Genomic DNA, 56,215 nt, shown 5'->3' on the forward strand with positions numbered 1-56,215 from the left:
ACACGTTTCAGCTGGTGTCCATGGGCAGGTCCAATTGGGCGCTGTGGCAACCGTGACAGAACCTAGCGCCACACAACGGGGACCAATTGGGCGCCATGGGAACCATAACATTTATCGGGAATAAGGGAAAGAGTAGTGTACACGATCCGTAGATCGTTGGTCGTGGCGAGCAGGTTACTCAGACGCGGAAGTGGTATTTCCGTGGCGAGCGATGGCAGTGTCGAGAGCGGGGAAAAACAGATCGGTGGCTGGGACGAGGGAGCAAAAACATAGTTAAGTTCAGAAAAGGGGTCGGAGCCGGGAATCAAACAGGAATCAGAACAGGAAAGAGTCAGAGTCAGAAGGCTTACCTAGCGTAGCTGGGGTTAGCAGACAGACTGACAACGGGTGACAGAAGGCGGGGGTTTAAAAAGAGACAAGTAGCCAATCAACGTTCGAGGCGTTTGCCTCGGATGAGTAATCATGACACTAACATCTTAATTGACAATCTGCACGTCGATGAAATCGAACCAGCCTTAACATGAGGTACAAATACACTCTTTATTATCATTCATTTTCTACATTGCTTTTCACAATAAAAGACATTATAACGCTTGGCCTTGACCAAACTTCGTACATTGCGGGTTACAGTTTTTGTAGTGGTTCTCTTTCAATCGTGCTATAAAAAATATCACACCACTACTTACCATAAGGTTACGGGCCACTGTAATGACATTTATGTACAATTCCAGATATTCGTGCGAATATATAACAAACAGTTTCAGCTGAAATATACAGTGGCTTCCGTTTATCATCGTTGGTCATTTAGATCAACATTGAATCATTCAGAGATCCTCATTGAACTTCTGGACAGAGTTCGCTGCACTGAAAGTAAAGGGGCTGAATCATTTTGCACACCCACGTCTTCGTTTTCTATTTGTTAGAAAAATTTAAAATGTCCTATATAGTGTGTTCCACTTCATGATTGTGTCCCACTTATTGTTGATGCTTCACAAGAAATTACAGTTTTATATCTTCATGTTTGAAGACTGAAATGTTCAAGGGGGCCAAATAGTTTTGCAAGTCACTGTAAGACCGGTTGATATTTAGTCACAGCTAAGATATGGCATCTGAAATGTGGTTAGAGCCGAGATCTGGATTTGAATTGGATGTTATATTTCAGCTGAAACTGTGAGCTGAAAAAATTGGACTCTAGGTAAGTGGAACACAACTCCATCTGCTATATATATCCATCCATCCATGACCTGCACCGCTTATCCTCAGTAGGGTCACGGTGGTGCCGGAGCCCATCCCAGCTATCTAGGGGCAGTGGGCAGGGGACACCCTGAACCGGTTGACAGTATATAGTTTGAGCTAAAATAAGTCATCTGAATTATTTTGTCAGCTGAGATATAGTTTTAGATTTGATGGTTCCAGGTGAAATATAATGACAGCTGAACTATTTTAACGCAGTTTCAGCCAAAATGAAATTCCAGCTGGTTTGAGCTAAAATAAGTCATGTGAAATATTTTCTCAGCTGAGATATAGTTTTATATTTGATGGTTTTAGGTGAAATATAATGACAGCTGAACTATTTTAACTCAGTTTCAGCCAAGATAAAATTCCAGCTGGTTTGAGGTAAAATAAGTCATCTGAAATATTTTCTCAGCTGAAATATAGATTTAGATTTGATGGTTTCAGCTGAAATACAATGTCACCAGAAATTTGTTTTCGGATGAAACTTAACTGGAATTCCGCCGAAATCTAGATTAAAATTAAATAGTTTCAGGTGAAATATATTGTCAGCTGAACTATTTTAACTCAGTTCCAGCCTAAATGAAATTACAGCTGGTATATAGTTTGAGCTAAAATAAGTCTTCTGAAATATTTTCTCAGCTGAGATATAGTTTTAGATTTGATCGTTTAAGGTGAAATATAATGTCACCTGAAATGTGTTTTCAGCTGAAATTTAATTGGGATTCTGCTAAAATCTAGATAAGAATTAGATAGTTTCAGGTGAAATATAATGACAGCTGAACTATTTTAACTCAGTTTCAGCCAAAATAAAGTTCCAGCTGGTATATAGTTATGCTAAAATAAGTCATCTGAAATATTTTCTCAGCTGAGATATAGTTTTAGATTTGATGGTTTTAGGTGAAACATAATGACAGCTGAACTATTTTAACTCAGTTTCAGCCAAAATAAAGTTCCAGCTGGTATATAGTTATGCTAAAATAAGTCATCTGAAATATTTTCTCAGCTGAGATATAGTTTTAGATTTGATGGTTTTAGGTGAAACATAATGACAGCTGAACTATTTTAACTCAGTTTCAGCCAAAATAAAATTCCAGCTGGTTTGAGGTAAAATAAGTCATATGAAATATTTGCTGAGCTGAGATACAGATTGAGATTAGATGGTTTCAGCTGAAATACAATGTCACCAGAAATTTGTTTTCAGCTAAATGTAAATGTAAATTTGTAAGCTGAAATATGTTTTTCAGTTGAAATGAAATTCGGATTCAGCTGCAATATAGTTTCACCGTAGCTATAGTTACAGCTAACATTTGACGTCATCAGTTGAAATATTGTTTGACATGAAATAAATATTCAGCTGAAATTTAGTTTAAGCTGGGATGGTTTCGGTGGGAATCAAAGATTCAGTTGAAGGTTAGCTTCAGCTGAAATATAATGTCAGCTGCATTACATGTATAATCTCCGCTGAAGTATAATGTCACCAGCGATTCGCATTCAGCTGCAAAAAATTTTCACCTTTGCTCAAACAGCTGAGGTCCAATTTCAGTGGAAACAAAGCTTCATCTGAAATTTAAAATCAGATTAAATATAAAATAGTTTTGCTGAAATACGTCAGCTGCGGAATTTTTTCATCCGACATATGATCTCAGCTGCGATATACATTCAGCTGCAATAAGTTCAAACAGTGGTGACCACCGTGGCCCCTTCTTGGTTCCCCGGCAGGTGCTGCTGGGCCAAAATATGCCTGAGAGTATCCAGCTCCTGCGACAGCTGGCCAATTTTCATCTGCAGCTTTTGGTTCTCCTCCTGCAGCTGCAAGGCCCTCTGTTGCGTCATCAGAATCCTTCTCCGGGCCTTGTCCCGACTCTTGCGCACCGCGATGTTGTTCCTCTCGCGCCGGAGACGGTACTCCACGCTGTCCTTGCTGATGCTCCTCTTGGCCACTGGGGCTCGCATGGAGGGCAGGATGAAAGGAGGAGAGAAGTCCTGAAGAAGATGGTCAGGTTGTTGAATCTATTCACATAAGAACATATCTATCTATCTACCCTGGTGGTGGGCCGTGCATCTCACACTTAGGTCTTCAGGAGTGCTACATCTGAATCCTTCCAACCCTCGATAAATACTATATGGCCATAAAACACTTACTGCGGATACGTGGAGCTACCTGGAGCTACCCGGAACTACCCGGCTTCAGTGCTGTTAGGGCAGACAGAGACACAAAAGCCTACAGGAAGCGGATAGGAGGCGGACTCGCTATTTACGTGAACCCGAGGCGGTGTAACCCTGGGCACAAAGATTTCCAACTGCTGCAAGGACGTCGAACTTTTGGATTAACGTAAGACCAGGGTTGGGTAGGGTTACTTTAACTGGATTACTTTCAATGACTTTTGGATGACTCCAATACCAAATATGCTAATAAAAGACAAACGAAACTAAATATGAATAAAATTACTAAATTTTGCGCAGGCTTGGGGAGTAAAGGAATACACGGAACGGCAAAAATTATGTTGGCTGTTTGGATTTATTTTGATTTTGTTTCTGTCGCATTTTAGGTTAGTTTTGCCGGAGATCGAAGAGATCAAAGCCAGGAGAGAAAGCTTACCACGTGTTGTGAGTCGTCATTTTATTCATATTTAGTTTCTTTTGTCTTTTATTCGCATATTTGGTATTGGAGTAATCCAAAAGTCATTGAAAGTAATCCAGTTAAAGTAACCCTACCCAACCCTGCGTATGACGTCATCCACTCCGCTGTTGCTAAACTACAACACAGCACCCTGAGGCCATCCTGTTAATCTGTTAATAATAAACACAAGGATACTGCTGGAGGTATGAATTTCCCTACGGGGATGAAGAAAGTATCTAACTATCTATCTAATACTCAGGAATATAGCCCTATCTAGCTAGGCCTTTCAGTTCCTTCAAGAAGTTCTTATCGATCGCCAACAAATCTCATGCTGAAAGTCAACTCACATTTATTTGTATAACTTTTAATCACAAAAAGAACTGCACAGGTTACAGTGACACCATCCCCTGATCTCAAACCAACATGCAGGCAAGGGAAAACTCAAAAACCTCAACATGAGGGAAATAAGAAACCTTAAGAAGGAACCTCACAGGCTGCAATAGATTTAGCATTGGGTACACAAAACAGAACATCAATAAAGGTAAACATAGGTAATATGTTAAAATTTGTTCAGAAACTGCTTGACAGCAACAACGGCTTTAGCCTGTAAAATTGTCCAAAGGGTCCAGCCTATCCAGTCATATTTCTTGCAGTTAGTTTTTATTTATTCGATGGGTGTTTGGGCATTTGGGTTGGCCATGGTCAATTTTTGGTGTTTTTTTGCTACTTTTTCCTTTTCTTGGTTTTTGTATACGTGTTTTTCTTGCTGTTGGTCACCCCTCTTAAAGGGATATGACCAACGTAGATAGATAGATAGATAGATAGATAGATAGATAGATAGATAGATGTCTAGATAGATGTCTAGATAGATAGATAGATGTCTAGATAGATGTCTAGATAGATGTCTAGATAGATAGATAGATGTCTAGATAGATGTCTAGATAGATAGATAGATGTCTAGATAGATGTCTAGATAGATAGATAGATGTCTAGATAGATGTCTAGATAGATAGATAGATGTCTAGATAGATGTCTAGATAGATAGATAGATGTCTAGATAGATAGATAGATAGATAGATAGATAGATGTCTAGATAGATAGATAGATAGATGTCTAGATAGATGTCTAGATAGATAGATAGATGTCTAGATAGATAGATAGATAGATAGATAGATAGATGTCTAGATAGATAGATAGATGTCTAGATAGATAGATAGATAGATGTCTAGATAGATAGATAGATAGATAGCTAGATAGATAGAGATAGATAGATATAGATAGATATAGATAGATAGATAGATGTCTAGATAGATATATGTCCAGATAGATAGATGTCCAGATAGATGGATAGATAGATAGATAGATGTATAGATGTCTAGATAGATGTCTAGATAGATAGATAGATGTCTAGATAGATAGATAGATACTTCCGTGACCATCCCCTAGCCGATCATAGTTTACAAATCCACTAACGTCACCTTACACTTGCTAGAATGCCCTCACTCCGCCAACTCCAAAATTGATTGGCTAAACCAACATCTTTATCAACACTTATGTTATGCCTTAAGGCCTGCAGAACTGATTTTGAAGGCCTCCCAGTTGATTTCTGACCCTGGCAACAGGCAATGGCTGAAATTTGATTGGTTAAATGCTTAAATAAAAAAGCATACATCTGGAAGCAGCGCAACCAGTTAAGTATTCATACAATGCGAGTATTCATGGACAGACTGTGATTAACATCACATGATTCAGATATGTTTTTAGGCCAGCAGAGAAGGCCCACCAATGCAAGAATGCCATCGTCTCTTTTATGTGCAGTCGACACCACGGTTACTGGCTTTATTTTAAATGGAGACGAAACTGAATACCGAGCAGAAATTGATTCACTTTCCACCTGGTGTCATGAGAGTATTCTGTTATTAAATGTAGGTAAAACTAAGGAGATGATAATAGATTTCCGTACTAAGCCTCCCCCGCATGTGCCACTGTCAATTAATGGTAGTGAGGTGGAACTGGTCCATTCATTCAAGTTTCTGGGTACTTACTTGTCAGCTGACCTCACATGGACTGTCAATGCTACTGATATTCTAAAGTCAGCCAGACAAAGGCTCTACTTCCTTCGTCAACTCAAATCATTCAGAGTTCGTCAATCCATTCTAGTCCATTTTGATCGTGCTATCATTTAATTTGTTTTAACTAGGTCAATCACAGTTGGTTTGGTCGCGTCAATCATAAAGAATTGTCAAAGATGGACTCGGTAGTGAGGACGGCAGAGGAAATAATTGGTACTGGCCTCCCGTCCCTGCAAAGTATCTACATCGATCGAACTAGAAAACGGACACTAAAAATCAGGTTTGGGTAGGGTTACTTTAACTGGATTACTTTAAATGACTTTTGGATTACTCCAATACCAAATATGCTCATAAAAGCCAAAAGAAACTCAATATGAGTAAAATGACTACAATTTTGTGCAGGCTTGGGGAGTAACGGCAAAAATGATGTTGGCAATCTGTTTGGATTTATTTTCATTTTGTTTCTGTTCGTTTTGCCGGAGATCAAAGAGATCAAAGCCAGGAGAGAAAGCTTACCACGTGTTGTGAGTCATCATTTTATTCATATTGAGTTTCTTTTGTCTTTTATTAGCATATTTGCTATTGGAGTCATCCAAAAGTCATTGAAAGTAATCCAGTTAAAGTAATCCTACCCAACCCTGCTAAAAATGAGAAAAATGATCCCAGTCACCCTGCTCGCAGGTACCTTGATGACCTGCCGTCAGGTCTCCGTCTTCGCTCCACGGCGAGCAAGACTTCACGTCTTAAAGAGAGTTTTTACCCTATTCGTATGTTCAACGGGAATTGATTTAGGTTATTATGTATAATATCATTATGCCAACGACCTATTCTACTCTAGTCCTGTTATTTACATATTCTTTCTTTTTAAACTGTTCTATATAAAGACCTTGTATTATACACTACAATATCTTTTTTACTCTATTCTTTTTATTCTTTTATCTATTATTTTATCATTATAATAAAGTTTCCACGCTAGTTGCTGGTAGGTGTAGGCACCTGTAACTTCTATCTGTGGCCAGGTAAACCATCAACAGGACAGAACTCCAAAAAATGGATCAAAGGGCAGATTGATCATTCCATGTAGTACTTTGAAGACAAAAATGAAATATAATTGAATTCTGCGGAGCTCCAAAAAGTCCAAGTTCAGCCTTTGTAGTCTTTCCGGATAGAAGTTGTGCATCCCAGGTATCCGCTTCGTATACCGACGTTAAACTCCTTCCAGTAGGTTGACGTCTTTGAGTAAGTAAGGGTTCCACACAACGCTATTGTATTCGAACCCGGGTCTAACATACGCGCAAAACATTCGAACTAAAAATGCTGGGTTCTTCTTGTCAAAATTTCTGTAAATGTTTGATGCTACGTTATTGGCTTTGTTGGTCATTTTGGCGATATGCGTGATAAACTTTAGACACCCAGATCCTTATGTTCAGTAACAACATGCAAATCATGATTATTAATGCTATACAACAGAACAGAACCATGAAAAAGAGAATCAATTGTTCCTGCAACCTGGGTTTTCGGTAAGAAAGCCGACAGTTTAGCATCATCGGCAAAAATTGAGATTTCACTACTTTGAATGACCTCGGGTAGGTCGTTCACAAAAAACAGGAATAATAATGGTCCTAGTACTGAGCCCTGCGGTACCCCACTACATTATTGAGTGTTCGCGTGTCACATGATTTCTTGCATATATCATGTTTATGGTTTTTTGCTGTCTTAATAAAATAAATACAATATAATAATTTACCTGTAAGGCTCCGTTGTGGTTCTGGTGGGGGTTCCCCGAACCGGGGGTACCCCCGAGACACGATGCGTAAGACAGGTACGGCAGTCCCATCATTTGCTCGTCCAGTCTGTCCTCCGTGCCCCCCCTTAGGCCCTGAGACTGGCTGTACGTGATCATATCCATGGACACCAAGTTGGACGGGCCGGCGGGACTGGAAGACGTCGGGTTTAGTGCCCCGTGGGCCTGATTGGGGTAGGGGTTCATCCACTCCTGGATGACAGAGGACACCCTGGATTCACACATCTGCTGGGGTTCAATGTCAGGAAGTCAATTGTTGCGAAACGGATCACAGAGAAGAAGAATTTCAATTGCTTTTAGTGTCAATGTTGTGAAATCTATGCAACAATGTATTTAAGGCACAGGTGTCAAACAGGCGGCCCGCGGGCCAGATCAGGCCCGCTAAGGGATTGAATCCGGCCCGCGAGACCACACTCAGAGAAGCGCAAGAGAAAAACAAGCCGCAGGTGGAAATATGTCGACTTGATGTCGCCAAAGCTAGGTGCGTCGGACAAAGACACTGTACTTGGATTTTTCTCTCTCTCTCTCTCTCTCTCTCCCTCTCTCTCTCTTTCTCTTTCTGTCTCTCTTTCTTTTCCACCCCTTTTCTCCCACTCTCTGTCTCTGTCTCTTTCACTCTCTAGGTCTCTCTTTTTCTCTTCCTTTGTTGCTCTTTGTTTCTTTCTCTCTCTGCATTTCTGCATTTATATAGTGCTTTTCAAGTCAATGAAGACCTCCCAAAGCGCTTTACAATGTGCTTCACACTTTCCCTTTTAGACACTCTATTCGTGATTTAGGGCTATACAAATAAAGATGACTTGACTTGACTTGACTTGACTTGACTAACCGATAGCAGCGCCATGCCTGCTATCGGGGGCATGAGGGATTCAGTGTCTTGCCCAAGGACACTTCGACATATAACAGGGAGGAGCCAGGAAACAAACCTGCGACCTCTTGATCCCAAGACGAGCTAATGCCCTCTCTGTGTCTTTTCAACTTCTTTTGCTCTAACTTCCTTTTTTCTTTTTCTCTCTTTTCTCTTTCTCTCTTCCTACCCTTCGCGCTTTCTTTTCTCTTTTCTCTCCTTCTGTCTTTCTATTTCTCTTTGGATTTCTTTCTTCCTCTCCCTTTCTTTTTCCCCTCTCTCACGAATTTTTATCTCTTTTGTTTCTCACGCTCTCTCCCTCTCTCTCTTTTTCTTTCTTTGTCCTCCTTTTCCCTCCCTCTTTCTCTTATTTCTTTTTCTCTCTTTTTCTTTCTCTTGAATCTACTAGTCCGGCCCCCGACAGAATGTTTGTTCTATCGTGTGGCCCCCGAGTTCAAAGGAGTTTGACACCCCTGATATAAGGTAAGCGCAGCCAAAAATGCATGGATCAAAATTAGAGAACACTTTTAGGTTCCTCCTATGTTTATGGTGCTAATTTAGGACACGATTGAATTATTTATTGTTGGATTTGTCAGGACCAGAACGGAAACAGGACCCAATTGCGTTACGTTTCTCAAAAGTTTTATTGAAGGAAAGAGAAAGGGCTGCGCCCACCATCCGTCCTTTGCTGGACGCGGGAAGCAAGTCGCTCTCGTACTCGGATTGTGATCCGAACACGGAAGTGGATCTTCTGTAGCGAGCGATGGCGCTGTCAGGGACGGAAAACTGGGAGAGCGAGGCGTGGTCGGAAACGAGTCGTGAGCCAGAACGGGAGAGTAGACGTAGTCGGGAACAAAAAGGGGTCGTAAGACGGGACGGGAGAGCAGACGTGGTCAGGATCAAAACAGGTCGTAGCCGGAGACAGACAGGAGCAAAAACGGGACAGGTGGGAGTCAGGGTCGAAAAAAAGGCTTGCCTAGTATTTACTGAGGTTCGCAGACAGACTGACAACAGGGGACAGACAGGACTGGGTTCAAATACTGACAGGGAGCCAATCAGCAGTTGGCGCCAAATGAGCAAGCACAGCTGAGTCACAGTAATCATGACAGTATTATTTATTTTTCTATTTTTAGATCTTATTTTGTGTAGAAAATTTACTCAATTACTTATTTACTGAATTATCGTTGTACGCGTTTTTTACTTCTTTATTTTATTACCAATTCTGATACTGTTTTTTTTTAATAACTAATTTTGTGCAGGAAAACAAAAGACCCCTTGCTATAACTGTCATGATTACCGTTATCAATCAGCTGTGCCTGCTCATTTGGCGCCAACCGCCGCGGGTTCTGATTGGCTCCCTGTCACTATTTGAACCCAGTCCTGTCTTTCCCCTGTTGTCAGTCCGTCCGCGAACCTCTGTGTATACAAGGCTAGCCTTTTTCGACCCTCACTCCTACCTGTCCTGTTTTTTGCTCCCGTTTGTCTCCGGCTACAACCTGTTTTGATACCGACCACGCCTGATCTCCCGTCCCGGCTTACGACCCATTTTTGATCCTGGCTACGTCTAGTCTCTGGTCCTGGCTTACGACTCGTTTCCGATCCCGACCACGTTTTTGCTCTCCTGTCCCGGCTATTGACCTGTTTTTCCGTCCCAGACACCGCCCGCTACGGAATATCCACTTCCGAATTCATATCACAATCGGATTGCGACAGCGACTCTCTTCCCGCGTCTAGCGAGCACCGAATCGTGGTCGCTGCCCTTCCTCTCTCTCTCTCTATCTCAATAAACTTGTGAGAAACGTTACGCGATTGGGTCCTGTTTCCGTTCTGGCCCTGACAATAACAAGGTTTACTTTTCACGGTTCTGCTACGACTAAGACAAAAGAAACTAAATAGGAATAAAATGAGTACATTTTGTGCAGGCTTGGGGAGTAACACAATACATGGAACGGCAAAAATGATGTTGGCAAGCTCTTTGGATTGATTTTCATTTTGTTTCTGTCGCATTTGATGTTCGTTTTGCCGGAGATCAAAGCCAGGAGAGAAAGCTTACCACGTGTTGTGAGTCATCATTTGATTCCTATTTAGTTTCTTTTGTCTTTTATGAGCATATTTGGTATTAGAGTAATCCAAAAGTCATTGAAAGTAATCCAGTTCAAGTAACCCTACCCAACCCTGGAAATACACGTTTAAAGAATGCAGAACTTTTTTTTATTAAACAAATAATTGGGCCTGTAAAAATTTGGTTCTTTAAATTCAATATATTGTAGAATATTGAAATGCATGATAATTATGAAAATATAGGTTTTCTACTTCACAGATTTCGGCTTTCCCTGGTTCATTTTGGAACCTCGCCCCTGAGATGAACTAGGGATTATTGTATTTAAATACAGGTGATTATTTTTAAAATCAGAGATTTCCTTTTAGAAAACATAATTTTGGCCCTACCTCACCTAGCTAAATGCTTCGGCGGCCCTAAAGAAAACAAGAGGTTGAGACCCCTGATTGACTGAGGAAAAAATAAGATGAAATACAGGATAAATAGGCAAACATATAGCAAAAAAAGGAAACAAAATAAGAATAATAAAAGATGAAGAAGAGAAACGAAAAAAAAAACAAGAAAAGGCAAGAAAAAAGAAAAGAGCTAGAAAAAAAGAAGTAGAAGGCTAGGAAAAAAAGAAACAAAAAAACAAAACAAAAAAACTACAGGTTAAAAGCAAAAATAAGGAAACTAAATCAGAATACTAAAAGAAAAAGAAGAGAAAAGAAAAAAATCAAGAAAAGGGAAAAAAAAGAAAAGAGCGAGAAAAAAAGAAGTAAAAGGCTGGGAAAAAAAGAAACAAAAAGCAATAAAAAAGCAAAAAAACTACCGGTAAAAAGCAAAAATAAGGAAACAAAATAAGAATAATAAAAGAAAAAGAAGAGAAAAAAAAAAAAAAGACAATGGAAGAAAAAAGAAAAGAGCTAGAAAAAAAAAGAAGTAAAAGGCTAGGAAAAAAAACTACCGGTAAAAAGCAAAAATAAGGAAACAAAATAAGTATAATAAAAGAAAAAGAAGAGAAAAGAAAAAAATTAAGAAAAGGGAAGAAAAAAGAAAAGAGCGAGAAAAAAAATAAGTAAAAGGCTAAGAAAAAATACCCAAAAAGCAATAAAAAAGCAAAAAAAAAAAACTACCGGTAAAAAGCAAAAATAAGGAAACAAAATAAGAATAATAAAAGAAAAAGAAGAGAAAAGAAAAAAAAATAAAGAAAATGGAAGAAAATAGACAAGAGCTAGGAAAAAAAGAAGTAAATAGCAAGGACAAAAGAAACAAAAGAAAAATAAATTATAAGAAAAACGAAAAAAGGGAAAAAAGAAAGAAAAAAGTCAAGAAAAAAATTAAGAAAAAAAAAAATTGGGGGGGAGATAATAATGTGACATGTAAAAAATGAATTAATAATATATTTTTACAGTTCTACGCGCTTGTTTAAGGGAAATTATGAAAATCAGAAATTTTAACACATTTTAAAGAAAAAGAAAAGAAAAATACTTTTGTCTGTATGTTTTAAAAGCCATGAACAAAAAGAGCAAAACATAGTAAAAAAATAAAATAGGCAACAAACTATTAGCGTCACATTACCACCGCAAATAAATTACGTTTCCAACTATTACATATCTAGAATTGAATCCAGGAAAATAAACACTATTTAGGTCTAATACTAAAGATAATAACAAATATATTGGGAAATAAATGCATTCTCCGTTTAAAATTCAAACAAATGTGTTTTTTTAATAGTTTGCAGTTAGTACGTCATTTCCAGTTCTAATCTTATTTTTAAAAACCCATTTCTTTGCTCTTTTCCATTAAAAAATCTGTATTATTTTAGAAAAATAATCCCAATAATAATGTCAATAAAATGAACAAGTCTCTGCAAATAAAGGAGGACTTCACTTACCATGACTGGTTTCTTCAACCTCTTTGAAAATGTCAGGTTCTCATCCAGGTTGACAGTTTGATGGTAAGGGATGTAAAAAAGGGGTGGAGACGAAAAAGAAAAGAGAAAAAAAGAGAAAAAAAAAGAAAAAAAAAACTGATTTCCCAAATACTCACCCATCACACACCACCCTCAACACCCCCTCATATGAATGCGAGTAAACCTTGCAAAACCTTAATTTGAAATCGCTTCACAAATAAAATTTCTGCATATTAATATAAGTAAAATAAAAATATAATAATATAGTATATTATATAAATATAATGAATATAAAACCGTTTACGATCAACTACAAACTCATTTGTAGCCCATTCGTGTGATTCGCTAGAGGAGATTTGTCCCTTTGTAACTTCCGTAGTTCATTAAAAAATGGCGTCTCCCGTGGACAACGTGAGTAAAGTTTTGCGAGTTTAATTTCAAATCAAACGAAGCGAATCCGTATAATCAACCGATCTATTTTAATGCTTATTGTATCGGACTATGTTGTGGTGATTATAGGTTAACGATCGGTATTTGTGTTTTTTGTTTTGCTCGGCGTGAGCTAACAAGCTAGCCAGTCTATGCTAGCTTTCTCCCCGTGGCAAATAAATAATACAATTTCTTGCAGGATTTGATCGACAGCGATTTACCGAAAGCTGTTGAACTCCTGAACAATCTCGCCGAGCAGGTAATTCGTCGCTTACGTTCTTTTAAAAGAGACTGCGATCAAAGCCATTCAGCACATAAACATGTATTATTTTGATATTGACACCTAGAGTAACGTGAGTAAAACCTACCTGGTAACTCTTCTGCATTTCTATAGTGCCTTTCAAGTCATAGGAGACCACCCAAAGCGCTTTACAATGTGCTTTACACTTGCCCATTCACACACACACTCACACACCGATAGTGGCGACAGCCATGTGCAAGCCTGTCGCCTTGCATATATATATATCTATATAGATATAGATATATATAGATATAGTACAAGTACAAATCCCAGAAGGATATATGAACTTAATATTTAATTATCTAAAGGATTCAAAATAAATAAATTCAGAAACAAATACAGTGAAAAGAAGAGCCGCTCCAGAGACGTTGAACTACTCTAACATTGTTTAAACATCATTTAAAATAGTTTTATTTCAAACAAGGCACTGAAATAGTAATTATTAAATCATAATTCAGTGCATATATATATGAGATGATTTGATTCCAAGATATAAAATAACAATGGACAGAAGCGTTAAAATGTGATAGGGAAATCAAAACACTGATTAAAAATATAACATGCATGATGCATGTTTATTACGAATAAAAAAATAACAAAAGCACACAATTAGGCATTTGTAGCCAATCTACTACCAACGAAAAACATATATATTCATTTTCTGTATTCTTAGCAAAATTCCCCTTATCATAAGCCAATGAGGGGAAAGAACACTTTCTCATTAGAGGTTTTATCGGGGGCATTAATGGTTCATTGTTAATGAACTATTTTTCAAGTAAATTACCGTATTTTCCGCACTATAAGGCGCACTTAAAAGCCTTTATTTTTTTCAAAAGCTGACCATGCGCCTTATAATACAGTGCGCCTAATCTATGGATCAATATTAATTTGCAAAGTCTTGCAACTAACTTGCAGCCGCCGACTCGATTTTCCCCCGAACGTGGAGTAGTCCGCGGTGTATGCTGGGATTTATTTCCTGGCGTTTCATTGGCTAACCAATGTGTCAATCATCAATTGAATCGATCACTATTGGCTAAAGTTATTCGGAGGTCAAGGGGCGGATCCTTTTGATCATTTACAGGCTGGCATTGGCTTAAACGGCAAAACAAAGCCTGCAATTGGCCGAAAAAGATGAATGCGTATAGCACGTGGCTGACAGCATAGAGAAAGCATTTTTTTCTATTCTGTATTTGTAAATATTTTATTCTCCTGGATTTACTGCACTCACGGATACAAGAGGACATTGGCTGCACATTATTATGAACACAACGACTTCGGTGAGCTACTCCCGGTTTTATATTGTCCCTGTATCTTGTTTCAGACTGAACTCGATGTTTCTGTAATAAGCGGTGCAGATAATGGATGGAATGGAGTGTCTATTTTTAAATTCAACTCAATTCCAAGTGTTTATTGTCATATGCACAGTAAAGTTGCGAGCGAAAAAGAAAATAGAAACTAAGGAATGGTTGGCATTCCTTGAATCCCAAGACTTTAACCTTCCGAATGATGGAACGATGCATTTGAGTGACATCGTACGGACACCGCATCCGCACGTGTTCTCGACACGTATTTGCTTCTTTACAAGCATTCGGAATGTTAAGGGGGTCATCAGTTGGACTGAACCATCTGACTGTTTTGTCGACGTTCCCATTGTAGCGCCTTATAATCCGGTGCGACTTATGTATGTCAAAAATAGGACCAAAAACTATTTTTTCGGGGTGCGCCCTATAACCCGGTGCGCTTTATAGTGCGGAAAATACGATAAGTGAAACAAGGTTAGCAACATTTTCTGTATCTGCCCTATTCGATTTTTCTTGTTTGTACTAGTTATTTACGTTTTAATGCTGTTATTTTAGGAAGGATAAAGGGTTCGGATATAGTAAAAGAGATACTACCTATCTATCTACCTTGGTCATATCCCTTAAGAGGGGTTGCAGCAAGACAAACCTATACAATAACAAAGAAAATAAGAAAAGGGAAAAAAGCACAAAAAATAACATTTTTGGACCATTGGCATATTACACACCAAAAAGTCAGTCTTCCATTTTTTTCAGACTGATACAACTCCTCACCTGCCCTCTACAAAAAATGCCTTAAATTTCTAGTAATATGTTTAAACCAAGTCTAATAATTACCCTTAAAATGACCTATCACTTATTACCCTTCAGGTGGCTTCAGTGACCAGTCACGTTCGAGAGCTGATCTCGAAAGTTAAAGACGGTGCGTTGCAGACTGCAAAGGTGAGTTTGTTTCCAGAATTACAGTGGAACCTGGGTTCTCGACCATAATCCGTTCCAGAACCCTGTTCGAAAACCGATGTGTTCGATCGCCGAAATCATTTTTCCCATTAAAAATAATGTAAATCGTCTTAATCCGTTCCAACACCCTGAATGTTTACCTTGAATGTTTAACGTAAACATAAAGCTAACCCGGGCTAAACGTACGTCCGCGTTATCGTAATCTTCCGTACCAAAGATGACGCTAACGTGAACGTGTAAAAATTAAAAAAATCAGGTCGTTTACAAGTCATTTAGCACCACAAGTGGCTAGCGCTTCATTGGAATGGGGGCTCCGTTCCAACACCCTGAGTTTTAGGCTCAGTTCCAACACCCTGAATGTTTACCTTGAATGTTTAACGTAAACATGAAGCTAACCCAGGCTAATCGTACGTTAGCGTTATCGTAATCTTCCGTACCAAAGATTACGCTAACATGAACGTGTAAAAAATTTAAAAAAAAGGATAAAGAAATAATTATGAATAGGATTTCTTACCTTTGTGGTGGTCAGCAGAAGGCGCAGGTGGAGGGTGGGGAGAGGATCAGACACTCGCACACCTCCTTCATATTTTGCTATTATTTCTTTCTCAAATGCAATAGTTGTACGCACTACTTTTCTTTTTTCACCTGTAGCAACTTTGCTGCTTGCACTTTCTTCGGAGGCATAATTAGGGGCTAAAACACCCGTACGCCACTCAGCATGGCACCCTAGCGTACGCACTGACGCATTACCGGCGTTCGAACTCCGATTTTTTGACCGAACAGCGAAGCAAGAATTTCTCAAATTTTTGGGTCGGACTCCGATTTGTTCGAACTGAGAGGCGTTCGAAAACCGAGGTTCCACTGTATGTGATAATGGTTCATCGGTCCTCACCTGACTTTCTGCATCGCTCTCTTTTCCGAACAGGGCTTGTCCTTTTTGGATCTCCGCTATCACCTGCTGCTCTTCTATCTTCAAGACCTCACTCACATCATCAGCATCAAGACAGAGGGCGGTGAAATTAAGGACAGCGAAGCCCTTACTCGAGTGGTAACGGTCAGAACGGTAAGGTTTTCTGTTGAAGTTCATGGGATATTTGGAGGCTGTATTTGCCTAACAAGCAAAAGGTACCCGGTTCGAGACCCGATGGGCGCCACCTGGCTGTACTTGCCTAAGACGCATCACAGGAAATGGAGCCTCTACCGTCCTTAAGGGGTCCAACCATAGCAGGAGTCAGGAACCTTTTGGACACAAATAATAGCAAAATATGACAGTAATCCCTCGGTTTTCGCGGTTAATGGGGCCCGAGACCACCCGCGAAAACTGAAAATACGCGAAGTAGCGGCGCCCCTTCAAAAATGCTTCAAAAAACGTATACAGCACAGGCGTCAAACAGGCGGCCCGCGGGCCAGATCAGGCCCGCTAAGGGATTGAATCCGGCCCGCGAGACAACACTCGGAGAAGCGCAAGAGAAAAACGAGCTGCAGGTTGAAATAGGTCAACTTGATGTTGCCAAAGCCAGGTGCCTCCAACAAAGTCACTGTACAGTAGTGGGACCTTGGTTATTGCGGTTAATGGGGACCAAAACCACCCGCGATAAGTGAAAATCCACGAAGTAGCGACACCCCCTTCAAAAATGCTTAAAAAAATATATATTTTTAAAAATATATATATATATTTTTATTTTTTTATTATTTTATTCTATTATTATTATTATTTTTTAGACCTGCGAAGCTCTGAACCTGCGAAAGTGGAACCACGGAGTAGCTATGCCCCTTCAAAAATGCTTAAAAATATATATATATATAAATAAATAAAAACTTCTTTTTCTTCTTCTTTTTCTTCTTCTTCTTTTTCTTCTTTTTCTTTTTCTCCTTTTTCTTCTTTTTCTTCCTTTTCTTCTTCTTCTTTTATTCTTCTTCTTCTTTTTCTTTTATTCTTCTTCTTCTTTTATTCTTCTTCTTTTATTCTTTTTCTTCTTCTTTTATTCTTTTTCTTCCTTTTCTTCCTTCCTTTTCTTCTTCTATTCTTCTATTCTTCTTCTTCTTCTATTCTTCTTCTTCTTTTATTCTTCTTCTTCTTCTATTATTCTTCTTCTTCTTTTATTCTTCTTCTTCTTTTATTCTTCTTCTTCTTCTTGTATTCTTCTTCTTCTTTTATTCTTCTTCTTCTTCTTTTATTCTTCTTCTTCTATTCTTCTTCTTCTTTTATTCTTCTTTTTCTTCTTCTTCTTATTATTTTTTAGGTCCGCGAACGTCGAAGCGCGAAAGAGCGAGGTCCCACTGTACTTGTATTTCTTTCTTTTGCCCCCTCTCTCTCTTTCTTTCTTTTCCACCCCTTTTCTCCCACTCAGTCTCTGTCTCTTTCACTCTCTGTGTCTCTCTTTTTCTCTTCCTTTGTTGCTCTTTGTCTCTTTCTCTCTCTGTGTCTTTTAACCTCTTTTGCTCTAACTTTCTCTTTTCTCTTTCTCTCTCCATACCCTTTGCGCTTTCTTTTCTCTTTTCTCTCCTTCTGTCTTTCTATTTCTTTTGGGGTTTCTTTCTTCCTCTCCCTTTCTTTTCCCCCTCTCTCACGACTTTTTCATCTTTTGTTTCTCACGCTCTCTCCCTCTCTCTCTTTCTTTGTCCCGCCCTCTCTCCTTTTCCCTCCCTCTTTCTCTTACTTCTTTATCTCTCTTTTTCTTTCTCTTTAATCTACTAGTCCAGCCCCCAAAATAATGTTTGTTCTATCGTGTGGCCCCCGAGTTCAAATGAGTTTGACACCCCTGGTATACAGTATACCCCCCGGCCATTAAACCGAAGTGATCGCTGGCATGATGGCAAGGAGTTATTGGTTGACTTCATCCAGAACTCTTCACACTGGAACTGAATGTACCAAACCATGACCCACAAGTGTAGCCATGTCTTACATCATCAATTTACACGGAATAGGACTGCGGCGAAACCACTACGAACCATTCAGTATGATTGTATTAACCGCTCTCAACCACATGCAGCCATCGCAGTTTATTTCGCTTGCTACCGGTTACATATTGAAAATAAAAACAATGAAAATGTGATATTGGATGAGTGTTTGTGAAGCGTTTTGGGAAACAACAGTTAAAAAATGGTCTGTGTTCATTTTAATGAAAGTGAAAGAGCTACCTTCTGACAATAACAACATACTTTAGCTAGCGGCATCGAACGGCTTTTACAACAAATACACGAAACCGCACACAATTACCCGTGTTTAGGTAGTACAAACAACAGCTTGCTTTTGGAATAATAAAGTCAAACTTGAGATGAAATGTGACGCAAGAGAATATACTTACGTCGCGTTTCCGTGCTCCTCCATGATAAACAGCGCCACATAAGAAGGGGTTGAGGTGGGAGGAGTTGGGGGGGGGGGGTGAGCGAAGCGGTAACTCACCAGGACTAAGCATTGTGTCAGGGCCTCCCCCTCCCCTTCATAATAAGAGTGTCCACACCGTGTCCTCAGTTGACATAAGCTTGCGCTTGCTCAAGTCAATAAATGCTTTTATTGAGAAGGTAAGGTATATTTTTTAGACCCGCGAAGCTATAACCCTCAAAAGTGGAACCGCGAACTAGCGAGGTTCCACTGTATTACTATATATTCTGGGTAGAGGGCGCCATACCCTATATTTTAAGACAAATGTATACAAAACCAGACACGATCAAATTTTTCAGCGCGTTTGATTCCCTGTGTGACGTCGGATGATTTTAAATATACAATATATATATATAAATTAGAAGAATGTCAGAGCCTGTGTCCCATATCAACAAATATACCACTTTTCATTTTTTACAGAATGGTTTCAAATTAACGCGCAAGCATTTTTTTTGTTAAAATATCACAGAAGTATACAAAGTGACGTATTTACCTTACAAAAGTGCTCTGTGTGCATAAATAAGCCCACTCCTACTGTTCACCAAACCAAATTGCTCTGTGTGCTTGGCTGGTGTTTCTGGCTGTTTAGGGTTTTTCTGTGGGTTTTCATCATAAAGTGTCAACGTTGAACAGGAATTGTTTAATGAGCTTCCATGTAAAGCTTTTTAAGTCGCGGGCCGCATTGGCTTAAACTTTTTTTGAAAGGGCCAGGAGGAGAAAAACATTTTGATTACATTTTTTTGTATATAGCGATACAGTCTCAAATAGCTCCTATGCTGTTAGACAGAGGAAAGAAAAGCTACTGGACTTGTTCTATGTTTGAGGTGTGGTGATATTTATTTTGTTAAATATGTTTAATTTTGGGCAGCACGGCGGCGCAGTGGTTAGCGCGTGTGCGGCACAGTTCTGAGGTCATGAGATCGAACCTTCCTGTGTGGAGCTTGCATGTTCTCCGCGTGGGTTTCCTCCAGGCACTCCGGCTTCCTCCCACATTCTTAAAACATGCGTGTCAGGTCAATTGGCTGGTCTAAATCGTCCCTAGGTGGGAATGAGCAAGTGAGTAGTCTCTCTGTGTACCCTGCGACTGGCTGGCAACCAGTTCAGGGTGTCCCCTACCCACTGCCGAAGACAGCTGGGATGGGCTCCAGCACCCCCGCGACCTTACTGAAGATAAGCGGTGCAGATAATGGATGGATGTTTTATCTTTCAGTTTGATAGCCGGTCATCGTTATTAACGTATTTTTAGGAGCAAAATTTACGTTTATCAGCACTGATAGGGTTAAGAATTAACAACCAATCTATTTTGTGTCAGAATAAGTGACACAGTAATACACTTTGAATTTCGATGACAGTTCAAATGAATGACAAGAAGGTTCATTAAATAAGCAAAGAAAACACAATTCCAATGTTTTCCAGTTTAGGGGATCCCAAATGCATGGGTGGAGAAGCACCTTTTCCGTTACTGGCTCCATCTAGTGTTAAAACTGAGAAGTGCAACCGAGTTGAGTTCAAGCGCCAATGTGCAGGCCATATTCACCTGTATTTTCAGAATTTGCTGTGGGACAATAAAAACTAGTTTGGACACCCCTGATGTAAAGGATCCATTAGCGCCGCTCCGTGTTGTCCCGCGGGCCGGAATCAAAACCCTTTGCAGGCTTGATCCGGCCCACCTCTTTGACTAGAGGACCCTAGCATTGCATAAATCCAACACCCTTACATTTTTAACTCTGTCGTCCTTTTTTTCGATTTAGGTCCTGGAGAAGATGCGACCGCTTGACCAGAAACTCAAGTACCAAATTGATAAATTGGTGCGCACTGCGGTCACTGGCAGCTTGGGTAAGATTTTTATCAAATTTGCACCGCTGGACCATCTTACAGTGGATGAAACTCCGGATTTTTCATTTTTAGCTGAAAATGACCCGCTGCAACTTCGCCCCAACCCGAAAAATCTCATCAGCAAGGTATACTACCTAAATGTGGGTCTCTTAAAGGGACAGTGCATATTATGAAGTGCCTCTTAGTGGTAAACCGAAAAACATCTTTTCTTAAAAAAATGATTTGAATAAGCAAAAATACTTTAACTGTCATTAAATTTAAAAAATGTACTTTTGAAAAAAATACTCAGAAATGAAAAAATTTGCATTTGAAATAACATGTGTCATAGGCAGGGTTGGGTAGGGTTACTTTAACTGGATTACTTTCAATGACTTTTGGATGACTCCAATAGCAAATATGCTAATAAAAGACAAAAGAAACTCAATAGGAATAAAATGATGACTCACAACACGTGGTAAGCTTTCTCTCCTGGCTTTGATCTCCAGCAAAACGAACATAAAATGCAGGGTTGGGTAGGGTTACTTTAACTGGATTACTTTCAATTACTTTTGGATGACTCCAATACCAAATATGCTAATAAAAGTCAAAAGAAACTAAATAGGAATAAAATGATGACTCACAACACGTGGTAAGCTTTCTCTCCTGGCTTTGATCTCCAGCAAAACGAACATAAAATAATAATAATAATAATAATAATAAATGCAGGGTTGGGTAGGGTTACTTACTGGATTACTTTCAATTACTTTTGGATGACTCCAATACCAAATATGCTAATAAAAGTCAAAAGAAACTAAATAGGAATAAAATGATGACTCACAACACGTGGTAAGCTTTCTCTCCTGGCTTTGATCTCTTTGATCTCCGGAAAAACTAGAATAGAATAGAATATACCTTTGTCATTGTTACAACATGGGATATATTGTGACAACGAAATTGGACGTGGCACTCCAGGTCCACATTTTACAGTGAGGATAAGGAAAACAGAGATAAAGGAGATGTATAAGAGATAGATGAACATAAAATGCGACAGAAACAAAATGAAAATAAATCCAAACATCATTTTTGCCGTTCCATGTATTCAGTTACTCCCCAAGCCTGCACAAAGTTTAGCCATTTTATTCATATTTAGTTTTTTGTCTTTTATTAGCATATTTGCCTTTGGAGTAATCCAAAAGTAATTGAAAGTAATCCTGTTAAAGTAACCCTACCCAACCCTGGGAGCTGACATAATTGTCCGCCATCTTGTTGCTAAGGGTACACCCAAAAACCCTTGCTTTTTCCTTCCTTACTGTCTTTTCTTGATTGTTCTTTTTTCCTTTTATTATTCATTTCCTTTCTCTTTTGTTCCTTTCCTCCTATGTTCATTTTCTCTATTCTTATTTTTTCCTTTTTCCTAATCAAGTTTTTTTTCGCTGCACGTAGGTTTCAGATCAGTTTTAATAGTGATCTGTTTGTCATGAAGGGTAATACAAAAACTTGTTCTTTTCTTTTCCTGTATAATTTTCCTTTTTAGTCCATCCATCCATCTACTATCTGCACCGCTTATCCTCAGTAGGGTCACGGGGGTGCTGGAGCCTATTAGTCATTTTTTTCAATTTTTATCTGTTCTTAATATTTCCACTATATTATTATGACTCTATTTTTTGGTTATTTGCAAAAGGCTAGGACAGAAATGAGCAGAAATTCGCCAAAGTCTGTATTCTTCCACCTTGTGTCTAGCACTCGTTTTAGTTGCACAGCATGATACAGTAACATGGAGTGGTCGGATATTATACACTGTTACTTTAATCTAAAAACAAATCGCATGTTTTTGAAAAATGTCACAGCTGAGCCAGTCCGAGGGTGAGGATAGTGATGCGGCGGAGAAGAAAGGGGCGCCTTCTGGGACAAAGAAATACATGCCACCCAAGATTGCGGCCGTCTATTATGGTAAAGATTTAAACTACTGTTCAAAGGTTTGAAAAAGTCACTTTTATTTATCGAATGAGTGGTCCAATGTCTGGTTTTTTTGCTCATAATAACCTCTAGCATTCGTTGGCCAGTCTCAGATATGGCTTTTTCTTTGCCGCTCTGCTTTGAAAGCCAGCGTCTTTGAGTCACTTTTTCACTATAGATGTTGACACTTTCCTGGTACTATTTATCTTAGCGTATAGATACCCTAAAAGAGACTGAATTTAGTTGACCCCTTGCTCGGTTATGCTTCCCAATTGATAACCAGGTTAGAGCATGTTTGTGCGATTCTTTGGTGGGAGTAGTACACACCACCGTGGGAGATCTTCCCTTTCGTTTCTTGGCACTGTTAGGAATGAGATATTATAAATGTATCGTTTACCAAATTGTTCGATTATAGTTATCTGACTCCATTTACCAAACATAGCCTTCATTCACCGACACAATGCATGCTTGATTCTTTTTGTGAAAAGACGGATAAGAGACTGGCATTTCCACACGGGGCAGATTTATTTTCTTGAATAATTTAAGAAGTCATTTCTAAACGACCCCAAACTTTTGAACAGGTAGAGTACATCGTATTATTCCTAGTAAACGTACCGCCTTTCTTGACCACTAGATGGCGATATGACAGAAGCAGATAGGAAGGCGGCTGTGGTGGACCGCCAGCGGCGCGTGGCGTTGAGAAGCTCCGTGATCCAGGAGCTGAAACAGCAGTACAGCGACGCACCTGAGGAGATCCGGGAAAAACGGGACTTCCAGAGCGAGAAGGAGAGCCGCGACGAGCGCTACAGGTAATCGCTTAGTAGTACTCGTTTTTCAACCGAGGAGGATGGAGATCAGGGATGTCAAAGTCAATTGCACAAGGGGCCAAAATTCCAAACACACTTAAGGTCACGGGCCAACCAGGATAAACATTTATTGAACACACTTAAACTGAATGTTTTTGGAACATAAATAGGAATAAAAACAGACGGGAATATTCAATTTAAACCTTAAATCACTTATACAGTATTATTTAGCTTAAAAAATTATACAACTTAGAACTTAAACAACTTAACATTAACATTCAAATTCCTTTGCTCCTATGTCAATGTATATATTAAAAAAACTTAAATATCCCAAAAGATTTTGCTCTCCTTAATATATCTCTTGTCAAAAGTAGAAATATGAAAATGCTACACAAATTATTTTGTAAAAACGTCACGACATTCTGAGAACAGGGAGCCTGACGTGCTTACCTTTGGCGCAGACGGAGTAGGGCGAGAGATGGGAGGGAGTGTTTGCACTTTTTGCATAGCTCCACCCATCCCTCCCACTCGTCCAATCAAATAAGTTCTCTTCCAGTGTTTTGGCTTATTTAGTTTGTTCTGTGGATTTCATCATAAGGTATCTGAACACTGAACACAGATTATCTTTAGCGTTGTACAGCCAAAACGAGTTTTTTTTTTTGTGCGACACCTTGACTATAAATTGTAGTGAAAACGTGCCCTATATAGTTTGAAAAGTACCGCTTTGGTTTGGCTTTGCGTGTATCCGAACAGGATTAATGGCTCTAGTTTTGAACGAGATGGAGAAAATGTGCATGCAATTAAATTTGTTTCTGAGCCACAGGTACTCTTAGAAAGAGCCATATCTGGCTCGCGAGCCATAGGTTCCCGGCCCCTTGTATATAGTATACAGGGCTGGGTAGGGTTACTTTAACTGGATTACTTTCAATGACTTTTGGATGACTCCAATACCAAATATGCTCATAAAAGACAAAAGAAACTCAATAGGAATAAAATGATGACTCACAACACGCGGTAAGCTTTCTCTCCTGGCTTTGATCTCCGGCAAAACGAACATCAAATGCGACAGAAACAAAATGAAAATCAATCCAAACAGCTTGCTGACATCACTTTTGCCGTTCCGTGTATTCCGTTACTCCCCAAGCCTGCCCAAAATTTAGTAATTTCATTCATATTTAGTTTCTTTTGTCTTTTATTAGCATATTTGGTATTGGAGTAATCAAAAAGTAGTTGAAAGTAATCCAGTTAAAGTAACCCTACCCAACCCTGATAGTATAGTATAGTTGAAGGAATAGGTACAGATACTAAAACGTCAGAATATGATGTCCAGGGATGAGACGGTGTTGTTCATATTGACGGGCCATTAATAACAATAATGTAAAATGGTCTTGCGGGCCGGATAGGATTACACGGCGGGCCGGAGTTTGACACATGTGGTGTATATGCTCACTCTCTCGTGCAGGAAAAACTATGAGGAGTCCATGATGGTTCGACTGAACGAGTCAAGCCGAGAGAAGGCCGGCAAGAAGCGGAACCTGATGACCATGTCCGGTCAACTGGGCGGCATCACGCATTTCGGGGACATCACGGCGCTGACGGGCGGAGGACAGGTGAGCAGATTCATGTCCGTCCTGTGAGGTATTTGCATGTAAACTGGTTCTTAAACCTTTTCGTCCTGGTACAGGAGGTGGATAACCCCCGGCCTAAGAAAAAGAAAGTTATGAAGAAGAAAACTAAACGTAAAGGTGAGGATGAGAAATGGAGTTGGAAATACATATGACAGTGATGCTTATTTTCCTTGATTTTTTTTTTTTGCAGCCTTCAAAAAGCGCAAATAGGTTCGAGGGGAGCCGTTTTTAACCATCTTACGGTAAATTGATTTTTTTTTCTTTTGTAAGTTAATAGATCACCAAATATAAGCAGTTACTTTACCTCTCCAGGTGTTTTGGGGAAGATCCTTGTCCTATTGTCTGCAAAAACCAAGCCTTGAGGATTTTTCAGCAGGATATGTACCCAAGAAATACTTGTAATAAAGTTATTACTCTGCACCATTCTGACTACTTATTCAATGACTGTATATCACTTTTCCGATTTCCTGTTACTAATAGGTGACATTTATTCGGTTTTTAATATTAGACATTGCATCCCAGTTCATTATTTTGACTATTATCAGTGTCTGAAACTCATGAGATAAAGTTAGCGGAAAAGTTGCCTGCCCCATTTTTCCCAACTTGAAACACGATAAGACTTATCGCAAAAAAAAACATTGTTGCAAAGTATTAATAATCAGAACATAACAGATAAACACTTTAAGATTAAGTTTATGATAAATCTACTTATATGACATCGCTCTTTTCCATCTGTCATCAGTATGAACCTGTATTTATTCATCTTCATTCATGCAATGTTTGCGTTGCGTCGTCTGCTACAAGCCACGTGAACTCCTCATTCCTTAGAGATATTAATGTACATTTACATTTTGTAGCGTCAATTGTGTTAGCTTCTTTTGAATCTTTCTTCTGGGGCTGAGGTTTTGGCTCGATTCCCAACCACTTATCCATTTTTCTACTTTGGAAACGACCTTTTAACACTCAGGAAAGTCCAGAAGCACTAAGTTATCCGATGCAGGCTTCTGATCGGGTATTTGCATACTCGGCAGCTAAACGAACTGAAATTTCCAAACCGAACGAAGATTTTGAAATCGGAATAAAGCCAACGTTTTGATTTGAAAGAAAAAAAAAACATCTAGGGTTTTCCAAGTTATACGCCCGACGTAAAAGATGCACACCCTGGACGACGTTATTTCAGACACTGCTATAATGCACTGTTTACATGCTGTTCACTCACCTTTTAGAAGCTGAGAGCTATTTTGTTATGTATTGGCTAGAAGGGCTACTTGTTGTATGTCCCTTTCTAAAAAGAAAACTTACTGTGTTACTACCATCTTATGAGGAATTGGGTTAAAATATTCAGTCAGCCATTATGCCAGTTAAAAATCAAGTTTCTCTTGAAAACCATCGTCACTATTGGCCAATTTTGCGGTTCTAATTTGCACACTTAAGGGCAGCGCTGTTATTTGTAAACTAGATTACTGGCACAAAAATGGGTGAGGGTCTTAAAAGGTAAGAGTGGGGAGGAAATGCCATATTTGTGTATAACGCACGCCCCTGAATTTGATTTTAAAAATGGGTATGGAATTCTAACTTACCTCAAACTTAGCATTGAAAAAGACAAACGTTGAATACATGTGGCCAGAATGGGAAGTTATTCATCGTTAACTATAAACACATCAAATTTACAATGTATTTGAGGGAAGATCGGGCTTTAAAATTCAAGCTCAGCAAACTCCGTCGTGAGGACTTTTTTTGTGAGGGGGGGGTTTGCTTCTCGTTTCCTTTTTTTTAAATAAAAAAATTAGTCATCTGTCATTGAAGTTTATTTTTCTTCGTGAATTAGCCCAAGCAATGAATTTCATCCCCTTTGCATCAATTGCATAAATGCGCACAAAACAAGAACAGAATCCATTGCGTGTGCAGATCCTCCACAATGACAGATTTCTTATACAAGGCCAAATTCCAGTTCGGGCTTAAGATTTTACCACTAATTCATATGTCCTCACGCCCGATTCAAATACAATGAAGAGTCTTTTTCCCTGTTGTGCTTTTGTATCTTTTATTTAGGTTTGGTTTTCTCCAATCTCTAACATCCGCCTTTGGTGACAATGAGAAATTCTAGTGCATGTTACGCATTAACAAGTACAGTGAGCTGATTTTGATTCAAATACCACCCTAAATGCATGAATTACTCTGGAAATTGCCACATTACACCCCTCAAAACATTTTCTCGTTTCATCCTTCCTTTCCCTAAATCCTTACAAATAAAAGCAGACATTTCGGGAATTCTTTGGGCTTGGTTCCTCAAATCAAATGAATCGGTCAGACTCAGGCGGGTTTGGGCTTTAATACCCGAGGGCCACAGGACCGGCTGGATTTTTCGATCCTACCTCTTATCTGGGGTATCAGTCTGGAGTACAAATAATGATGTGCAACCTGAGACTTTTTTTTTTTTACACACCTTTATTTTGTTTGTAATCACAGAACCATGAGTTAAAAAAAGAAAAATTGAAAAAAAATTCTGCTGAGGTTAGATCTTTTTTCGCCCTACGCCAAAAAATGCCACCATGAACGCCCCTGTTTGACCTGCCTTAAAATAGCCCGTTTGATGACAACCAGGCAGCTTTCTTCTGACACTGCTTTCTAACAACTCTTAACACTCCCTCCCCGCATTAAACATGTTTCCTGACCTCCCTCGCGCCTGTAAAAGTAATTCTTGCCTTCCGATTCTGTCAGCGATGTATATAAAAAAAGAAATTAAAAACTTTTGGGCCGGTGACGTCTGTTCTGCAACGTGCGCGCGTGTTCGACTGTGTGTAAAAATCAACTAAAAGCGCCATCAGCGTTTGCTGTTGTAATAAATGCCCCCTGTGGGCGGCCTATGATCGCCCTGGCCCCCTCCCCCCCACACAGACAGAATGGGGTGGGTGTGCATAGCGGGAGCAGAAAGAGATAAAGACGCTGCAGAGACAGTGGGGGGCGCCACCTGGGGAGGGGTCGTCAGCCTCCACTGGTCCTGAAACCTGAAACGACAAGAACTCTTCTAATATACAGAGAGAGGAGGGGTGGGGTGAGGGGGAAAAAGGAAGACACACGAGGGATGGGTTCAACCGAATCAAACAAATGCGTCGTCTTGCAGGAGCCCCCGGCCTCTAGAATAATCATGGGTGGGGGGGAGAAATGTCGCCGTCCGCCAAGAAAAGCGGCGAGGAACACAAAAACTAAACCACAAGGCGATGATCTGGGGAAGGTGGGAGGCAAGAGGGAAAGGAGGGGGATTGTGGATACAAGCAAACAGACTTCAAACACATCGAACTTCCTTAAACATTTCACATCGGATAAAAAAAAACAAAAAAATAAAAACCTTTCGACCCATTTCCACTCCCACGCTTTTTTTATGTGGGGAATGAGGTGATTGGGTGGGCTGTGGAGGACGTGGAAGCAGGATGTCACGGCCAGACCCAAAGGAGACACCCCTGCAGCCTGAGTTACCACCATCATCATCATCAACCCTGCACCCCCCCCCCCCCAAAAAAAATGAAAAAACAAACAGAAACTTGCCACCATACTCCAGAAGGCCAGCGCATACCTTACCAGGGGGCCGCACCAACCTCCGCACTCGCACTCTCACATACAAATGCACACGGCATCCCAGTCAGTCTGTCCAGAAGTTTTTTTTTTCCTTTTTTTTTCTTTTTTTGTTGCTTCTGGATCTCTTCTTTTTTGGGTCGGGGAAAGGGAGGACAATTTAAAGTGTGTCTGTGTGTGTGTGTGTTTGGGATTAGAGAAGGGAAAGGGAGTTGATAGTAAAAGAAAAGGGGAGGGGTCGGAGTGTTTAGTAAGGCCAAAACCACGATGTTCGCCCTCGGCCCCTGGAAGAGAGAGAGAAAAAGAGGGTGAGTTTTTCTTGTTCTGCTTGGCCCGAGAAGATGGACACCGATTTTGCCGGTGTGGGCATCTATTTGGCGGGCGCGCTTGTGAGCAGAAGTCTCAAAATTTACATGTCTGAGACACCAAACTTTATACAACGAACAAGTGTGGACGAATAGAGACCGTGTTTTGAATTTCAAGAGATAAGTGTATATATGTGTGTGTGGATAAGGAGTAGTAAGGGTGCACTCTCCCTCTTTTCTCTCTCTCTCCAACTCCTTTTGACAGATTGCACAACAAATCAAAGAACCCCACTAGGTTGCCAATCTTCACAGTCGGGGGCAACAACATTCACATATTGAAACAAAAACAAAAAAAAAAAGGAATTTCTCCCTGAAAATGCCATTAAATGTGTACTAATATATATATATATGACTTGATTAATATTTTAGTAATCCAAGACTAAGGCAAATATCATGGTAAAGTTGTCATTTGATTGTGTTGATAATCTCTTATATTTGGGCACTAGAAGTCGCTGTATTGTGAAACACAACCCAAAACTTGTGCTACAAAGCACGGAAAGAACACAAACTACAAAAACTCAATGACCTAACCGCACAGGTTTCTGAGGGTACCCTCAGCAGCAAGATGGAGAATCATGTCAGTTCCCTTTGGGTGAGCCTCATGTAACATAAAATACCAATTTCTCCACCCAAAAGTATTTTATCTTATTTAAAAAGGTATGTTTGTTGAATATTAAACTTCTTATCCAAACTGAGTTGTTTACCACGAGGATGCTTAAAATACACAGTGTCCCTTTAACAACATCCAGACTGTTCATCAAAATAAGCGTCGCCAAATTGATATTAGCAGCTGCAGTATTACGTCTAAGGAGGCGGAATATTCACAAATTCATTCAAATGCATACCTTTTTGTATGTGCCAATCCACTGCTGCAACGATAGAGCCAAAATCCAAATGACCAAGCCATTTTTGGGTTCTCAGAAAACTACAAAACTAGCTTTCAGTGCAGAAGATGCTATATTTTATTGTGTAAGGCTGCACTAGTTTTTGGCAACAACGTTAGATTAGAAAGCAAAGCTGGTTTTAAAAAGTACGCAACTGTATTGGTATAGAAGACAATGTTTTAAGCATAAAAGACACCAACTTTTGATCAAACCCACTAACTTTTAGGGTAAGAAAATGCAAGTTTAACATACAAGACGACGCAGGTTTAAGTGCAAAACTTTCGCATGCTTGACATATATTACATCATATTTGTAAAAAATGTAATGCATATAAATACCATGTATTTTATTTATCTAATATTACAACACATCTCCACCCATAGAATCAAGTCGAGCTTGGACAATTATTTATTTTACCCCTTTGTACATAAGGGTACACATCCTATAAAAACCCGTTTTATGCCCTAGAAAAATAATTGAATCTTCTGCTTTTAATTAAATTTAACGGTTGTGTTATTAAAGTTTATAGTATGATTTTAATGTCAAGCTCCTTTTTGATATAAATACACTTGTATTTAACAGTTTAGTGCACATTTTATGACATTTCTATCCAAATACAGAAGGCGATTCTCATATTTTAAGTTATAGAAGTCCCCAACTGCTCTTGAGGGGCAAATAAATTCCCCTCATGAAACAGTACAAAAAATGGGGTCCTTGAGAGTGAACCCCTTCAAGAGACAATAAGACAAATCCTCAAACAAGCGACAGCACAACCCCACAGCATGACAATAAGGCCAAACGACACTCAACAGGGGCTGGCCCTTCACGGCACGCACACACGGGGACAGACATTGAGTGAACTGATGCTGAGATCAGGCTGCAGTAATGAACCTTTGTCTCTGGAGTGCACACATTTAGTGCACAACTTCATAGGATGTAACATCCAAATTCTTATTTTGCATGACTATCATTTAATTAAAAAGAAAAAAAATCTAGCTTCAGACACAAGATACAACTGTGGCATGCCCTAAAAAGATATACTGAATAATTATCATTGAAGTGCAAAAACATGCTAACTGGTCACAAGCTCTTACAAGAAAATTGATCTTAGGAGAGCACATTACAAGAATTCATAAATGAAGTCTTGAATACAATGCGTTTGCACAAAGCCTTTGCGTTGACTGAAATGAACATGCCATGCAATGATGCCCACCCCTGTGATATGACTTGTGTGCAAATGAGAGCATAAGTACGTAAAGTTAAAATAAGCGACCATTCGTGTGGCACTTCAAGGTGATCATTTATTGTTTGTCAAGTTTTCAGATGATTCGAATAAGGGGCTTCCCATCTACATTGAGATTAGCCCAATATAAAATCTCACAAACTACATTAAATATTAGTCCATACTTAAACCAGACTTGTCAAACTTGGAAGTTAAAAATAAATTAAAAAAAAAACAAAAACGCCACCACATACAGCAGCATATATAAATTCCGATTAAATCATATTCTCGGCTCAGAGACGCTTACTTCCCGGGGCCATCACCACCATAAACAAGCAGCCAAGACCGAAAATCAAAATCTTACGTATGTATTGAGAAGCGTATGTTCCTATTTTAATATTACTTATCATAACATTCTTTTTTATCTGATAGTTAATGACATGTTTACCCTGGAATGGAACGTCTAATCTCACAAACAATATTCACATGGTGATAAATGTCAACAAACACTATTTCATGAGGGCATTCCCAAATTGAATGTGTTGGTCTGAGAAGAGTGTACAGCTTTAAAACCAACATTTTAATACACACTAGTGGCTATCTGGTACTGTGACAACACCCAGTAAACTTTCTTTGCAGAAGAACACATCTTTTCCTCAGTAAAAAAATTAGTCCAGGATTTCATTCTCATATCTGTAGCTATCTGTAAGCATGAAGTTGCTAAACAAGGTGCTGTTCATTTTACAAGATTGCAGTGTAATAATAATTGATTGATAGCTAATCGGAGTGACTCCGGGACCAGTCGACAGCATTGGAGCTGTGAGACATAAGTATGATCTTTTAAGACTTTGAAGCCAAATTGTTTCTGAACATGAAGTTGAAAAGCATTACAGAATATTTGAAATTTAGGGTTTAATAAATGCATTTCACATTGAACCAACAATGTTATTTAGATTCAAGAGTAGTATGGACCACTTGTGATTTTCATTTTTTAACAAAGTTAAAATAGTGGGTAAGTTGCCAAACTTTCAATCAATTGGGAGACTTTTAAAACTGACCCATGATTAGCGCCAACATGGTACCCATGCCCTACACTACTTTAAGTTCCATAAACAAATTGTGGCAAATATGGAGGAAACAGTGGTGACTCCCTTAAAAGGGACATAAAATGCAACAAATTTTCAATTACTTTTTAAGAACTTGGCATGAGCAAATAATTAGATAGGTGCCTTCACCCATCAGTTTGTGGCGTGTAAGTGACACCGTAATTTTCATAAAATAGGACCAAACAGACTGCACTCAACAGCAATCGCAATCCTATGACAGATAAAAACACTGACTGGTTATATTGGATATTTGTCAATCCAAGCACCTATCAAAAACCAAACCCGCAGATCCCGAAGCACCAAACATTTAGACGATCAATGCTGATTTGTAAATAATTTACTGGTGAACCCTTACTGCAGATAACTTGCAGGACAAACCCTGAGATAATTGGGGTGCCAATTGTACCATCATGACAGTTGAGGGTTATTCAGACCACAACGTTCAAAAAGCAGTTGATAATGAAAATCGACTTCAGACCATTTTTATTTACAGAGACGAAAGGGAACATTTAACAATAAAAATAGAAAACCGTATAGAGTTATTTACTTAGTAAAAAAAAACAGTCTCATCCAAATGGAGGACTGTGTGTATTACACGGATCACTGTTTTTCGATATTTTTTTTTATTAAAAATCAGTATAAAATGTAGTTTTTCCTTTTCTCAGCTAAAACGAAGCATTGAAAGAGACAAACGTTGAATACAACACGAGGCCATGATTACAATCATTTATCCACAATTATGAAAACAAACATTTGATCCCTCAAACACACATCTACTTTTAGGTTCTCAACAAGGAAGAAGCGTCTTCTAGGTTCAAGCCAATCTTCAAAGGTTTAATTTCCTGAGTGTGTGTATCTCAAGATGAGCAACAGAAAATGTGATGCATGATCAAGGAGTTCACACCATGTGGGATGTGAGAGGATGCGAGCATGGCCACTGACGGTCGTCCCACCCGTTTTATGAGTGCGTCTGTTCGGAGATAATGTTCATGCGGGTGCTGTGTCCTCCCCTAGAATGTCCACTGACCTGAAGGCCCGTCCTCTACCCCGGGGTGGTGTGTAGTAGCGAGCGCGCGACGAGAAGTTTCCGCCCCGTGAACGGAAGCGGGCCCGCGAAAAGCCGCGATCTGTGGTGCTGATGCCGGGTCTGTTGGTTCTCTTTGCGCCCACCTGATAAAGCCACATTGGAACTTTTAGTAATGGTGTTTAAATAATATATAGATATATATTTATATCGATATGGTTAGCTATATATACACACACACTTATACATCTTAGTAATGTGATACACAAATCATTTCTATTGTGAATGTTACCTTTATCTGCCTTCCTCTAAAAAGAGACTCATCCAAAGCCATCGCTGTCCTTACAGACTCTTTGTCTGCAAACTCTATATATGCAAACCTGTTGAATGTAAACAATGCAGTCATGGCAAATCAACGCCTGCACAGCAGCAGGAATAAATTTGAACACCGTCACCTCAATCTAATTTTGGATACATTACCCTTTGGGATGCCCCGTGTATTTGTCACACAAGATGGTGACTCTATTTACTGATCCACAGCCGTGGAAATGTGCTTCAAGCTCTTCTGCTGTTGCGCCATAATCCACCTAAAGGGACAATTGAAAAGGACTGAACTCTTTTCTTTTGTGACAGTGAATCTGTATTACTTTCAAAAGAAGCTACCCACGTTTCCAACATATATAGATCTGCCGTCTGCTTCCATTTTTTCTTCAAATGACATGATGACAGGGCCAACTAAATTAAAAAAGGAGAGCATGGCAGGTAAGAAAATTTTAAGTGCGCTGGCTAGCTACAATAATTACCGATATGCATTTAAAATACTTCTAAGATGTTCTTATAAACCCCCCCCCTCCCCCCAAAAAAGTGATTTCCACTATGCTTTACATTACCATAGAATAACAAATCACAAATTGTTCAAAGAGTACAAAGAAACAGAGCTTCAAAACCATATTCTGTCATGAAAGTTTGTCATTAAAATATAGTGTACCCTTTAAAACAAAGCATCACCCAATCTAACTCGATTGGGTGTCAAAAATAATGTATATAATCAAAAGTGTAACTCATACACTGCCATTGAAACTGCAGACCAGAAAAAGCCAGGCTGGAAATCAGCATTTCTTGAAGAAAGCAATATATACCTGGTGGTGGGCTTAGATTCATTTGCTTCTCCACCTCATTCTGCAGCTCCTTCAGTTTTTCGGCTTCTTCCTCCATCTCTCTCACACGGGCTTTAATCGCCTCCAACTCCTGCAGAAGATACAAATTGGAGAATGAAACTATGCATGAACATACAACTATAGAAAGCTGTTAACATATGGAGTTGGTGCATCTTGACAGTCAAGTCTTTTGTGTAACTTTTGGTTGTTGTCCAATTAGCTTTAAGTGATAAGTAGCTACACAAATGTTCGGAACAGCAGCCCCTTTGAAACCTTTAGGGGTAGGAAACCATATTTTAACTTTTCTGACGCAATGAACCAAGTGTTTTAAATCACAAAGTCAAGCAGTTTGCCTCTATTGCTTTGTAGTTTAAGTGTCCTACACTTTTTCTGGAAAGTCTGATACCTATCTGATCCATTATCAGATTGGGACGCGCCAAGGGGTGCCAAACAGCGAGATTGCACGGGGTGGGCACCCTGAAAACGAGATTTAAACAATCTGCACCACATTTGTCAGTTTCTTCAAGGCGTGTTCCACACAATTATAGATTTAAGTGTATTAAAGCCCTCAAAGTCATCCTTTATATTAAGCTGGAAACACACAGAAGGCTCTGTCCCCAACCCAGTGTGGACCATCGTAGAGAGTGGTGCATTGCAGTGGGAGTCATTCCAATTCCACCCAAGTCAAGAATGCCACACACAAACCGAAACCAGAACATATATCAAACCCAGTGACCTACATTAAACAGCCACCATAAACACGTGCATACAACGACTTGAAAGCGCCATGTCATATAAGAAAAGCACCAAATGCCGGACTCAGGGCACGGCTTTACAATCCATACAACGATTGCATTGAAGCATGATGACAGACACGCCTTGAAGACTCAAGTGTTGCGTGAACCGGCGATCCACGTGAGATTTGTATGAGGACGTCTTCTTAGATGAGACTAAGCGCTATGTCGCGTTGTAAAGCCGATCGCCACCCATAAAAGGTGCAAAACACAAGTGATCCACCAAATCGCCGATTAAAAATGGGGCGTTTGTGCATTCACCGGTGACCATGATCAGCTAGCATTAGCCAGTTGCACGGTCATTTTCACGACTTTGATGTTTGAAATACCGCAGCGAGGAAGCTATCTTGCAGAAATACGCGAAAGAAAACGTGACATTACCGTCAAACAGGGAACGATCGCAATCAAGGAGACCAACTGGGTGGTGTACAGCGGCTGCACTTCGTCCTAACCTCGCCCCCCGGCTACCGCGAACATTCCATGTTTGCGTGATACCGGCGATTTGTATTTACGGGTTCGGTGTCGCCGACTGGCGCAGAAACTCGCGCCCCTCTTGCGCCAAAATGGCCGCCCATACCGCGCATGTCACCACCCAGTTTCACTGCACTGCGCGAACCATAATGGCGGTTGAGTCCCAACAGGCAGTTATAACCACGCCACATGTGACAAGAATCTTTATAAACACTCCAAAGGGTTTATAAGAGTGTTCGCCATTATATATCGCCATTTATAACCATATCAGCCTCACGTCTTCACACGACGACTCAAACAATGCCCTTCACTTACCGGGTCTTCGATGGCCGCTTCCCCTTCTTCCAAGCCCGGCTCCTCGTCGCCCACGCTGGGGTCTTCCAGCTCGTGGTGTCCAGGGTCGGAATCGAGTAGCGATTCCTCCGCTAGTCCGTTACCGAACTCCGCCATCGCCACCGTACCAAGTGTAACGACGCGCCTCGTGGCCGTAACCGATGGAGTAGGCCCCGAATGGCGCACAGGGGGGGAGGAGATAGCGAAGAGGGGGGGAGGCGGAATACGCGTAGTAAAGTTAAAAGGTGGAGATAAAAACCTTGCTATTACTCAGCCCCCGTTGGAAAGCGTACGCCGTCAAACATGTATTAATTTGGGGGGCTACACCTCCGGATAAAGTCCCAAATTCCAGTCCAAGAGCGGGGTTCAATGAATTAACTCGGTGGGGGGAAAACACATACGGTTGAAGACATGAGCTCCACAGCACCCCCGTTTCAGAAATGGAGGCCGGGGGGCGGAGCAAAGTGCCGCTGCCAACGTAAGACCCAATCGTATTCGCTATCAGGTCATTGGAACCCGCCTTTTTACGCCTTAGCGCATTTGAATTGGTTAAAAGAGTAACTTTTTCCGGGTGCCAAATCAAATCCGTCACTTTGATTGGGTTACACGCATGACGAGCCAATATGCCGATCGCCGTTGTAAAATAATACTATAAATAACGTAATTATTCCACTTGCATTTTTATTTATTTTTCTCTGTTTAGCAGTACCTCTACTTATGAATTTAATTCGTTCTGTGAGTAGCTTTGTAACCTGAAAACTTCATAAGTGGAGACGCATTTTTAATGTAAGTGCGCTAATCAAATTAAAATACTCAACACATTACAGTGGGTATTTATGTATTATATTCCTTTTACTTTATTATTGTTTTTTTTTCAACACAAGGATACTGCTGGAAATGTGAATTTTCCTACGGGGATGAATAAAGTATCTATCTATCTATCTATCTATCTATCTATCTATCTATCTATCTATCTATCTATCTATCTATCTATCCAAACATCTATCTATCTATCTATCTATCTATCTATCTATCTATCTATCTATCTATCTATCTATCTATCTATCTATCTATCCAAATATCTAAACATCTATCTATCTATCTATCTATCTATCCAAACATCTATCTATCTATCTATCTATCTATCTATCTATCTATCTATCCAAACATCTAAACATCTATCTATCTATCTATCTATCTATCTATCTATCTATCTATCTATCCAGACATCTAAACATCTATCTATCTATCTATCTATCTATCTATCTATCTATCTATCTATCTATCTATCTATCTATCTATCTATCTATCTATCTATCTATCTATCTATCTATCTATCTATCTATCTATCTATCTATCTATCTATCTATCTATCCAAACATCTATCCAAACATCTATCTATCTATCTATCTATCTATCTAGACATCTATCTAGACATCTATCTAGACATCTATCTATCTAATCCGTTCCAAGCCCCTCAAAACTACTGTATATTTGTTATATTTCATCTAAGAACATGAAACAAATTCATGTTAAAATTAAATTACCGCACAATAAACATAAAACCAGAGGCACATAATGTAAAAGACAACAAAGAATAAAGATAATAATATAATATTCTTTTACCCTTTGCCTCATATTTCTAAAAAAAACTGATCCAATGACGTCTGCTTTTGCCAGCTTTTGACTATCTGTTCAAAATGCGCAAGGCAGACATAGCGATAGCCTGACTGGTCAACACTTTTTTTCCGGGTGATTCCTTTCCACAAATTCCAAGACTTCATGGAATTTTGCCTTAAATGTCTTTAATTTTGGCTGATTAAATGATGGCTGTGTCTTCCTCCCCGCTATCCTGCCAGAACCCCTTCTCCTTGTCGTCACTGAACTCTAAAATGTGACGGAGACACGAAGAGCATGCTATATATATATATGTATATATATATATATATATATATATATATATATATATATAAGCACACTTTTTTAAGAGGAAGTACTCTGTTTCCATTATTATTTAAACCAACCGATCAAAGTGACCCCCGAAATAATTGTCTATTTTTCTCTTTTATGTAATTGATTTCTATTAAATTTGTTCCTCCCAAACCCCGCCTTTTCCCTTTTCTTTGTTTTTTCTTCTTTGCTTTACTTTTATACTTTACTGATAGTCTTTTATCTTTTTTTTCGCTTTAAAGTCTTTGTTGCATGCGATGTTTGATGTCAAGCAGAACCGGCCCGAGCCTTCATGGGGCCCTAAGCAAAATTCCATTAGGGGGCCCCCTACTACTTGATTTGCATCCATACTAGAACTTATTCCATGTTCTACTCCAGGGGTGGGCAACTGTTTAGTTGGGGGCCGCATGTGACATGTTATACTTCTTTTGTGGATTATTTCATCAAATTGGTTTTGAAACATCGATCAAAATAGTGTATTAGGTCCCTGTTTTAAGCACTTCATTTGTTATTCAGTTTTGAAGTATTACTGTAGTTTTTTATTTAACCATTGATTAAGTCTTATTTTTACTGAACTTAGGTAGATTTAAATGGTTTGCATTTAAATAGGGATTTTCAAGTCAATGAAGACCTCCCAAAACGCTTTACAATGTGCTTCACACTTACCCATTCACACACACGCTCACACACCAATAGGGAGTCCGCCTCCAAACTTTTGAGGATAATCAAGATGCTAATTAGCAAATGTTCTGCAATTATATAGCGCTTTTCAAGTCAATGAAGACCTCCCAAAACGCTTTACAATGTGCTTCACACTTACCCATTCACACACACACTCACACACCAATAGGGAGTCAGCCTCCAAACGTTTTGAGGATAATCAAGATGCTAATTAGCAAATGGTCTGCAATTATATAGCGCTTTTCAAGTCAATGCAGACCTCCCAAAACGCTTTACAATGTGCTTCACACTTACCCATTCACACACACGCTCACACACCAATAGGGAGTCCGCCTCCAAACTTTTGAGGATAATCAAGATGCTAATTAGCAAATGTTCTGCAATTATATAGCGCTTTTCAAGTCAATGAAGACCTCCCAAAACGCTTTACAATGTGCTTCACACTTACCCATTCACACACACACTCACACACCAATAGCGTGCGAGGCGCCGACCTTATTGGGGGCATTAGGGATTCAGTGTCTTGCCCAAGGACACTTCAACATTTAATACGGAGGAGCTGGGAATCAAACCTGCAATCTCTTGATTCCAAGACGAGCGCTCTACCTCATGAGCTAATGCCGCCCATTTTTGTAGTGTTACATTGTTTTATTTTTGTACTATTTTTGTATTATTTCTGAAGTAATTTTTACGTAGTATTTTTTTCAGTATTTTTGTAGCACTTTTGTTGTATTTCTAAAGTAGGTTTTTTTGTTGAATATATGTAGTATTTTTGTATTACTACAGTAGTTTTATGATTATAGTATTTTTGTAGTATTACTGAAGTATTATTTTTTGGTAATATTTTTGCACTACCACTCTTGTCCATCCATTATCTGTACCGCTTATCCTCAGTAGGGTCACGGGGCTGATGGAGCCCATCCTGCCATCTTCAGGCAGTGGCCAGAGGACACAGAGACAGATAACTCACTCTCCATTCACACCTAGGGACAATTTGGACCGGCCAATTAATCTGAAATGCATGTTTTTGGAATGCCGGAGTGCCCGGAGGAAACCCACGCAGGCACAGGGAGAACATGCAAACTCCACACAGGAAGGTTCGATCTCATGACCTCAGAACTGTGCCGCACACGCGCTAACCACTGCGCTGCCGTGTTGCCCTATCACTGGTATATTATGCATTGGTGTTTTTTAGTTTTTCAGTAGAAGCATAATTGATTTCCAAAGCAGTATTTTAGTAGTACTTTTGTAGATCTTTTGTAGTATTTCCACAGGAGTATTTGTCATATTTCTTTAGTATTTTTGCAATATTACGAGCACCGGATCGCTGTTTGTTTCCCCGCACCTGACTTCCTCGATTCTCCAATAAAGCTTTGTTTGAAACATTACGCGTTTGGGTCTACCATCTGACATTATTACCCACAAAATAAAATCATTTTCATCGTGACCAAAACCACTAGTATATTAAAAAGAATTTTAACGCCTCAATCTCACAATGTTTTAAAAGTACATTCATGTTTCAGCCAATAATTCTCTATTTATAGTTTGCAGAAGGGCAGCACGGCGGAAGAGTGGTTAGCGCGTATGCGGCACAGTTTTGAAGTCATGGGATCAAACCTGCCTGTGTGGAGTTTGCATCTTCTCCCTGTGCCGGCGTGGGTTTCCTCCGGGCGCTCCGACATTCCAAAAACATGCATTTCAGGTTAATTGGCCGGTCCAAATTATCCCTAGGTGTGAATGGAGATTGAGTTATCTCTCTCTGGAATATGAATATGAATCAAATGATGACTCACAACACGTGGTAAGCTTTCTCTCCTGGCTTTGATCTCTTTGATCTCAGGCAAAACTAACATAAAATGCGACAGAAACGAAATGAAAATCAATCCAAACAGCTTGCCAACATCATTTTTGCCGTTCCATGTATTCCGTTACTCCCCAAGCCTGTACAAAATTGAGTCATTTTATTCATATTTAGTTTATTTTGTCTTTTATTAGCATATTTGGTATCGGAGTAATCCAAAAGTCATTGAAAGTAATCCAGTTAAAGTAACCCTACCCAACCCTGTTTATAACCTTATCTTCTTTGTTCCTTTATATTGTGTAAATTATAACCTTATCTTCTTTGTTCCTTTATCTTCTTTGTTTTCTTTTATCCTCACTGTTAAATGTGAACCTGGAGTGCCACGCCCAATTTCGTTGTCACAATATGTTCAACCCATTTTGTAACAATGACAATAAAGGTATATTCTATTCCATTCTATCGGTTTCGGGAAGTGCCTTAGGCGGCATAGGGAGAGAAGTTAATACTTAGGCTTCAGGTCCAGCCTACTTCTTTGGCTATTCTATGTTAAAACTCTCATAAGCTAACCCAGCCGAGCCAGTATCTTATCGACCCCAGATCCATTACCCATGAAACGGATGACTTGGAGCAACAACTCATGGTGAACTGCCATGGCGGAGACCTGGCTCAATTCTAAGATTTCTTTTGAATAGAATAGACAAGATACCCAAAGCTAGCGTTCAGCTAGCCTGCGGCACTCTACAGGGAGTGCAGAATTATTAGGCAAGTTGTATTTTTGAGGATTAATTTTATTATTGAACAACAACCATGTTCTTAATGAACCCAAAAGTCTCAATAATATCAAAGCTGAATATTTTGGAAGTTGGAGTGGGGCTTTTTTAGTTTTAGCTGTTTTAGGAGGATATCTGTGTGTGCAGGTGACTATTACTGTGCATAATTATTAGGCAACTTAACAAAAAACAAATGTATACCCATTTCAATTATTTATTTTCATCAGGGAAACCAATATAACAGCTCAACATTCACAAATATACATTTCTGACATTCAAAAACAAAACAAAAACAAATCAGTGACCAATATAGCCACCTTTCTTTGCAAGGACACTCAAAAGCCTGCCATCCATGGATTCTGTCAGTGCTTTGATCTGTTCACGATCAACATTGCGTGCAGCAGCAACCACAGCCTCCCAGACACTGTTCAGAGAGGTGTACTGTTTTCCCTCCTTGTAAATCTCACATTTGATGAGGGACCACAGGTTCTCTATGGGGTTCAGATCAGGTGAACAAGGAGGCCATGTCATTAGTTTTTCTTCTTTTAGACCCTTTCTTGCCAGCCACGCTGTGGAGTACTTGGATGCGTGTGATGGAGCGTTGTCCTGCATGAAAATCATGTTTTTCTTGAAGGATGCGGACTTCTTCCTGTACCACTGCTTGAAGAAGGTGTCTTCCAGAAACTGGCAGTAGGACTGGGAGTTGAGCTTGAGTCCATCCTCAACCCGAAAAGGCCCCACAAGCTCATCTTTGATGATACCAGCCCATACCAGTACCCCACCTCCACCTTGCTGGCGTCTGAGGCGGACTGGAGCTCTCTGCCCTTTACCGATCCAGCCACGGGCCCGTCCATCTGGCCCATCAAGACTCACTCTCATTTCATCAGTCCATAAAACCTTAGAAAAATCCGTCTTGAGATTTTTCTTGGCCCAGTCTTGACGTTTCAGCTTGTATGTCTTGTTCAGTGGTGGTCGTTTTTCAGCCTTTCTTACCTTGGCCATGTCTCTGAGTATTGCACACCTTGTGCTTTTGGGCACTCCAGTGATGTTGCAGCTCTGAAATATGGCAAAACTGGTGGCAAGTGGCATCTTGGCAGCTGTACGCTTGACTTTTCTCAGTTCACGGGCAGTTATTTTGCGCCTTGGTTTTTCTACACGCTTCTTGCGACCCTGTTGACTATTTTGAATGTAACGCTTGATTGTTCGATGATCACGCTTCAGAAGCTTGGCAATTTTAAGAGTGCTGCATCCCTCTGCAAGATATCTCACTATTTTTGACTTTTCAGAGCCTGTCAAGTCCCTCTTCTGACCCATTTTGCCAAAGGAAAGGAAGTTGCCTAATAATTATGCACACCTGATATAGGGTGTTGATGTCATTAGACCACACCCCTTCACATTACAGAGATGCACATCACCTGATATGCTTAATTGGTAGTAGGCTTTTGAGCCTATACAGCTTGGAGTAAGACAACATGCATAAAGAGGATGATGTGGTCAAAATACTCATTTGCCTAATAATTCTGCACTCCCTGTATTCTATTCTATTCTATTCTATAAATGACACTATGTAACAGCGAACCAAATCAGGCCAAAAACAAGCACCAGCGAAGACAAAAGACCAGAAAGAAAGAACCACTTCAACGAACGCAGCGCCGTAAAGTTTTGATATCCATGGCACGTCCTCCAAACCAACCCGGAATCCATTTCCCCTCTGCGTTCCTTTGACTGGCGTGCCCGTGATTGTCAGGATGATGGGCCTTTTTTGGACATTCTTATTTTCTTGAGCTTTTCTTCCCTCGCCGACTCATCCTCCAGGCGGGACAACTCGTATATCCTGTGGAGAAAAGTGCTGGGGGCTCCCATCGCGGGGTCCGGGTACCACTCACCTACATGAGAAAGGAAAAACAAAAGAAGTGACCTCCATTTGCCAATCTTAAATGAAGATGTATATATATTGTTGGAATTTCTTGTTAAATCAACACAAACTTCAATTAATCATCTGACTCCAATTTGTGACCTTTCCCAATCACCACTCATCCAAACAATTTGCTCGCTCTTTTCTGCATAGAAAGTTCTCCAGAAGCCGGCATTTTCACTCACGAGTCGATTTATTTCTAACACACAAATCAATACAGCTCTGCACGCTTCTCCTTCCAAAAGCCGACTCTTCTCCTTCTTCCGAGTTGCTCAGCAAAGAATCTCCTCCGCCACTTGGCTTGCTCCCATTGGTCTCCCGTCCCGGAAGAATGGCGCGTCAACCTCCTCCGCCTCGGCCCCCAGACAGCTGGTCACCTCCCACTGCCTGAGAGCTGCCCCACGTCAAAATCTACTCCAGAAAACGTTTGCACAAAACACAGAGAGTCCAACAGACACACCCAAATTCAAACTTCCATATTCCTTTATATATATACACCACAGCCATATCCCCCTAGTGGGAGGTGGCTAGAGTCATTTCTGACTCTTTTTGGAAGATTGATTCAGAGGAGGGGATTCCCAGCCCCCTCGCTCAACCCAACTGAGGTGTTGGGAGTCATTAGGTGACCAAACCTCCCAATTCCAACCCCTAATGCTGAACGCCAAGCAGGAAGGCAACGGGTACCAACGTTTAAGTCTTAGGTATGACTCGGCCGAGGCTTGAACCACAACCTCCCAGTCTCGGGGCGGGCGCCACACCCCCAAAGCCACCGAGCCGAGAAGGAAGATAAATGAGGAAATACATGCAAAGTATAAGCATTGCCAAGAAGAGAACCGCAGGTTCGAGAGCGTTGAACCAAAGTCTTATTCTTCTATCGATTGGCAGCACAAGAAAGCAATACATAAACTGTGGCATACAATGTTTATTGTTTTTCCTTGACCTATAAACAATGTATATTTGCTGATCCCTTTGAATAAAAGGAACAATAGAACAATAGAGGTTATCCTCCACTATGAGAAATATCCATGCAATACTATCACTTATTCTATTGTTTTGGGCCGAGGTACGCACCAAATCAGAACCATTGGACTCACTATCGCCCTCTTCCATGAGGCAAGAGAATGACTTGCCTTTGCTCTAAAAATGCTGGTCTACTAGTGATCCAAGATTGATTGATTATTGCTCCAGCGAAGGTCGGGGGGTCCCGTTCCTGTGCGTTGAGCCGACCAGATGAACCAGGTTTTTCCAATGCTGGCGGTCTTGTGCCAGCTGTTCTGCATCCTCTACAGCAACTCCGTGTTGTTGGAGGTCGCCCGCAACGACGTCGAGCCATCGAGTGCGGGCTTTCCTTCGTGGTCGTCTCCAGCCTGCGGCCTTTGGGTCAAACTGGAGAATGGCTCATGTCAGATGGTCTGGTGGTAGACGAAGGACATGGCCAAACCAGCGGGTGCGGCGTTGTGCGACCAAGGAAGATGCTCAGGGCTGGCACGTGCGGGCTCTGAGCTCTTTATTGGAGGCTCGCTGGGGCCACCTGATGTTCTCGATAGTTCTGAGAGCCCTGCTATCAAAACCGTCGATTCTTGTGGCCAGGGTGTCGTTCAGGGGCCATGTTTCTGAGCCATAAAGCAGGATAGAGAGTATGGCGAGGTTGTAAATGCGGAGCTTAGTCTTGCGTGCGATGGTCTGGTGCCGCCAGAGTGGTTTCCAGAGAGACTGCAGAGCAGATGCTGCCAGGGCTCTTCTGCGGAGAATCTCTGGTTTTAGGTCCCCATTGTCTGTCACCATGGACCCCAGATACACAAAGCTCTTGACAGGCTCTACGATGTCGCTACCAATTTGGATAGGAGGTGGATCTGGTCCATCACCGACATACATGAACTTGGTTTTCGTCCAACTCACTTGGAGGCCAAGCCGCGCTGCCTCTTCGCTGTAAATGCCCAGAGCGTCTCTCAGCTGGCTGTAGGAAGTGCTGAGCATGATGGTGTCGTCAGCATACTCCAGGTCAGTCAGGTGGTAGTTGCCGAAAGACACTCGGGGATGCGCTCACTAACCCTGAACAAGAATTCTTCATTTTCCTCATGGTAAGGTTTTTGAGTTTTTCCTTGCCCTCATGTGGGTTTTGAATCAGGGGATGGTGTAATAATAGTCTGTGGTTTGCAGTAATCTGTGGTCTGTGCAGCCCTTTGAGACTCCTTGTGATTAAGGCCTATACAAATAAACAGGATATGACGTGACTTGAGGTTTTTGAGTTTTTCCTTGCCCTCATGTAGGTTTTAGATCATGGGATTGTATCATAATAGCATGTGGTTTGCAATAGTCTTTGGTCTGTGCTACCCTTTCAGACTCCTCGTGATTAAGGGCTATACAAATAAAAAGGACTTGACTTGAGGTTTTTGAGTTTTTCCTTGCCCTCATGTAGGTTTTAGATCATGGGATTGTATCATAATAGCATGTGGTTTGCAATAGTCTTTGGTCTGTGCTACCCTTTCAGACTCCTCGTGATTAAGGGCTATACAAATAAAAAGGACTTGACTTGAGGTTTTTGAGTTTTTCCTTGCCCTCATGTAGGTTTTAGATCAGTGGATGGTGTGATCACAGTCTGTGGTTTGCAATAATCTGTGGTCTGTGCAGCCCTTTGAGACTCCTTGTGTTTAGGGGAGGTCCCAAATAAACATGACTTGACTCATTCTAAAATTCCCCATCAAAATATCACTATCGGTTCTGAAAATATTTGACGTCAGTTTCCAATAATGTTTAATGAATAAAAAAGTGATTAAAACAAAAAAAGTCATGTTTTGGAGAAAAAAAACATTCCAGGACGATTTTAAAGAGCGGAATTGTTGAGAGTAGGAGGCCAAGTACCACTTTGGCCCTTCATCGATTGTGTGGATTATTTAGTGCCCCCTACATGATAAAAAAAGAACTTAAAAAAAGTATATTCATTTGAATAATCAAAAATCCATGAACTATTTAATAAACATGTGGTTTTTTTTTCAAAGAAGTCTTTGGTCAAAGAATTTACAGATATTTAACATAAGCCTAACATTAAGAGAGCTGGCATGATTTCCCACCATCTTGCTGCAACGGGCATTCAAAAACCTCTAAACGAGTATTTAGTTTGTATTGTGCTTATTAGCACTTGTTTTGGGTTGCACTATACATAGAGCAACATCTAGTGGCCAAACAATACAACAGTCCCTTTCAACTGAATTTTGCAAAGTCAAAACTGTTCGGCTGTGTTCAAAATGGGAAGTAATTCTAAAGGGCCCACCGTTTCTGGCCATGGCGCCCAATTGGCCCCGCCCGTGTGGCGCCAGCGGCGGCTCATTGACAGATTGGCTTTCCGTCTACTTAAGCTCAGTGCTCTCATTCTTCCTTTGTCAGTCTGTCAACGAACCTCTGGGTTTTGACTGTTTCCTGTTGGTATTCCCTGTCCGGTATTGTTCCGGTTTATTTTTGTCCTGTTAAATATCGGTTTCCAGTTTCGTTCCCGTCTATTTTTGTCCTGTTCATTATTCTCTCCAGTTTTCGTTCCCGTCTAGTTTGTCCTGTTTACTTTCGATATCCTGTTTCATTATCAATCCTGTCTGTCCATCCTGTCCGGTATCGACCCGATCTGTCCGATATCTACCCGGGCAATTGGTATCGATCTCTTCAGCCTCTGGCTTCCTATCATTTCACGCCAGACTGCTGCCTAACGTGCATGACTTCCCATTTCCCGTAAAATAAAAGGCTTGTGTGAGAAACGTCACGCGTTTGGGTCCTGATCCTGTTCTGGTTCATGACAGTTTCACAGAAAGGAGACCTTCACCTTAAACATTTTGTTTTCTTTTATGTATTAGAAGAAATGCTAAGAAGTATTTACTTACACTTCAGATTGCCTTTCAGAGTGCCGAAAGTTGTATACTGGATAATTCCCTTTGGACCTGTGGAGATGGTATGAGAACATTTCTTACTTAGATGGAGAGCATATTTAATGGCAAATTTAAGACCACCCTCATCAAATACCTGCTGGACCTGAAGGTCTGCTCTGGAAAAGTGTGTGAGTGAGTAGACGGGAAAATGTGATTGGACAGACGTTGGAGTTGTTTCTTTCAGAGTAGCTGCAGAGAACGAAGAACAATAACTGATACAGAAATTGAGTTGCATGTTAAAATACCTTTGCACCACACCCTGGTTTTATTTGAAATCGAAATGATGTGTGAAAATCATTGTGATGGATTTTTTCTCAGTGTGTTCGGAATTTGTTCTTGACAGGTTTTGAAAACAGAGGCCGGAAACATGACCAGTTCCTGGTAATTTATGGTGAAATTTTACTCAAAATGCTTGAAGGATTTTACACAGTTTACTATAAAGGATTTTATACGATTAAATCCAAGTTACATTCATCGAATGCAATGAAGATTTTCACTGAGTGGGCTTCAGGTCACGCTGTTCCGAATTCGGAATGTTTTGGCCGGGGAATTTTGACAAAGGACGTCAGGCATTGTTTTGATAAGCGCTCTGCTGTTTAAGTTTTACAGACATCGAGGCGAGGGGGTGGACCCCACGTGGGGGCTTTCATTGGCACGCCCATGGGAGGAGCCGGCACACCAGCTTGCGGGAAAAACGTGGGCAGAGGAAGAAAGGCATAAGATCGAGAGAGGAGGCTTGACAGAGACTCGAGCGACACTAATTCGGCTGATTCGATGGAGTTCACTTAGTTAAATTGTTTAGGAACTTAAATCTGCCCCCGTGTGGAAATGCCGGTCTCTTGTCCATCTTTTCTTTCAAGAACTGAGCGCGCATTGTTAGGTGAATCTAGGTTGTGTTTGGTTAATGGAGTCACATAACTAATTGGAACAATTTGGTAAACGGTACATTAGAATATTTAAATTCCTAACAAGCTCAATCCTTCATAATATATTGGTATTTGTTTAAATGGATGAAAGCAGGCCTTTAGTGAGATCTTCTTGGGAATGTGCTTAGAAATTCAGAACTGGATGGAGTTAGTGTTCCCTGTCCATTCGAGAAGTAAGGTGATATAAGACAACTGAAGTTACATATGAAGAAAGCATAAATCCTCACGACTAAGTATGGGCAGTAACAATTCAATACTACAACACTACCTCACGACCATGGACCTCCATGCATAGCCGTGTGAGAAGATCTTTAATCTAAAAAGCGTCCAAACGCAAGGTCAGAATCAACTTCAGGTGTCTAGGTAATACCGCCACTTGCAGGTTAAGTTAAGAGTATTTATCCAGTCCACTATCTGCACTGCTTGTCCTCAGTAGGGTCGCGGGGGTGCTGGTGCCCATCCCAGCTATCGCAGGGCACACAGAGACAGACAACTCCCACCGAGGGCAATCAAGAGAACATGCAAACTCCGCAAAGGAAGGCTGGTAGATGGATTTGATCCCATAACATCAGAAGGGGGAGGGTATCACAGACGGCACAATGCTTGTGTAGGCGCAGAATGTGAGTTGACAATGATTAACGTACTAGGGCGACGAATGTCGCGAGAGTACCTGTGAGCGATAATTGGGACTTTTGGGGACATTGTCGTTCTCCCAAGGCCATACGTTGTGTATTTTTGTCCTACAAGGACGAATCAAAACCTCTATTAAACAACACGCTCCACTGGTAATAGAAGTCTTAATTCCTACATCCTTTAAACGCCCCGTTAATTAAAGCTAGTTTAGCAGACCCAAAACATGTCCACTTACCATTCAAACGCTGGAGTCCCGACGACTCACCGAGGTTGCTCTTCGTGCGTCCCGTGACTCGAGAATCCCCCCCAGACGGCGTCGATGACGCTTGAAGACGCAAATTCATGTTGTATATAACGCTATAAGTACACCATTCTTTAAGTTTAACGCCTGCAGCATCGGGCATACAGTCTTGGACTGTACGATGGCTACAGCATCACGCTGCGTTGCCGTGGCAACGTGGATGCTACTACACTCACTAGGGCAGGGGTGTCAAAGTCATTTTAACTCGGGACCACACGACAGAACAAACATTCTGTCGGGGGCCGGACTAGTAGATTAAAGAGAAAGAAAAAGACAGATAAAGAAATAAGAGAAAGAGGGAGGGAAAAGAAGAGAGGGCAGAGAAAAAAAAGTTAAAAAGACACAGAGAGAAAGAGACAAAAAGCAACAAAGGAAGAGAAAAAGAGAGACACAGAGAGTGAAAGAGAGAGTGTGGGAGAAAAGGTGTGGAAGAGAGAGAGAGAAAGAAATAAATACAAGTACAGTGTCTTTGTTCGAGGCACCTGGCTTTGGCAACATCAAGTTGACATATTTCAACCTGCAGCTTGTTTTTCTCTTGCGCTTCTCTGAGTGTTGTCTTGTGGGCGGGTTTCGATCCCTTAGCTGGCCTGATTTGGCCCGCGGGCCGCCTGTTTGACACCCTTGATTTATTAGAGAGAAAGAATAAGAGAGATAAATAAATAAAAGGGGGGGAGAGAGAGGGCGGGACAAAGAAAGAAAAAGAGAGGGAGAGAGCGTGAGAAACAAGAGGTAAAAAGTCATGAGAGAGGGGGAAAAGAAAGGGAGAGCAACAAAGAAATCCAAAGAGAAAGACAGGAGAGAAAAGAAAGCGCAGAGTAGGAAGAGAGAAAAGGAAGTTAGAGCAAAAGAGGTTAAACACAGAGAGAGAAAGAGACAAAGAGCAACAAAGGAAGAGAAAAAGAGAGACACATAGAGTGAAAGAGACAGGGACAGAGTGGGAGAAAAGAGAGAGAGAGAGAAATACAAGTACAGTGTCTCTGTGAGGCAGCTGGCTTTGCCAACATATTTCAACCTGCAGCTCGTTTTTCTCTTGCGCTTCTCTGAGTGTTGTGTCGCGGGCCGGATTCAATCCCTTAGCGGGCCCGATCTGGCCCGCCTGCTTGACACCTGTGCACTAGGGATTTCTCCTATACAGTTGCAAAAAGGTGGCTGCAGGCAGAACCGGCCCAAGGCATAAGCGAGCTAACCGGATGCTTAGGGCCCCGCAAACACTAGGGGCCCCCCCAAGAGTGGTTAACTTTTTGGTGCTGACCATGTCCCTATTGTCATTTTATGTGTCCACTCAAAAATACTTCTGCAAAAATACTACACAACAACCAAAAAACTATATATCACTATTGTGCATAAAGCAAGGACCCTTATATTATATTTTGCTTTCATTCTGAAAATAATAGTAAAGGTTTACTGCACACATACTACAACAGTAATACTATATAACAAAATACGACTACAGGATTATTTACTCAAAAATACAACTACAGTAAAATTGCAACAATACTAAAGAAATATGACAAATGCTACCAAATTCTACAAAAATACCGCTTTGGAAAAACATCAATAATAATTCTACTAAAATATTTAAACAATAGCAATGTATAATACTTACTACAAGAGGTTTACAACAAAAATACAGCACATTACACATAGCGATACTATAAAAATTCTCATATGGAAAGGTCATAAAAATACTACTAAAGTCAAATTAAAGTAACACCGTACTATAGAACTATATTTTTTTATGGAAATGTTCTTAAACAGAGGTAGTAAAAAAGTACTAGATGTTTAACAAATCCACTTACAAAATACATAGATACTACAGAAATACTTGATAAAATATACTTCAGAAACAAAAATTAAACTATAGTAAAACTACAGAACTTCGGTATATATCGACCATAGAATTACAAAAAACTACAGTAACAATTCTATTTAACTATACTAACTAAACTATTTCACAAAAAGTGCTTAAAACCTAATATACTTTTTTGGCTCGAATAATGGGCGTTTCGACACCAATTGGATGAAATTTAAAAAGTACAACATGTCACATGCGGCCTCAGTTCCAAAAAGTGGAATAGAACATGGTATGTTATAGTAGGTATTAAAATTAATAGGGGGCCCTAGGCGTGCAGCTCCCTGAGGACCTCACATGGACCCTCAACACCACACAGCTGGCCGGGGAAGCTCAACAGCAACTGTACTTCCCGAGGAGGCTGAGGAAGTTTGGAATGTCGAGCAAGATCCTCAGCAACTTCTACAGCTGCACCGTGGAGAACATCCCGACTAGCAGCATCGCTGTTTAGCCCAGTGTTATGCCGAGAAATGCATCCCCTCGCTACTGCAACCACTTTTACCTCGTTTTACCTCACCTTTATATCACTTTTCGGGAATGTAATGGCAAACATATAACCAAAACCACTTCGTCTTGCATTTGTTGGGAATGCAATACAACTTAAACCATTCCGTCTTTGCATTTGTTGTGAATGTAATCGAACGGCCATGCACACCGTATACTAATCACTTTTGAGCAGGTAACATGTTTATTTTGCCTTTTTCTATTCAAATTGCTCGTATTGAAACAGTTATGCACTCTGCCATAAAGCTTATTTCAGCATAATAAGTTTTACGGTAGAGTGCATAACAGTCCTCAAAAATGATTTATATACGGTGTGCATTACCGTCCGATTACATTCTCAAGAAATACAAAGACGGAATGGTTTTTTAAGTTGTATTACATTCCCAACAAATGCAAGACGAAGTGGTTTTGGTTATATGTTGGCCATTACATTCTTGAAAAGTAATATAAAACGCGGTTATAGTAGTGAGGGGATGCAAATCTCGGCATAACACCGGCACTATCACAGTATCAGACGCCTGCAGAGAATGGTTCAGAAAGCCCAGAGGATCACCAAGACTCCACTGCCCGCTCTGCAGAGCATATACAACCGCCAAGTCCACAAGAGGGCTGCTTGTCATTGTTTTGCATATCATCAAGCAAATATCTCTTTTTGCACTAGTTATCTAGGTAATTTAGACTTCTCCAGGTAACCATCTAGCTTCCGGCCTGACTATTTGGATGCATCTCTAAGCTTTTCATCTAGCCCTCCTGGTTTGTGACCTGAGTATTAACTTGAAATTATGAATATCTTATTTGGCATTTGGATACAATATAAACAAAGTTATTGATTCACTTATCCCATATTTTGCTGATAATATACCCGTGGTAACAAAAATATTTGATATTGTAAGTGTCACATTTCACAATTTTGTTTGCTATGTAAAGCCCCTTGAACCTTTTTGTGATAAAGGGCCATACAAATAAGTACCATTTTGAATGCTTCCATTACATGGAAGACGGTACAACTACCAACAGTGAACAATGTTTAGAATGTTGCACATTTTAGAACACCAATTAGTTATCTTTAATCTATCTTCTCATCACAATCAATTACTTAAGTAATTCAATTTACATTAAAATAGAACCAAAAGCAGATTACTTAAACAAGAGTCAAAGCGAACGTTAAACACTTTATTGGACATCGAGTCTTGTACAAACCTGAAAAAAAACAAAAAACGAACATCAGTTTGCATCGTATCCACATGGATCTTCTACATGCACACAGGTACACGTGGCTTCAGACAACATTGGCTTATCTTTAGCTTATTTTCACCATTGTCGATAAGACGGGGAAAAAAGTTGAACATCCTGAGCCACGGCAATGAGACAGCTTAATGGGTCTGCAGGCCACTTACTGTTTTAGTTCATTCTCCGGATCATTCTGTTGATCTGATCCTCTCTGTTGCCTGCGTCACCCCCCTCTACAAAGTGAGTGGTCTTCTTATTCATGCCTCCGCGGGGCGACGACAATTTGAAGGGCCACAGGTAGTTGTTGGCATGTTTGAAGTTCTTTCCAACGGTGTAAATCTCATGGATGAGGTCCTCAATACAAATAATGCCACGTTTGCCTGCATTTGAAAAATAAAGCATTAAGTGGACAATACACTAAAACTAAAAACATGACGCAAATACACCCAAGCGTGTGATTTCAGACACAATTGGCTTAATTTCGATATTTTTTCACCATTGTCGATAAGACGGGGAAAAAAGGTGTGCATCATAAATCTGTTACATCTGCTCGGACAGTAAGGTTATAGCCGCTGCATTCAAAAAGTCCCTTCAAGTGTGTGTACTTTACCAAGACATTTCTTGATCAGGCCGTTGTCGGTGAGGGCAATCCTCTTCTTCTTGATCGTGCCATGGCCACGTTTGTAGATGAGCTCCCGCACAGATTTCAGGTTGGGATACCTGAAATGTTTTAAAATGAAGATAACATTTAGTATTGGACATGTTAAAATGTTATCAATTTTAACTCTACACAGAATGTTTTAATGGGAATGTAATTTCAGACAAAACTGGCTTAGTTAGCTTGTTTTCACCATTGTCGATATGACGGGGAAAAAAGTTATGCATCATTAACCACATTCCCAGTGTTTACATGTATGAGATTTTAAAAGTTCAGGTTTTAATGTTCCATTTCTCAAAATTTGCAGTTTTTAATAGAATATTTAAATGCATGCCTACGTTATTGAATAGGGATGGAAGAAAAACAAATCTAGTTAAATCAGATGACCAGTTAAAGAGTTTAATTTGGGATTCAAATTACCACAACCTCAAAACCGAATACAATATGGTGCCTGATGGGATGGATATAGATGTATAAATATATAGAAAATATGCAGAAGGACATGCAACCAACTTTTACAAAATGTTAGGATTTTTGTCTTTGTTTCCACCCCAATTCACAATACCCAGAAATTAGGAAATCATTCTGAAGAATAACCATTCGCCTGCATCTTGGGTTTTTATTAGTGAGTGGCAACATTTTAGTAAAGGTAGATCAAGTCAAAGTTTATAAAAGCCAAGGACTAATCTAAAAAGTACACAAGTTTTTACTTTGCGATTTTACGTAATAAAATTATGATCAGACAAATGCATTTTAGTTGGATTAGGTCCGCTTTGACCACGTACTCACCCCCATGCAATGTAAGGTTCTGCAATTCTGAGCATGTTGATTGAAGCCTTGTTAAGCTTGACAAAGACACCGTTGAAGATCTGTCGAAGCCGCAAGAGTTGCAGAACTTTGCGGACTTTTGGGCTGACGCCATTGATACTGCAAAACACGAAATGCTCACTTAGCAACTTGAAACCGAAGCCAATATAATACATGTTAAGACTTTTGTGTTTTCAGAACCATTTTGGCTTAATTGAATGACAATAAAATCACCATAGTCGATAAGTCGGGGAAAGAGTAGTCATCAGCAAACAAATCACTCCAGCAAAGTTAAAATTTTGCAGTGTTCACTTACCCTCTGATCCGAATAACGAATGCCAATTTGGGCTCAGCGGGCACATAGTAGTTTCCGACTTTGCGTGCAGATCGTGAATTGCGAATCTCACGCCGGTACGCTTGCCTGTACTCCTTTCTGTACTGCTCAGCCCTCTTGTAGATGACTTTACGTTCTGCTTTGCGGGCCTAAAAAACAACAGGCAGGTCACAATGAGATCACAACAGCCACGTCAGACATACATTGTAGTATCAACAGGGTTGGGTAGGGTTACTTTAACTGGATTACTTTCAATTACGCCAATACCAAATATGCTAAAAGACAAATGAAACTAAATATGAATAAAATGATGACTCACAACACGTGGTAAGCTTTCTCTCCTGGCTTTGATCTCCGGCAAAACTAACATCAAATGCGACAGAAACAAAGTGAAAATAAATCCTAACAGCATGCTAACATCATTTTTGCCGTTACATGTATTCCGTTACTCCCCAAGCATGCACAAAATTTAGTCACTTTATTCATATTTAGTTTCTTTTGTCTTTAATAGCATTTTGGTATTGGAGTAATCCAAAAGTAATCCAGTGAAAAAGTAACCCTACCCAACTCTGAGTATCAATGCAATTTACCTTTTTCCGCACCAATCGCCCCTTGATGCGAGCGGCCTGGCGAACGGCAAACGCCTTTCGCTTTTTTAAAAGGCTCTCGGGGACCGACGGGACCCTCTTTTCCTTCTTTTCTCTGAAAAACGAATGACGAATTCGGTCATGTTGGACTGCGTGTAGGGCATATGTAGTAAAACATGCCAGCGGCGGACTCAATCTAACTAGCGAGGTGGCTAAGCTAACCAGATTCCACCGACACATAAATAAACTAACATAAGTACAACATTTAACCTACAATTGTTAAATCCACGAACAAAATACAATAATAGACGGCAGCCATATTGTTATTCGGTGTGACTATAGCCAGGTTTTGTACACGAAAATTTTAACGATAGCTAACAAACCACAGGTTCTAAAGTTTATCTGTAATGCATCCGTTTTCAAAAATACAAGCACAACTTAAAAGGTATAAGAGGAAAGAACAAACTGAACAGAGAAAACTCGTCTGAACACGTGTGTAATCTCAGGATTATTTAAGATTCGGCTTCGCCGAATGCACTCACTCTGCCTCCGCCATTGCGCCCACCGAGAAAGAGGAAATTTTCGATGCGCATGTGCAGCTTGAAGGGTGAAGGACCCATAAAGCTGTCCTTTCAGCTGCCTGATCAGAAATAGTCACTCTTCTGGTATCGTCATTCCGAGTTGGAAGCTGGGAGTGAAATTTATTAAACTAAAAAGAAAAATGACCACTAAAAACACGAATTTTTGTCCCAAAACAGACTGATGAATTTTGTGTATTTCAAATCGTCCTTTTAACAATGAAATGTTGATGCTGGGATATTAAATATCTATAATGTTCAGTATTTTAAAAAAACACTTGAAAGAGTTATAGTAACACACCTTGTTGTTTGTCTTTATACTGTATATTCACTTAATACAATTATTTAAGATGTATTTAATCACATAATTTAAAAAGCGAATTAAAACTGTTAATTGTTGAAATGATTGGTTGATTTAAATAAAACCTTATTGTTTCGGCTGTTTATTAGAATACTTTTTTAATAAATTACTTATTAAATGTCATTGCAAATGTATCAAATTTAATTAAAACATTAAATTATAAAATGTTCAATATACTAGAAATATTTTATGGTCATTGATAACACCAAAGTGTACATTGTGTACAATGAGATTAGACCCTCCACTACAAACACGTAGTAAAGGCTTGAAAGAGAAAACTGAGATAAAAAAAAGAATTTCAGAATGAAGAGGAAAATATATTTATTTATAAGGCAGTGTTTGGAGATTGGCCCAATTTCTTAGTGCATCTGAACAAT

At 40.0% G+C, this 56,215-nt stretch overlaps 5 protein-coding genes and 3 non-coding genes across 10 annotated transcripts; 1 reads left to right on the top strand and 7 right to left on the bottom strand.

Moving 5' to 3' along the window:
• Positions 1 to 2,731: 2,731 nt before the first annotated feature.
• cebp1 (CCAAT/enhancer binding protein (C/EBP) 1) lies at positions 2,732 to 7,957 on the bottom strand. Its single transcript, XM_088322494.1, has 2 exons — positions 7,676 to 7,957; positions 2,732 to 3,219 (listed from the first exon to the last, which is right to left on the bottom strand). Exons 1-2 carry the CDS (start codon positions 7,955 to 7,957, stop codon positions 2,911 to 2,913), a joined length of 591 nt encoding a protein of 196 aa, XP_088178620.1. The 3' UTR covers positions 2,732 to 2,910.
• Positions 7,958 to 12,847: 4,890 nt separating this feature from the next.
• ngdn (neuroguidin, EIF4E binding protein) lies at positions 12,848 to 25,530 on the top strand. The gene is made up of 12 exons (XM_088321927.1): positions 12,848 to 12,940; positions 13,158 to 13,217; positions 15,428 to 15,499; positions 16,443 to 16,580; positions 20,654 to 20,738; positions 20,811 to 20,863; positions 22,565 to 22,667; positions 23,308 to 23,482; positions 24,942 to 25,089; positions 25,164 to 25,224; positions 25,298 to 25,349; positions 25,420 to 25,530. The coding sequence occupies exons 1-11, from the start codon at positions 12,920 to 12,922 to the stop codon at positions 25,315 to 25,317; spliced, it is 936 nt and encodes a 311-aa protein (XP_088178053.1). The 5' UTR covers positions 12,848 to 12,919; the 3' UTR covers positions 25,318 to 25,349; positions 25,420 to 25,530.
• A 2,005-nt stretch (positions 25,531 to 27,535) lies between these two features.
• On the bottom strand, positions 27,536 to 36,490 carry pabpn1 (poly(A) binding protein, nuclear 1). 2 transcript variants are annotated; one of them, XM_088321928.1, is made up of 7 exons: positions 36,019 to 36,490; positions 34,421 to 34,529; positions 33,949 to 34,016; positions 33,762 to 33,868; positions 33,574 to 33,661; positions 33,285 to 33,427; positions 27,536 to 28,115 (listed from the first exon to the last, which is right to left on the bottom strand). In XM_088321928.1, the coding sequence occupies exons 1-7, from the start codon at positions 36,151 to 36,153 to the stop codon at positions 27,932 to 27,934; spliced, it is 834 nt and encodes a 277-aa protein (XP_088178054.1). In that variant the 5' UTR covers positions 36,154 to 36,490; the 3' UTR covers positions 27,536 to 27,931. The 2 variants fall into 2 exon arrangements, with proteins under 2 accessions (XP_088178054.1, XP_088178055.1); XM_088321929.1 differs by having other exon boundaries at positions 27,970 to 28,964; positions 36,019 to 36,488.
• Positions 36,491 to 42,776: 6,286 nt separating this feature from the next.
• c18h8orf89 (chromosome 18 C8orf89 homolog) lies at positions 42,777 to 49,069 on the bottom strand. 2 transcript variants are annotated; one of them, XM_088322671.1, is made up of 5 exons: positions 48,862 to 49,069; positions 48,664 to 48,733; positions 47,162 to 47,256; positions 47,023 to 47,079; positions 42,777 to 43,124 (listed from the first exon to the last, which is right to left on the bottom strand). In XM_088322671.1, the coding sequence occupies exons 1-5, from the start codon at positions 49,028 to 49,030 to the stop codon at positions 42,982 to 42,984; spliced, it is 534 nt and encodes a 177-aa protein (XP_088178797.1). In that variant the 5' UTR covers positions 49,031 to 49,069; the 3' UTR covers positions 42,777 to 42,981. The 2 variants fall into 2 exon arrangements, 1 of the variants encoding a protein (XP_088178797.1); XR_015847698.1 differs by lacking the exon at positions 48,664 to 48,733.
• A 3,373-nt stretch (positions 49,070 to 52,442) lies between these two features.
• Positions 52,443 to 55,549, bottom strand: rpl7 (ribosomal protein L7). The gene is made up of 7 exons (XM_088322455.1): positions 55,442 to 55,549; positions 54,903 to 55,014; positions 54,295 to 54,461; positions 53,961 to 54,098; positions 53,124 to 53,233; positions 52,681 to 52,893; positions 52,443 to 52,483 (listed from the first exon to the last, which is right to left on the bottom strand). The coding sequence occupies exons 1-6, from the start codon at positions 55,453 to 55,455 to the stop codon at positions 52,685 to 52,687; spliced, it is 750 nt and encodes a 249-aa protein (XP_088178581.1). The 5' UTR covers positions 55,456 to 55,549; the 3' UTR covers positions 52,443 to 52,483; positions 52,681 to 52,684.
• LOC148348747 (small nucleolar SNORD12/SNORD106) lies at positions 52,554 to 52,645 on the bottom strand. The gene has a single exon (XR_015847781.1). It is a non-coding gene; the product is annotated as a small nucleolar SNORD12/SNORD106 (small nucleolar RNA).
• On the bottom strand, positions 52,970 to 53,051 carry LOC148348748 (small nucleolar SNORD12/SNORD106). Its single transcript, XR_015847782.1, has one exon. It is a non-coding gene; the product is annotated as a small nucleolar SNORD12/SNORD106 (small nucleolar RNA).
• Positions 53,322 to 53,411, bottom strand: LOC148348749 (small nucleolar SNORD12/SNORD106). Its single transcript, XR_015847780.1, has one exon. It is a non-coding gene; the product is annotated as a small nucleolar SNORD12/SNORD106 (small nucleolar RNA).
• Positions 55,550 to 56,215: the final 666 nt, after the last annotated feature.

Source organism: Urocampus carinirostris, chromosome 18, assembly GCF_059441175.1.
Source record: "Urocampus carinirostris isolate Australia breed hairy pipefish chromosome 18, RoL_Ucar_1.0, whole genome shotgun sequence".
NCBI lineage: Eukaryota > Metazoa > Chordata > Actinopteri > Syngnathiformes > Syngnathidae > Urocampus > Urocampus carinirostris.

Excerpts from the sequence above, each read along its gene's own strand:
- cebp1 (XM_088322494.1), bottom strand. The coding sequence starts at position 7,957 with ATGTGTGAATCCAGGGTGTCCTCTGTCATCCAGGAGTGGATGAACCCC. Across the intron at positions 3,220-7,675 it reads ACCACAACGGAGCCTTACAG|GACTTCTCTCCTCCTTTCAT; the intron begins GTAAATTATTAT and ends CATCTTCTTCAG.
- ngdn (XM_088321927.1), top strand. The coding sequence starts at position 12,920 with ATGGCGTCTCCCGTGGACAAC. Across the intron at positions 13,218-15,427 it reads TGAACAATCTCGCCGAGCAG|GTGGCTTCAGTGACCAGTCA; the intron begins GTAATTCGTCGC and ends ATTACCCTTCAG. Across the intron at positions 23,483-24,941 it reads AGCCGCGACGAGCGCTACAG|GAAAAACTATGAGGAGTCCA; the intron begins GTAATCGCTTAG and ends TCTCTCGTGCAG.
- pabpn1 (XM_088321928.1), bottom strand. The coding sequence starts at position 36,153 with ATGGCGGAGTTCGGTAACGGACTAGCGGAGGAATCGCTACTCGATTCC. Across the intron at positions 33,869-33,948 it reads GATCTATATATGTTGGAAAC|GTGGATTATGGCGCAACAGC; the intron begins GTGGGTAGCTTC and ends TTGTCCCTTTAG. Across the intron at positions 28,116-33,284 it reads GGTAGAGGACGGGCCTTCAG|GTTTCAGGACCAGTGGAGGC; the intron begins GTCAGTGGACAT and ends TTGTCGTTTCAG.
- c18h8orf89 (XM_088322671.1), bottom strand. The coding sequence starts at position 49,030 with ATGCCCGATGCTGCAGGCGTTAAACTTAAAGAATGGTGTACTTATAGC. Across the intron at positions 47,257-48,663 it reads GTCCCAATTATCGCTCACAG|CTACTCTGAAAGAAACAACT; the intron begins GTACTCTCGCGA and ends CGTTCTCTGCAG. Across the intron at positions 43,125-47,022 it reads TCTGAAAGGCAATCTGAAGT|GTGAGTGGTACCCGGACCCC; the intron begins GTAAGTAAATAC and ends TTTCTCATGTAG.
- rpl7 (XM_088322455.1), bottom strand. Across the intron at positions 54,099-54,294 it reads TTCGTTATTCGGATCAGAGG|TATCAATGGCGTCAGCCCAA; the intron begins GTAAGTGAACAC and ends CGTGTTTTGCAG. Across the intron at positions 53,234-53,960 it reads GAACCTTACATTGCATGGGG|GTATCCCAACCTGAAATCTG; the intron begins GTGAGTACGTGG and ends AAAACATTTCAG.